General features: G+C 36.8%; 4 protein-coding genes and 1 long non-coding RNA gene across 8 annotated transcripts in view; 1 reads left to right on the top strand and 4 right to left on the bottom strand.

Annotated features, from left to right (window-relative positions):
- LOC104432566 overlaps positions 1-441 on the bottom strand; it is a 4,930-nt gene extending 4,489 nt beyond the window's left edge. For both annotated transcript variants that reach the window (XM_010045032.3, XM_010045033.3), the window contains exons 1-2: positions 248-441; positions 1-103 (exon numbers count right to left, since the gene is read on the bottom strand). The exon at positions 1-103 is cut by the window's left edge and continues 230 nt beyond it. In XM_010045032.3, coding sequence (XP_010043334.2) covers positions 1-74 — 74 coding nt within the window. In that variant the 5' untranslated portion in view covers positions 75-103; positions 248-441. The remainder of the gene's footprint in view (positions 104-247) is intronic.
- Positions 442-16,893: 16,452 nt separating this feature from the next.
- On the bottom strand, positions 16,894-18,594 carry LOC120295000. Of its 2 annotated transcripts, XR_005552369.1 has the most exons (3): positions 18,451-18,594; positions 17,968-18,219; positions 16,894-17,280 (listed from the first exon to the last, which is right to left on the bottom strand). It is a non-coding gene; the product is annotated as an uncharacterized LOC120295000 (long non-coding RNA). The 2 variants fall into 2 exon arrangements; XR_005552368.1 differs by lacking the exon at positions 16,894-17,280 and having other exon boundaries at positions 17,771-18,219.
- Positions 18,595-25,118: 6,524 nt separating this feature from the next.
- LOC104432562 lies at positions 25,119-26,810 on the top strand. Of its 2 annotated transcripts, none has more exons than XM_010045023.3 (4): positions 25,119-25,560; positions 25,669-25,917; positions 26,044-26,313; positions 26,437-26,810. In XM_010045023.3, the coding sequence occupies exons 1-4, from the start codon at positions 25,555-25,557 to the stop codon at positions 26,488-26,490; spliced, it is 579 nt and encodes a 192-aa protein (XP_010043325.2). In that variant the 5' UTR covers positions 25,119-25,554; the 3' UTR covers positions 26,491-26,810. The 2 variants fall into 2 exon arrangements, with proteins under 2 accessions (XP_010043325.2, XP_010043324.2); XM_010045022.3 differs by having other exon boundaries at positions 26,041-26,313.
- Positions 26,811-28,223: 1,413 nt separating this feature from the next.
- On the bottom strand, positions 28,224-32,424 carry LOC104432560 (probable leucine-rich repeat receptor-like protein kinase At5g63930). The gene is given in 3 exon segments (XM_010045021.3): positions 28,224-28,537; positions 28,540-28,647; positions 28,836-32,424. Coding segments are annotated over 3 exon segments (3,312 nt in total). The 5' UTR covers positions 31,774-32,424; the 3' UTR covers positions 28,224-28,271.
- A 7,321-nt stretch (positions 32,425-39,745) lies between these two features.
- LOC104432559 (protein PIR) lies at positions 39,746-71,545 on the bottom strand. Its single transcript, XM_039315295.1, is given in 32 exon segments — positions 39,746-40,255; positions 40,591-40,671; positions 40,673-40,792; positions 41,265-41,437; positions 42,306-42,513; positions 42,723-42,850; positions 42,980-43,067; positions 45,447-45,590; positions 45,850-45,999; positions 53,517-53,660; positions 53,756-53,875; positions 54,586-54,688; positions 54,766-54,842; positions 56,312-56,482; positions 59,660-59,736; positions 61,626-61,733; positions 61,736-61,793; positions 63,035-63,182; positions 63,826-64,037; positions 64,794-65,009; positions 65,103-65,196; positions 66,903-67,054; positions 67,272-67,467; positions 67,690-67,754; positions 67,886-67,955; positions 69,682-69,774; positions 69,962-70,032; positions 70,113-70,232; positions 70,629-70,706; positions 70,892-70,956; positions 71,088-71,160; positions 71,268-71,545. Coding segments are annotated over 32 exon segments (3,852 nt in total). The 5' UTR covers positions 71,322-71,545; the 3' UTR covers positions 39,746-40,060.
- Between the last annotated feature and the right edge of the window lie 544 nt (positions 71,546-72,089).

The following is a 72,089-nucleotide window of genomic DNA, read 5'->3' as shown; positions in this document are numbered from 1 at the left end:
CGAATCGATGCCGGAACAGGGGACGGGTCACCACTCTCCATCGAATGTCGCTTGTGCGGAGGAACGTAGGCCATGATGGTTACACCAACCCGGAACTAAAAAACTGCAGTTGAGAAAGAAACACGCCCACAATTTCTCTTTAGAAGAATTAAGAACGACCTTAAACCCACAAACCAAGAACTGGACTAAAAGAACAGCCTCATCCCATTCAAGCAAAAACCTTGTACGAGCGCATCGACAGACGTACCAGAGAAGGTTCAGCCGCTTGGTGATCGTTTTGCTCCACTCGCGAGATGAGTCGGGTTGGCCATGATCGTGGGTTTATATAGAATGGAGAAGCTGGAACGTCGGTGCGCTTCGCCTTCCCTCTCGTACGAGCAAGCACAGGAAGCTCTCTTGGGAGTAAACGCATTGAAGAACGAGCTTTTTTTTTTTGTTTGGGGTCAAGAAGGAACTTGTTGAAGAAGGATCCTTTCCGACGAAGTAGAATACGTTTGGGAAATGTGAACAGGATGAGACGAAATTTGTCCTATGAAACATTACTATTTAAACCCCAACTACATATTCTAAATTTTTTTCGTTTGGGCATAAAATATTCCAAACTTTGTCCTATGAAACATTACTATTTAATTTTTTTTTTCTATCTCGCTCCATCCAAATTTATATTAGTGATTTAGAAATATGATTAATACAACGAAAAATCTTAGATTGATATACATATGATAAATCTATTTCAAACTAATTGATTATTAAAAACTCAAAATCAATATATTTATCACAAATTTACCTTCAATATTACAAAAAATAACAAATTAGTACATTAAACTGGTACATCCATCAACTATTATGTATCATTCAAGTCAAAAATTAAACGGTAAAATTTAATGAAAATTAACAGAGAGTAAAATTATCATAAATATATGAATTTAGAGTAATTTAGAGTAAATTTATCATAAATTTATTAATTTGAGAATTTTGTGATTTTAACTTTTAAAAACATCACTAACAAAACCACCCACCTAGGTGGCGTTGTTGGTGGTGAGTTTCTCCCCCTAACGCAAGGGGAGGAGTTCGATTCCCGGGCGTCACAAAGTGACTTACTCGGTGGCACGTGTGTGGTGGCTAGCACGTGTTGCCTCCAGGATTTACCCCCGTTATCCCGGGCTTTTCGGACTGTTCGTGTTGGTACGGTGCGCGGGTTTCCTAGGTCACCAAAAATAAAAACATCGCTAACAAGGAATCATATGTGACTTTTGGCTTATTTTATTTTTTTAAGAGATTGAAGTACAACGTGGATCAAGGTGACCAGAAGACAACATAGCACATGCATGACTAAAACAACGCCGTTTTATTTGAGGGAAAGCTCATTCGTTCTCTCTCAAGTTTCAAGTTTCTTCGACCATGGTACTTAACTGTTCTACACATTTGCCACCATCAGCGGGGACGACAACAGAGGCGGGTGGTTTATCTTCCAAGCACTCTTGCGAGATTAAAGGGCTGAGTTTCGTGTTACCTTCACCTAGATCAGCTCGGGACATCAACTCCCAGAGTTTAGCATCTCTGATGCGACCATTGATGTAACATGTCTTGACATGGATAACCTCTTAAACGATGACCTGACCTTACTCACAAATTTCATGAATTCGAACAGGATGTTAGAAATAACTTCAGCTGTCGATCCTTGATCTTTAGTTCGGACGGATTTCAATTTTAAAGAATAAAATGAATTGGGCATTATGGTTTGAAGAACAAAGTGATTTCTGACTTTTGTGGTTCCCAATTCATATATCTGGGGAAATAAAAAGTGAAACCACATCACTTAGCTCTTATTATGCTGACTTCATTTTACCGACTAGCGAGTGATGTCTAACCATTTATTTCAAAATAATGTTACTTCGAAATTTTTGACCACTCAAATTGCCGGTGACATTAAAGTGATCAATTTTTTTTTTTCATCAAATTAGTACTCAAGTGATCACTAAAATACCTTGGAACCCTACTTTACATTTTCTGAAACCAATTCACTAGTTTTTCTCATATTAAAGTATGGAAACCAAAATTGAATATGGGGATAATTTTTTTTTTATCACTAACCAAGAATGCCAAAACTTGGCACTGGAGACACTTTAAGTGTCAAAAATTACAAAAGTGACACATTTTGAAAAATTGAACACTTACGTGTCAATTCTAGCAAAAGATTGTTGGAATTCCTATGTGATAATCTTTTAATTATATAACTCACTTACGTGACACGTTGGAGAGTTGAGTTAAGAACGAAGAACCAAAACACTATCGTTTGTCTCTTTTCTTTTTTTTTTGAATTTTAATATAAGTATTAATGAAATCAAAATATTTATATTTATTTTATATTTAAAAAAGGATGAGGTAGAAGTGCCCTTGTCGCCGTCTCCCTGTCATCGCTGGGAAGGGCCGACAACGGTGGAGAAAGGGTTGGCTAGGGTTGCTGAGCCACGACCAGGACCGGCAACCTTGGCCAAACGGCAACGAGGGCTTGTCCTCACCTAGATCTAGGGCAAGGGTTGCCTCAGCGAGTGGCAGCCCTTGGCCAAGTTGGACGAAGGCCAATGACCCTTTGCCAGATCTAGGGGAGTTGGGGCAACCCTTGTTGGATCTAGGAGAGTTGGGTTAACCCTTGCCATAGATCTGGGTGAGAGTTTGCAAGCCTTGAATGCTGGTTACCCGGGGTTGCCAACCCCTAGCCAGGGCCTAGCGAGCCTAGCCAACCCTTCCCCCCACTATCCTTGGCCCTTCCCAGCGACAGCAGGGAACCCTCAGTCGCTTGCAATCTTCATCTTATTCCTATCCTTTTTTTTTCCAATATTTATATTAATTATCTAGCGATATCAACAAAACAATGTTGTTTTTGAATTTATTTAGTCACATTAGCATGCAAAATGATCTCGTCTTACACTTATTTCACCATAAAATTGCCACATCAACATTTTGACAGAATTTTCTCACTGTTGGCACTTAAGTAATTTATTTTACTCCAATTTTGACACTTAAATATCACTTTCATAATTTTTGTCACTTAAATGTCTTCCCATACCAAGTTTTGACACTCCAAGTGTCTAACACTCTTTCATCACCTATAAAAACGTTTCAAAAGCTACTTAGCAATTGTGCGATGAACCTCATTCAACACAATCAATTATGTGAAAATAAACAAAACTACAATTTTCGTGGTCCCTCAATCTCGATTAAGTCACCATCAACTTCAATTTTCATTAGGCATGATTATGGATGAGCATGGATTTAGGATAGGATTAGGAACTAAATCAAACCGTCCATAGTGGGAACTAAATCGAACTGGCCATTGGAATCGACCCAATTCGAAGTTCCCTTAATTACTGGTCCAACCAATACTATGTGGTTTGATTCTTAGTTCCTAGGTAAGAACCAAACTGGAAAATGGGAACCGAAGAATTGAACCAAGAATCAATGAATGATGCATATATCTTTTTATATTGCAATTCCTTTGTATATCTAATGAGTGAATATTTTATTTATTCTCTTCCTTTTCTTTTTAGATATGAATTGTCTTAAAAAGGAGATTATCATCGATAAATAGAGTTTAGAAGTTGAAATAGAATGAAAATATGTAATAAGGTTTTCTAATAATTATTTAAGTTTATTTAATGATAATTTTAATTTAAAACCATTACAAAGCAATTAATTATGTTTGTTGTTTCTTTTGATTTCAAGTGATTAGAATTTGGAGTAATTTTTCATGGACAATTGAGAATTGAAGTTCTATAATTTAGATTTGATGTTACGTATTTTGAACTTTTTATTAACTGTTACAATTAATAAATTAAAAATTTTGTTACGACGTTCACTTTTATTTTGCTACACTAAAGGTGAAACAAAAATAAAAGAAGTTGGCCAATTTACAAGTGGACTCTAGAAGCGATTAACAAGGTAGGTTCCATAGTATATAGGGCAGGTTTCACATTCCAAAAATTATGAAACTGGTTCTAACGGAGTAGGCTTCAGATTCTAAACTTGGACCGACCCAGAACCACTAACTACTAAACACAATGGACTCGCTTTTCGTGATTGATGTGACCACATAGATGAAAAAAATCCTCTCTTCACAACCCATGCTCTTTTCACTTAAAAATTTCATGAAGAATTCTACATTGGCCGAAAGGATTATGACTTTCACTTAAAATGTCTATGCCCGTTAGTGTCTACATCAGCAATTTCTTATCAAAATTAACCGAAAGAACTATATTGACAAATTGTCAAAAGATTGAGAACTAAATTAATACAATTGAGACATGTATAATTAAACTGACCATTGTAAAGTGGGCTTATGACTTTTTTTTTTTTTTTTTAAATTTCCTTACTTCTTTTTGTCAGATTTAGTCCCTAAATTAGTCTTCGGTTGTAATTTCTGGACCATTTTCGTATTTGCAACCAAATGTAGACAAAATTCTTGACCTAGGGATAGAATTTAATACACAGAATCAATACGGAATCACAATCGCAAAAAAATAATGAGCTAAGATTAGAGCTAAGGGTTCAATTTACTCCACATGGATCAAGCTCCCAAGGAAAGTATTCAAATAGTCACCATTTAGGATTGCGGTACTTTAAATTAATCAAATCGCAACACCTAATAAAAGCTTACTCCAAAATAGTTACCTACCACGTTCCCCATTTGGAGATTTGGAACACATAGGTCTGATAGGATCATTACAGCCCTATGTTTAGATAATTGTTATTGTTTCTTTTTTGTCTACCGCTTGTGATACATAGACACTAACGTCCATTTTCCGTACTTAGTAAGCATTTTCTATCAATATTTAACAGAAATATGAAATTTACTTGGAAATAGTGATCAAATGCCTCAGAAAAATTTAACTGCACGGACCAAAATTGAATAATTACGGTAGTACAAATGTTTATTCCACGGCACATCAACTATACACTGTTCACCTTTTGGGATGATATCCAATTCTCCTTATTGTATCTTTGAACAACCTCTACTTTTACTAAACTCACCCTCTGCTCTTTAACCAACTTACACTCCGTGAACTAATGACATAAAGACAAAAGAATAGTGAAGTGCACGGTGGAAATAATAAAAATCGAGAGAGAGTGTTTTACTTACATGCAAGAGGGCAAGTGGCGAGCACGGCTTAAACCATGCAAAACAGGTTACGGGCCCCAGTAGTATGCATGCTCAGTGAAGAAAACCATAGGTGAGTGATGGGTTTTTATCTGATGGGCCAAGTTAGGCCCATCCACTCATATTGGGCCAAACCCAATCCATAAGAGAATGGCCCATAAAAGAATGAGAGCAATTATTTTTTTTAAGTGAAAATAACTGCGTTATAAATATAAAAAAGCAGGAACGTTGGAAAATAGAATAAAACAATACGTTTTTTTTCCTCCTTTTGACAACAGTGTATTCCCTCTCAAAGAATGGAACTTCGGGGCATCGATTAATTCCTCTGAGATTGCAACAAATACTTAATATGTGGTAAATAAGGTATGTCTATTTTTGTGATATATCTTTCAATCAGCATTATATATATATATCCTCGAGCTCATTTCCGCATTTGTTTTTGATATTCAATCGTTTGAGTATTGGTTCGTTTTTTAAGAAATCCATTTCCAACATTAGTACTAGAACAATGTTGTTCATGTTTCTCAATCATCATTGTTGTAGTTTATAATTTGTTGTTTGGCCAAAATTTTGAGAAACATCGCTGTCGAACGCTTAGAGACGGAAATCCCAACACCCTCATACTATTTGCCCCTCTTTTTTGATTTTCTGTGAATCAAAATTTATTTTTGATAGTGTAGAATCATTCGTCAAGACAAGAAAAACGACGGGTGGCACTCTGCCGGGAGTTGCCGGACACTCCCTCACACGTGGCTAAAAGAAGACCAGGTCGTCGGTGCATGTGATGCACTCGCCAAGAGAATTTATGCTTATGCCCCTGGATTTTCCTAAAATTACTATTTTGCCCTTGTAGTTTTCTTTTGTACAATAACGCCATTGTTTTTATTGATATTACTGTTTTGCCCCTCACTAACCTGTTGACCGACTCAGTCATTCATTGATCACCGTTGACCGTTGACCGGAGTTGACCACCATTAGCCGGTGTTGACCGCCATTGACCGTTGACTAAAAAAAAAAAAATAGAAAATTTGTTTTTCAAGTATGTTCACTACGATTATGTGTAATCAACTTTTGTTATGCATTTGTTGCAAGAACAATAATGCGTTTTGTACACACGCCTATATTCTCAAAAACATATTAATTAAAGGCGAGACTTGAAGAGCTAATAAAAAATTAGCTAATTATCAGTGGAATGATGATGATATAGTGTCTTATATAATCAAAGTCAACCACATGAAACAAGTAATTATCTTGAATGATTACCTAATGTTGGATTTTTAAAAAGTACCGGCCCTAATAAATACTCTTCCATCAGAATGGCAAACAGTGTTAGATTACCCATGAGAGGTCAACGTGGTTTAGATTATAAGAAGTTTCCAGTGGTTTTGTGGAAGAATATTATAGGATTAAGGCAACGAAGACTTTAACCACAGTTGCGAGCATAAGAATCACTATGCTCGCAACTATGGCAAGCCAAATAAGATAAATGCTCTGTTTGGTTTAGTATTTGGGAAAAGTCTTTAGCAGAGCTTTGAGGAAATGCAAGATTTTTTTATAAATTATAACTGAAAAGTGATTTAAGAAAATGCAAGACTTTTTGGTAAACATATATTTGAAAAGCCATTTAGTGTGACTAAATTAAGTTTTTTAGTTTTAGTGTTTTTAAAATTGCAAAAACGAAACAATGACTATAACCTTTTACATTTTCACGTTGAGAGTAATGTAAAAAATATATATTAGTAAATTTATTAAAAAATTATATTAAAAGAATTTGATTATAAAGTAGATGCAAAGCTTAACTTTTGGCCTAGGGCTCTTTTAGGTTTGTTTTCAACTTTGAATATTTTTTTTTAATTATTGTAATATTAATCATCTTCGTTAATTAATGATCATTCTAGTGTATTGATAAAAAGTTGGGCTATTGATTGTCAAAAGAAAAAAAAAATGATACAGAAAAAAAATGTGAACTTATTCAGTGGATGGTGAAGTGACTAATTGTGGATGCTAAATTTTTTGAGTAAGCACCGCATATAAAAAGGGAGGTCCTCATTAAGAAAAATAAAACCAAGTTCCTCTCATACAAATTTGAAAAGTCATCTCATGATAGTAAACATGGTCGTATATGTTTGGAAAAAAGAAATATGTTATATGTAGTATTACAAACCTTTACGGCTTTGTAAACTCATGACTATTCATCACATAAAACGTGCCATGTCTAGAGATGCATACGAATTTGAAGCACCCACCCTTCATTTGCATCATCATGGTCAACTGAATATCCATACGTGGGATCCAATTCTGCTTGTTCAAACTCTGTATCAATCACATTATTTCTTCGTATATAATTGTGCAAAGTCATTGCTACTATGACAATTTGCACTTACTTTTCATACGGATAACTTGGCATATGAGTTAAAATCCCTTACTTCTATTTTAATACACCAAAGGCTTGCTCAATTGTTGAGCATAGCGAGGAATCGACACGGTTGAGCACTTCTCGATATCCGTAGAAGAACCTTCTTAAAACTCTGGCAAATGATATCTAACTTCTTTATATGACCCCAAATAACCTATCGGATTTGGATATCCAGCATCTACTAAGTAATATTTACCTATATAAATATATAGTAAATTTAATCAACATATGCCAATTAGATATATAGATGTATCTAAACCATTAAATAACATACTTGGAGGAGGATGGGGAAAATATGCGTCACGTCTTCCAATAGCTTCATAAAATATTCGGGTATCATGAGTTTGTTCCTCTCAACCGGCCCAAACATAGATAAATTCAATATTAAAATTATATATGGCTAACAAGTTTTGACTTGTTTATTTTCGACCAATAAAATGAATTTCATCATACGTAGATACAATTGCTGGAATGTGTGTACTGTCAATAGCTCAAATGCAATCATTAAAATATGGATAAAATCATCAATCTTTCTTGATATTCTCTAAAACAATACTATATTGTCAATCAGTTAATTAGATCAAATATTTTCTCATATCATATATTTTATCTAAAACTAAGTTAAAGTGTCTACTTATGGTTTCCCCGGAGCATTGAAAATGCCCTTGTACTAATTTATTACCTATATCATGTCCTAGAATATGAAGAAACATATCAACCATTTCTCTAACATTAGTATTCTTAGATCCTCGAAGCCATAACGTGTTACTAAATCATGCGTTAAATTGTTAAATGCAATCTTATGTATTCTAAACATATTGTAGCACCTTATCGGTTATCATATTCGTCAGTCAACTCTTATAACCATATATAACCTGTATATGTTGAGGTCATGCAAGGTTGTTTGCAAAGATTGGTTACTTGATAAAGAATTGCAGCTTGAACAATTGAGATAAGATCCCATAATTCATTTTCCTCTTACTCATGATTTTCCATTGTATGTGAATCATCCGTAACTGCTTCAAGTAACAAAATATAAAGAGAAACAATGTATTAACCATTGCATATATGCAAACTATTACATTAAGAGAATACCAAATGAAAATAATTCTAACATCAAACATTAATTGAAATTAGGTTCACAAGGATTGCAAATAAAGATCCATAGATAGAAACAAAGTGGAATGACTAAGCTTCAAACATGAATCTAATAAGATGCTAACATCATATCTACAAAGACTTGATTCTATTCTCAACTCATATTTGAGATACTTTACTTTCTTTGTATCATCCTTTAAGCTCATAAAAACTTGCTTATTGTTTATCTTTTCCTTTAAATGAGAAATTGCAAAAAAGTACAAATCTTCGTCTTCTACAATCTCAGATATGGAATCCAATATTTTTATGAGGTCCTCAGAAGGATTGACTAAATTGGTTGCTTTAGATGCAGCACTAGTAGTACTCTTACTCTGAACAACTGTAAGTAACATGTTAATTTGTATTCTGATCTCTTCTCTTGTGTTCAATTTCTTATCTTTCTTTCCTCAAGCTTGCATCTTTGAAGTCTACGCGGCTCTTTTACGGGTTTGAGTTTCAGTTGGTTCAACAATGGTTTCATCCACATTATCCTCCAAATTTTCATCGTAAACCCTACAACATCATCGATACCAGGTTGTGTAACCTCCACATCATTATCAATACATAAACCTTATGCAAGATTTCATATGATTCCTCTAGTAACAACTGTATCTCTAAACATCACATCTAACTTTACTTTAAGATCAAGATGTATGGCTTTGATCTTAAAAGCCTTAAACTTTGGATTGACCTGTTATAATGAAGCATTTACATAAGTTGTATCATTAAAGGTGAGCTTAACATGAAAGTAAAAAAAGAAGTGAGGAAAACCTGAATTTTACTCTCCCACCATTCATCACTCGCATCAATAGTTTTATTCCTTGAATCCCATTCTAGTCTAGTTTCATTGTAAAGCAATGACCTCCATCTTTACATTATTCCTTGAGGTTATCCCACTTACTCTTCATTTGTTTTTTTTTTTTTTGTGACCCGGGGAACCTCCGTGCGCCGCTTCGCGGTGGAGAGTAAACCCTGGAGTGGGTAGGGCCCCCACCGCTGGCCCATCCACAGGTAAGTCGCGCGTTGAGCATTGAAACATTGCAGACGCGAAGTCTCGAACTCTTCCCCATGGTGTGGAGGGTACCAAGCCTTAACTGCGCGGCCACCGCGGGCGGTGGTTACTCTTCATTTGTTGTTTATCATACTTTTTGCATGTTGACTCCTCAAACTTACTAATTATGACTGTTCATCCATCTCTTTTGTTGTTTGCAAAACGATTGCCTTTTTTCAATTTGTTCGATGCACAATTTACAAAAGGTTTTTACATTTTCTGAGCTTCAAAATACATTTTCCTTTGATGAACTCATCTATTAGTAAAGTGACATGAACAAATTTAAGAGACACAAACAAACAAGATCAACCATGAACCAATCCGAATGAAGAATATAAACAAACAAGTATAAACGAGTGTATTCCGTCAATTCACATTGGACAATTTGAGAATAGCACACAAAAATAGGAAGATGAACCCTGACCTATTCACAATAATTACTAAATGTTTGACCTCTATTGCAGCTTCAATAGAATTGTCTCATCTCAAAAGGAGCATAAGTATACCTGAAACCTGAACTATTCACAATAATTCAATGAAAATCCCCTCAAAGATTAACAAGTTTCTACACAACTACTCCACTATCAGCTAGGGATAGAGAGAAATTCCTCAACTACCTCAACAAATAATAACTTATGCAAAGCCCCACAAAAAAAAAGAGACTAAACCGAACATCATCAATTGTAATTACTTAATGTCCACAACACAAACCACCACACTCATCGTAACATTTCGGCAAAGTTCTCTCCTTGCACTTTCTGACCTCAAAAATTGATCATCAGGAATAAAAAATTCAATGTCCCCAAGGCAAAATCACAATCCCAACGCGTAAAAGAGAGAAAGCATTCACGGATACAAATGCAACCCAAAAAAAAAAAAAAAAAAAACCCAAGAAGGATACCTCGAAGAACCACGTAGAGAACAAATCTGATGAGGGGCAAGAAAGGGTAGAAGATCTAGAACTTGGATTCACTCACTCGTCGCGACAAATTTCAGCCTTTATCAGGTCTTCGTTCAATGAGATTCTTCTCTCGCAGGAGTTGTAGGGATGTTCTATTTACGTAAGAGCAGAAGGCAAGGATTTGAGAAAAATAGCACATTAGTTGTTGCTACATACTTTTTGCCTGAATGAGTTGAGAGTAGAGAATATCACCGAAGGCGAACCCTTCTCCCCCAAAGAAGAAAGTTGTCGAGCCAATCGCACAAAGAGAGAGAGAGAGAGAGAGAAGAAGAAGAAGAAGAAGAAGAGAGATTGGCCGTTGCATGATGGAGTTGAGAGCAGAACGGAGGAAAGCGTTCCAAAGAGAGAGAGAGAGAGAGAGAGATTGAGTTATGGTTGTGTTTTGTAAATGGGTAAAATTGGACTTTTCATAATATTTTGAGGGTAAAATAGGCAACTAGCCAAAATTCATTAATTGAGAGGAGTAGCATTTTGGAAATGCTAAATGCCCAAAGCAGGTCCCCACTTGCTTTGGGCTTTCAAAGATTTCCCTACTTTAGCTAATGAGACCTTAGAATCTTTGAACCAAACAACTAGCATTTTTCTCAATTGAGTTATATATATAATAAATAAATATAATTGTATTCTTGAGAACTTTACTTATATATCAAGTTTTGTACTTTTAACCGAATCTAATCTTTTGTGAACTATAGATTATGAGCAACAGAGTATGTAGCAAAGGATAGAGAACCTTCGTGGAATTTCGACGAGTACTGATTAAAATGAAATGGATCTATGTAAGGAATAACTCCAGAGTTGAGGTAAAAGGGATTAACACTTGCCAATTAAATATGCATGGCTTACGCACTTTGTTTTTACATGATGTATTATATGCTCTAAAGATTTGTCGAAATTTAGTGTCTTATTAGTGATGGTTAAACTTGGTTTCAATTTAAACTTTCATAATAGTGGTGTGGATTTATATTTAGATACAAATTACTATTATTGTGGTTATTTTTTGGATGATTTTATTATATTGAATGTTAATTATGATAATATCAATGTTTGTTATTCCATCTCCACACCTTCTAATTCATATGATAATGATGTGAATATATAACATGCTAGATTTGGTCATATTAGCCAATAATGTATGAATAAACTAACCAAAGAGGACTTGTTGAGCAACATTAAAAAAGTCAATTTGTCCATATGTAAGCATTGACTATAGGAAAAATAACAAAAAAATCATTTGGAAAAAATATAAGAGCTAAATTTCCCTTGCAATTAATCCATTTTGATATCCGTGGTCTAATAAATGTAAGAGGAAGGCACGAGACTGTGTATTTCATCACATTTATATACTCAATTGGGCATGTGTATTTGATTTCTTATAAATTTGAAGTATTAAGTTATTTAAAGAAATTTATGAGTTTGGTAGAAAATCAATTAGATAAAAAAAATAAAAGTATTGAGATTCGATCGAGGACGATAATACATCTCTAATGAGTTTAGAAATTTATGTGATGAAAAAAGAATAGAGAACATTTATTATTATTATTATTATTTTTTGGTAAAAAATAGAGAACAATTATTTATTCTCTATATTTCTCAACAAAATGGTGTTACATAAATGAGAAATAGAATTCTACTGAAAATGATTAGGTTAATGATGGTACATGCTAATTAACCTATCATTTTTTGGGTGATGCTTTGTTAATTGTTGTATATATATTTAATTGTGTGTCTTCCAAATCAATTACTTCCATTATGTATAAGTTACGGATAAATACCCGTATTAAGTTTTCTTAAACCGTGAGGTTATACTACCTATACTCACGACTTAGGTCTTTGTGGCAAGAAAAGTATTTTCAGAAAGTACTTAGAACATTTGAAAGGGTATGCATTTATAGGTGAGTAAGAAAGTAAGAGTATAACTGAATTTGAATCACTATGTGTCACATTCTTAGAGAATGAATTTCCTCGGAATGGCGAAATAGCTGATGACTACTCCTTATTTGAAATCTTAGATCAAGATAATAAAGTTAATGGAGTTCATATGAGTGGGAGTAATGTGAGAAATAAGAAATTAAATTTGACTCGGTCTCAATTATAATTACTTGATGAGACGATATCATTATTATTAAATCTAAATGGGAGCATAATGGAGAATAATGTACAAAGTGTACAATCTTCCATACGGCGAATAAATTGCAAAAGTATTCTCCCTCAACATTTTGGCATTGAATGAGAAACTTTCATAATTGCTTCGTAAGATGAAGATGAGCCAAAAAATGTAAATGAGGTTATAAATTATCCTAATAAGGAAAAATTGATGCATGCAATGGAAGAAGAAATTGAGTCGATGAAGTCAAATCATGTTTAGGAACCGATTGATCTTCTAAAATGACTCAAAGCCATTGGAAACAATTAAATTCTTAAAATAAAGTGTAAAATCGATGACTCAATTGAGAGATATAAGGTTTAAAGTATAGCGAATGGGTATAATCAATAGGAATGAATTAATTATGAGAAAACTTTTTTTTTTTTTTTTGTAATGAGATTTACCTCAATTCACTTTATTCTACCAATAATAGCTAGTATGAATTTCGAACTACACTAAATGGATATAAAAAATTGATTTTCTCAACGGAGAAATAGAATAAGAATTTTTTATGGAAACCGGTTAGCTTGATTTTTAAAGGCAAAAAACAAAAGGTATGTGGACTTTTGAGATTAATATATAACCTTAAGCAGTTATTGAGTATATAAGTTTTCATAATGACATAATGGCATATGATTTTACAATTATTAATAAGGATTATTGTATATATATATTAAAAGGTCCAAATATCAATTTGTGATTATATCATTATATGTTGATAATTTATTAATTACTGTAAGTAATGTGGAGTTTATTAATATTGTTAAGAGTTGATTATCTTCTAACTTTGAGATGAAATACATATATGAAGCTGCATATATTTTTGAGGTTAAGATTTCAAGAAATTGTTTGAAGAGATCATTGTCTATTTCGCAAGAAATCTATATAAACAAGAATTTTGAATGATTTCATGTATAAGATTGCAAACCCATAGATATTCTATTGTAAAATGTGAAGGATTTAGTAGTAGATTGTGTCCAAAGGTTTCACAAGAGAATGAATAAATGCAATATGTTCTTTATACTAGTGATGTTGGAAGCTTAATGTACGTTATGATATGCATAAAGCTAACATATGTTTTGTAATTGAAATTGTAAGTAAGTACCAATCCAGTCTAAGTCAAGCATAATGAAAAGCTGTCAAAATAATACTAAGATATTTGAAAGGAACTGCTAACTACTTATTGAGTTATCAAGGAAATGATCTACGGCTTGAAGGTTACTCAAATGCTGATTGTGGAGGAAATTTAGATGAAAGTAAATCTACCTTCGGATTTTTTTTCTTACTGAATAATGGCGTCGTATCTTGGAACAGTAAGCAACAAACATGTATAGTCTTATCCACGATGGAAGCCAAGTTCATGGCATTATCAGTAACAATACAAGAGGGTGTTTGGCTTAAAAGATTTTGGATCATTTAGATGTTATTAAGTATGCTACAAATTCATTGTTGATTAATTGTGATAGCCAAATAGCGATAACGTACATTAAGGATCCGAAATATCATGATAAGACCAAATATATAGATATCAAGTATAACTTTATCAAGGTTATGGTTATATGAAAATGTATGAACTGCACATATAATGATAGCAGATCTTATGACAAAGCCAATATCTAGAGATGTGTTCTGTGGTTATGTAAAATCTCTAGGACTATGTAGGGACTGATATACTGAATATTATAATTTCTTTAAATGTTCACATTTAATGAAGTTATATTTCATTATTAATGCCTATAATTTTTGTTTGATGTTTGTGCATCTTAATATTTAGTGCATCATATAAATTGAGAAAGTATATCAAACAGACAATATATATATATATATATATATATATATATATATATATATATATAAAATGGTAAAAGAAAAAAAAAGACAAGATATTAGTATTAGATAGATAAGAAATTAGCCCACTCACACAAGTAATTGTCTCTATTTACTATGTAATAATTAGAGATAGGACAGTTTTTACCTTATTATCTAAGTGATAATCGAGAATTCAAGTTTAAAATATAGATATCGCCTTAACTGAGTATTAAGATAATGAGATAATATTTATATTTTACTTTATTTGTCTTTGATGCCAAATGTGAGTTCTAATGAATATTTTGAAATAGTGGATATGTGAATTCAAATTAGATATTAGGTGTGTCTAAACTATCATCTGCACGGTATTGAAATTAAAGATATACAATCCATGGTAAATGAGTTAATACTGTTCTACGTATTTCATATTATATATGCATGAGACGATCAATGAAAATAGCAAAAGTTTTAATCTCAACTTTTATGCTATGTAAGACTTTTGAAGAAGAGAGTTCCTTAATTAAGTGCCCTAATCACTCATACTTGTTTTCAAGATTTCTAATTAATGGTTGTTATCTTAGAATGTATCCAATGATCATGAGTTAATTTGATCTAATGGGACATTTTTAGAAAAGCATGTTGAACTAAAATTGAGAGTTTTCAAGGAAAGAGGAAAATCAAGTTTGGAAAATCATATAGTTTTGTATTTACTGGTCGACCAATTATGATTATTTTGGGAAAATCATAATTGTAATTACAATACATCAGTATTAAAAAAAGATTGAGAGAGATCTAAATGTGATTGATTGATTTAAGGTACTGCATACTATTTTGACTCGAAAATATAATATCCATTTTGAGCTGCTATATATTTCTAACAAATGTATAACAATGAGCTCTCGAAATATGCTGATTGTATGGATTACTTACTAATATGAATGTTGCAGAGAGATGAAGAAAGAGTTCTGTTCAACCCACCATGTGCGAGTTAAAGATGATGGGTTCTTATTTGATAGGCCAAGTTAGGCTCGACCTGGCTCATAAGGGAAATGGCTCATGAGAGAAAGAGAGCAATTATTTTTTAACTGAAAATAATTGCTATATAAATATGAAGCAAGAATGTTGGAAAATAGAGGAAACAATACATTCTCTTTCTCTTTTTGACAACAATGTATTCTCTCTCAAAGAATGGAACTCCGGGGCATCGATTAATCCCTCTAAGACTGTACAAAGTATTTAATCTGTGGCAAATAAAATATGTTCATCTTTGTGATATGCCTTTTGATCAGTTATACACGTATCCTCGAGCCCACTTCCGTGTTTGTTTTCAGTATTTGATCGTTCGAGTATCGGTTCATTTTTTCAGAAGTCCGTTTACCATAGTGAGAAAACAACAAAGAAACATGCCATCAATCAAGTCTGCATTAGAATTACTCGAGGAACATCGTGGGATCTGGATCATATCTTTCCTCGGAGATTGCTGATTGCATATGTCAATTTCCCACAACTCGTGACCATCCCGACATGAAATTGCCGCTTGCTCTTGGCACATCAAAGTACATACGAGGCACGGAAAGGAGAAGAAATATCTGAAGTGCTGCACCAACAGGAATGTCCACAGTTCCTGCATGAGCTGTTATTACAAAGGAACATAAAATCAATGTGCACGACATTGCGGACTACAGAGACTGAATAACAAGTTCTCAACCCAACTCCTTAATATTCTCCGAAAATCCAAGTCGCCTCCAGCCAAACCAGGACATCCTGCTAGATAAAGAATTGAGAAGACATCATATACCATATGTCCGGGAGATGTAACCAGAGAGATCTTTTGCATGTCCTCTGCATAAGCAATAGAAGATACATGTTGGTCTTTAATCCACCTTTGCCCTCTACTTGATTTGGCTAAAGTCATGTCACTCATGTTGTCTGATTGTTCAACATGGGACATGGCGCTACGAGTATTACCATATTCCCTTGATCGGGAACCTACCTCCCAAAATTATCCGAGTTTTCAGGGCATTGAAACACCGAATGTGCATGATTAATTTCACACTGATGTATCGGGTAAAAATGAAAACCACAAAAACTTCACCTCTAGTAACTGGTTCAATATAGAGTGTTTTCCACAATACACAATGTTGTACTAGCTCTCTCTTGATCAGAATACATCACATGGCACTTTAAAAGTCACATTCATAGTATCAGAGCTGGTAAATGTCTACTAAGCATCAACATACAGGTCATCAAATCTCCAAAATTAAAAAGTCTCATTTTTTAGCAAGTTGCTAGAGGACACATAAAGCCAGAGCCATATATCAAATTCATTCCCACAAGGCGTAAAATGAGAATGAGGCCCATGTTTTGGAGACCTTATATACATTCTAAGTTAGGAATTCGTACATTCTCACAAGACAAGCTCACACAATCACCATGAGTTTTGTTCACATTCTCTCTCTCTCTCTCTCTCTCTCTCTCACACACACACTGATAAAGAGAGGCCAATTCAAATGGCCGTATTTCCACAATATAAGAAGTGCTCCCACATCATCTTTACTGCATCTTTTAGCATATCAGAGATTAAATCAGTTCCCAGACTCTGTCCCTGAAAATTGTAGTAGTAGACGTTACCAAAATGAAAATCCCAAAACCATTGGATGAAGATGATGACTAGGAGTCCATCAGGTTTGTCGCAGGCAGCTCAATTTCTAAGAATATACTCAGAATTTGCCTAACAAATCCCTTGACATGAATTGTTTAATGTAAAAAGAGTTAAATATCTGTTGTATAGTGCTTCCGCAAGAGCACATCATCCTCATGAAACGCTCAATTCAACACACTGAATCAAATTGATATCTCGAGAGACAGAGTTGAATTTACAACTTCTCTAAAATTGTGCATCGCCTAACAATGCAACCCAATCTAACAGCTGAAATACTTAAACAGTAAAAATAACAAGAAAAAGAATTACCTCTTAAACTATCAAAATATAAATTTGTCTTGCAAAGGAAATTCTAGTGAAACTAAAAGGAATTCAAACTTAAAACTTGGCATGAACTTTAACTGGTTTCAGAAGCTACCGGCGATTCTTTGCCTAAAATAAGTTAATATGCATTTGAAGGCTTCACAAATCGGCTACTAATCCAGAAATTACAGGATGCTTCAATTGTCAATTCTAGTATTGAAACAATAGTCAGACATGTGGCTGGAGCACATGGACCCAATTGACATTCACAATCAAAGTCCACGCAAAAAAGCTATATTTATCTTAACGGGGGACAAAAGAGCTAACATGCAATTCAGCAGTTATGCCTTTCAACTTCAGGACAGTTTCTTCAGTAACTTCCCCATGGGATCGCTGTGTTTGCATAGACGATCTTCCCGCTCTGATGAGCATTAGTTCTAGGCGACCTAAAGTTAAGGCCCTTCTCGAACTGTCCCGAAAGCGATGCCGGAACAGGGGGTGGGCCACTGCTGTCCTTCAAATGCCCCTTATGCGAAGGAACTTAGGCCATGATGGTTACAGCAACCCGAAACTTGAAAACTGCAGTCAAGAAAGAACGTGCCCACAATTTCTCTTGAGAAGCAATGAGAGAATAACACTGGCAACTGAGTGCTCATCACCTAAAACCCACAGACCATAAACTGGACTAGAAGAATCGCCTCGCCTCGCCTCACCTCATCCCATTCATGATATACAGCCATACAAAGCAGAGAAATTACAGAACAAAAGCGAGAGTAGGTTCGAAAAATTCGCATGTATGGACAGACGTACCGGAGAGGGTTCCGTCACTTGAGCATTGTCTTGTCGCTGCATTCACGAGACGAATTGGATCGAACATGATCGAAGGTTTATATATTAGAACGGAGAGGGTGAAACGTCAAAGTGCTTCGTCTTCTCTCTCGTGGAAGCAACTTCCCAGAAGTGAAGTGCGAGGACCCCATTGAACTATTGAAGAGAGGACCTTTTTCTCCGACCGAGGAAATTCTTTTTTGGGAAACCAGAGAGCGGGAGAATTGACTGCATTTTTGGGTGTAAAATAAATGGAGAAAGATAAGATTTTTGTGATAAGGAGAAAAGAAATTCGACTCAAAAAATTAACAATTTAAAAGAATCCTAATTTTCATCGTTTATATCATTAGGAAAGCAGAGTTGCCGGAGTATATTCTCGTTATGAATCTAGATGTTTAGGCTGTGCATGGTAACATTTCTTGGCCGGGGAACAATTTTTTTTTCAGAAATAGTTATTTTCTATTTCTATTATGGGGAACAATTTCTATGTAAAAAACCCGTTTGGTAACTACACAAAATTTTTACTCTAGAAATAGAAAAAGAATGGAAATGCGTTTGGTAAAAAATAGTTTCTTTTTATATTTATTTGTTTTTATTTTTTGCCGGTAGATTGCCGCCACCGGTCGGTTGGCCTCCGGCGACCGGTGGCGGTCGTCCGACGCGGCGGCAACGGTTGGCCGGCGGCGACGTGCGGCGGCGGCGGTGGCGGTCGGCCTCCGGCGGCGGCCGGCGACGGGCCACGGCGGGCGGCAATCAAGGGCGGTCGGTGGCGGTCGGCAAGAGAAGAATAAAAAAAAAAAAAAATTCACTTATTTCTTAAACTTGTTCTGGGAACAAGAAGCAACTTTCTTTTACTTCTCATTTCTATTCCAAACCATTCCCGGCTAACTTTTTGTTCCCTGGGAACAAAAAACTAACTTGCCGTTATCAAACGAGGTTTTTATTCTTTTTTTGTTCTGGGAAGAGAATAATAGAAATTGTTGGGCTGGGAAAGTTTACCATGCGCACCCTTAGTCATTGATATTTGTTGGCAATAAAATTATTTTTCATTGGCTTGCTAAACTGAGTGACAAAAACGATTAAATATAGAAAACTAAACTAAAAGCCTCAAATTGATATACCTGTGATAAATTTACTTTACGTTGAATACCGTTAATTTACTTAATTGGGTGACATATGATAGTATATCAAATTAGGATTATCATTCGTTTATCACAATTGTACCCATTTGTAATTTTTTGGGATATTACTCCAATTTAATAGAACTAACGGATGATAAATTTGTTGTAAATATATCAATTTAGGGCTTAAGATGGTTAAAAATTAATTTAGTTTAGGTTAAATTTGCCATAAGCGTATTGGTTTCAAATTTTTAGTGGTAAAAAAATTAGTTTAAAATATATTTATCATAAGTGTATCGATTTGAGATTTTCGTGATATTAACTCTTTATTTTCTTTAATGATGATTATTTTAAACTATATTATAAACTAAATTATTGCCATCAACATGAAAAGTATCCAAACTTAAGCAAATTGATTTATGTCGATTTATAAAAAGAAACAGCATTAGAATTTATACTAGTATATTGATGAAACAAATTATTCAATTCAAAAATTGTAAGCAAATGAAGGTCAAAATCTTCTGTACTAAAAAGAAGAAATGATTTCTCTCCCTTCGTCTCTTATCTATCCATCATCTTCTTCAATCTTCAGCCATGAGGAGGATGAGCTAGTCTTACTCTATACTCTCTCTCTTACTAATTTTGCTTGTGTTTTTTTTTTTTCTTTTCTCTTGAACTAGATCTTGGAGTTCTCTTCTTCCAGTCTAATTCTAAATCTGAGAGTTTAAATTCTCATGATTTAGTTCTAGATTTGGAAGCTATCATATTCCAATCTAGATTTGGGAATTCAATGAATATGCTTTTGGGGATTCCGTACCCCAATGTCCTATCCGTCTATAAGTCATCTACCTCAAACTTCAATAGTGATTGTAGGAGCTCTGGTGTCTTATTAAACTATGAAGATTTACTTTTTCAAATGTTAGATTTGTGTTGGTTCAACCTATTTTATAGTTGCTTTCATAAGGTGATGTTGTAGAGGAAGCCAAATGTAGGCATACTGCTACCTGGCAATGTCGTAGTTATTGGAGAAGAAATTTCCGACGTGTATTCATTCACCATTAATGATGATATGAGATAATTGATCGCCAATTATTTTGCTTAAAAATCCGCTCTTATGGAAAGAGTGTATGCTTAACCTTGCCGATGTTTTATTCACCCTCATTATTTTTTGGATTTAGCTTTATTATGTAGTATTTTAGGCTCTGTTTTGCTTCAATTTACTTTACTATAAAGTCTTATCACCTATCCTTTTGAGAAATGAACACAAATTCTGTCAATAAAAAAAATGCTTTCCAAATAAACATTATCACTATTTCCTCTCAAATATTGTGAAAGATCGAGTTACCAACAATCTCGATTTGCAAGCTAAATTAAAGTCTCTAATCCATCCTCTCAATAGATTAACCACATAAACATTTTCTTTTTATTGATCCAATCTTCAAATGAGACAACCTCTCAAATGATTATTAACTGAGGCGGCTGTCCAATTATTATGTGTAGTCAATTTGACAAATCAAGATACGCACGAATTGCGAGTTGGTGGTCGGAAAATTACCTATGCGACCGCGAGATCTTCTGCTTTTCAATGGAAATGTTGACAATCTTGCAGGGAGAGCTTAAGTCAAAAGTTATTTTTCTACCTTCTACCAAAAAAAAGGAGTTCAGTTTTCTTTGATTTAAATTATTTTGCGTGAAGTTAGGGTGGAGTTGTCACGGTGACGTACGATTTCGGGTGGCAATGTTGACTTTGTGACTTGTTGGATCGAGGAGTGAATAGGGACGAGGGAATTGGAGTCAAAGTTTACACCGTGTTTTTCCACTGGATGTTTGAATCGATTCAAGTCAAAGCTGACGGCTCTGTTTTGCCCACTTCTTTTGGTCCCACTCATTTAAAATCAAAACCAACTCTTGCACTTCACAAGTCAAAAATAAGGAAAAAAAGGGGGGTAGAAATGCTTTATTTACAAGATAAAGTCACAAAAGAAAATACAAATTATACAACACATTTATTTTGATTTTTTTTTTTGTGACATTGAAACTTACAAATTGGTAACGTTTGACATATATTTACCCCAAACCTAGACTTGTGTAACACAAAAACTCAATGTAGAAAATCATATCGATTCTTACTATTTTTATAAATATATATACTTCATTTTTCATAGCACAAAAACTCAATGTAGAAAATCATATCAATTCTTACTATTTTTATAAATATATATACTTCCTTTTTCATAGATTTTGATTGGTATTGATTATCTAAAACGTCATATAACATTCGATTTTGATGCGTAGAATCATTTCGAAAAACATTTCATAGTTTTATGGTATTAAACTTATATTTCTTCTTGATAATATTAGTGGTATGCGATTCTCAAGTTATTCCAATCTAAGCTCAGCAAATTTTAATTTAGAACCATATCATTGGAAATTATTTAATATTATTACAACGGGTCGATGCAAGACTTTTTTTTTTTTGTTTTTGACTCGCAAATAATTGATTAATAAGTCTCCCTCACAAGATTAGAACCGACAGAGAAGTTTTGGCTGCAGAGTTCAAGACTCCAATTGTCCTTAGTGCCTCGTGACAAATCCCTTTCTTTATTTTCGTTCTTTATTTTTTTAAAGATTTCATGGTACATAGTAATTAACGTTGATGCAAGCATACGGTTAAACCATCTCAGTTTGTTTTCTTTTTAATCTAAAAATATTACAACTTTCACAACATTAACTCTTAATACGTTGATTCTCATAAGCTTTTTTAAAGCTTGAATAATATCATAAATTAACTTTTCCTCATTATAGAATGTAAATCGAAAGGCCACATTGTAAAAGATTACTCATCTCTCGTCCAAAAAGTATTATTCAAAAACCTTATAAAGATTGAATCACCCCTGTGAAAAGTCACTCGCTTTTTTAATTACGGGCAATCGAAAGTCATGCATGCGAAAGTAGCAATCAAGTCAACTATCGAGTCCGCAGTGTGTATGGGCAATTGTATAGATGCCCTAAAACTGTTGGATCACGAAAAAAAAAAAAATCTCGATTTTTGTCGAGAATCTTTGAATTTGTGAGGTGCGTTATTTTATGCAAGAGGTACGATTGCACTCTCGGATACCCCGTTTTCAGGACGGTGGATCCGTCCTCGTTGTCATGATTAAAGTAGAGAGAATTACCGGTAGCTTTTTTCCTTGTTTTTGACAAGTTCAGCTGGAGAGGTTATATAAATCCAAAATAAATTATTAAAAGGACGAAGAAGGATTTGACTTCCCTCGCGTATGTTTGACTTCCCTCGTGCGAGTTCTTCGTTATCGACGATTCCAAACGAGGCATCTGTGAATGAGAACAGTTAGGTCTACTTTGACCAGAAAATATATTATAATCGACGTATGCTACTCTATGTATAATCTATATTGACGAAGGGGATCTTATCAAATCTATAAATATCCTTAATACGCCTAATCATTAAGGTGTCAAACCGAGATCTGCTATAGTAAGTGTTAATCATCTTTTAAGCGTTATTTTAAAAAATACGGTATTTAATTTTCGATTTGATCTGTAATTACTTAGCATTGATAGAGATCTCGAGATCCGAGATTAGTGACCCTATTGCTTTTATTTGCAATCTTAAATTCTCTTCACACATGGCAACAATGCCCAAGAGTAAAGTCAGCATCCCCTAATGCTTTGACATCATGGGAGACGAGCTAGTACGAAACCATTGAGCCCATTATGTCTATTGGAATTTAGTCATTTTCTCAATTATATATCTTCGCACCTCACCCCAAAGTATATAAAATATTCGACTTTCAGGTTCTTGAGCTTCTGTCATTTATGATAATTACAAAACCTACGGAGTGCATGTTGACCAAGGCCCCCACCGCATTAGGGTCATCGGGGTTTACTCCAGCTCACATTTGGGGATGCTGTGGTGACGGATTTACTCAAAATGAGTGATGGTTATATGGTTAAACCGAATATTCATATTGCTTTACATCAAAGTTCGGGAGATCGTGGATGTTGTCAATCTTTTTCACTCTATTATTGATTAGAAAGAAAAAAAAAATCCTGCCAAGTGCACAGAATTTTATGAGCATTTTCCTTGGTTTTCATCGAGGTATCAATAGTGCAATTATTTTATGTAAATAGTACTATTGAAAATTGAAGTAGTACTATTGAAAATTGAAGTCAGGACATGTGTACACACAAACGATGCTTGACATGGGCGCGCACATGCGCCTTGATGTTATAAGTGCCTAGATTCAAAAGGAAAATTTACACCGTTGCGGTTTATTATATAATTCCTTTTGACATCTTCTTGTTCATTAGCATGTGTACACAATAATAGTAAATCTAACACCAATGGAGAAGCTTTTTCCCCTCCAATATCGCCCTCTTAGCAAGTACCTCCTTTTGTAAAGGGTCATTCTAGCAATACTAAATCTGATTTTTAAAACTAATATTATGCAGGATAATTGAAAATGAATATAAGAGGAAATGAACCATCTTCAAATTTCCTGCAATTAATTAATATATATGTCATCACCATCAATTCTTCTTAAGAACTTCCTTTTCATCATGAGTGGGTCTTTAAGTGGGAAACACGCAAATGTCCAAATCACTAGTAGAAATCCAGCAAAGTCACCATCCACCACAATCAATTTCAGAACCTCCTTCCCCTTTCTTTTCACCTTTTTAGCACTGTGCACTCTCACCTAAACTCCACTTTGCTTTCCTTTTTCTTAACCGAGGCCATCAAATTCAAACCCATCATCTCCTCCTCCTCCTCCTCTTCTGTTCATGCCAAGTGAACTCAGGGATAAAAAAGGTGAGAAGGATTAGAGCCGTACTTAGGTTTTTCTCTTTAAAATTTAATAACAAAAAATATCATGACAAATTTGAAGAATTCGAGAAAGTGATATAAGACTCCACACATCAATTGTTTGATATTTTGACATGTTTCAAGCGTTTCGAGTTAAATAAAAGTCAAAAGTACTAGTTTAATAATGAAAAACTAAAATTTAGAAAGGAAAATCGCTTGTGACAGGCCTAAAATGATGAAGATTGTGAGAATTTAAAATTTTTAAATTTTATGTGTTTTTCCTGAAATTAATAACTAGTCCATTGGCACGTGCTAACTTTGCTTGTGAAGCTTGGTGGGTTATATAAACAAGTGTGATTGGAATGAGAAGTTATCGAAAATTTTAATTATATCTAATGGGAAGATAATTTGGAAAAGCCACTAAAAGTAAGACAAAATGAATAGATATATCTTTTGTTATTTATTGCAGGATAATTTAGAAAAGTCATGAACAGTGAGACAAAATACACTTTACGCTTAGAGAGATAGATTTAGATACTTGAATGTCAAAAAGAAAAAAAGAAAAAAAAGAGAATAGAAAAACGGAACTCAGGAAAACGTGTCCACGCAAGCTATTTTTCAATGGCAGATGATACTATAAAGGAAATATTGCAGAGGGTGGTGAATACAATAAGTAATATTTCTTTATAAGCATGGACCATCTGACAAAAGGTTGAAAAACTATCCACCCTTTTCAACAGTTCTCTCTCTCTCTCTCTCTCTCCAGCGTCCCTTGTCTCCATCTCTGTGCGTTGCTGCTGTGCTGCCTTTAAATGGAGACCTGTGCTTCAGCTTCAAGATTCACTGATTTTGCTCTCTAAATTCTCTGTCCTCAAAACTCCCGTATAGGAGAAAAGCCAGATTTGAGTTTTTGGAGCCTTTGGAGTTTTTGGGCAATCCCGAGACAAACTCTATCTCCCCTTTTAAGCTTTTCGCTCTCAACCCTTTTCACCATCTAGTGAAAAATCCCCCAAAAGCCTAAAGAAAAAAACAAACAAGAAACGGAAAGATCAACTCATCTTTTCCTCTCTGTTCTCAGTTCTCAATCTATCTGCCACTCCCTCTCTCTCTATCTCCTTGGCTTCTTGTGCTGGGGTGTGTGGTATGGAAGTAAGTCTCCATCATTTGACTTTCGTTATCCGTCTCTTTGTCACCAAGTTCTGTTTTGGCTTTTGGGTCTGAAGTTTCTTTTCTGTTGTGTTCGGTGCAACAACGAAGGAGAGTTATTACAAGAAGAGTGGACAGATTCCGGCGTTCGGGAACTGGGACTACACGAACGATCTTCCCATCACTCAGTACTTCGACAGCGCCAGACAAGCCGGCTTGGTCCGCTCTCATTGCTCCTCTTCTTCATCCGGCGAATGTGGTCGTCCGCAGCCGCGCGCCAGTGCTGGTTTGTCTGAAGAGAGGCATCAACATCGCCGCCGTCATCCTACCGCTGCTCCTCTTGGCGTCCCTCCTGGAAAGGTTGGTTCGCCTTCGGTTTCGTCGTGATATTTCAAGATTAGGTCATGTTAGGGAGAGATCGGAAACCTTAACAATGGCGTGCCTGTGCTCTTCTTTTTGTTAATGTGGGATCTGTCTCTCCAGCAGACAAGAGTGAGGGAAAAGCGACCCGCGCATGTCAAGGAGGAGCCCAAAAAGCAATCCAGAACGTGCGACCGTGACGTGTCAGAACCGCCAAAGGGACAGCGCTACGTGTCAGTGACTGGCAACGACAAAAACAAGGTTGACAATAAACTGCAAGAAGACGACGCCGGTTCGGTCCCTTATCCTCCAATGTCCCCACGAAGACGACCCCCGAAGCCTGTCGATGAAGATCTCTACAAAATATCCCCCGACCTCCTTCGCACCACCAAGAGGGTCAGTCTCACTCTCTCTCCCTCCTTCCCTTGTAAATCGCCTCCAATTTGTACGGTTGATCTATGTACGAAGACTGTCGGTTTGATGAATGCTTTGACACCCTTTTAACTCGCGTTGATTCAGAAGAAGATGCTGGGATTCATCTCAAGGTGTCTGGCTCCAGCTTGCACAGCTTAAGCTCATTGTCCAGGTCCAGTGCTAGTGAGAACTCAAAAATGTTCACGCTTAAAAGTTTTCTTTTGTTATGGTTTTGTTTTTGCCGAAAATGTGTGGAAAGAATTGATATTATATATATTGAGTATAGATCGAGGAGGTAGAAGTACATTTCTGGATTCCAAGATGGCCACACTCCGGCCTTGCGATCAACCTTAATGTGCTCAGTTAGTAGCTTTACGATTGGATGATAGTGATGATGAATTTGAAATTTAGTCATTGAGGAAGCAAACAGATTGAAATAAACGAGTTGAATCGCCTAATGAGCAGACTTTATTTCGCTACTGTCTGATGCAGTTAAATGAGCATGGAACAGTTCGAACCGGTTTGGATTGAACTCGGGTCGAATTGAAATTGTCGTCTGGTTCTGCTTGACTAGGGAGAACTTTCCCAGGTTCGATTTATGAACTGAATGGGATCGAAACTTCGAAGCAGGACGACTTTTTATTGGAACTGCAGCTAGTATCATTCGAACAGCAATTCCTTCTCTTCCAACTTATTCGGCAACTCTGGAGCTTCACTTTGGTTACACGCCTTATTTGCGCCTCCATTGATACACCCGGTTGTGAAACTATTACATTCAAACGATAAATTCTCGTAGCAGCTCTGGATGTTGACGCAATGCATGCGACACTGAGTAAGATGTTGAACATCACGATATCAAAGATGACAATTCTCGTGCTTGATGCATCCCGAAAATACCTACTCATTCCAAGCTGCCGATGACCTTTCGAAAAGGCCATTGAGTGAAAAGTAAAGTAGCCATCACCGATCATAAGCAATCATGTCCCGGGAGTAGATTCACTACAACTAGAAGAATTTCAATGTTGGAAAAACAAGCCATTGAGTGAAAAGTAAAGTAGCCATCACCGATCATAAGCAATCATGTCCCGGGAGTAGATTCACTACAGCTAGAATAATTTCAGTGTTGGAAAAGAAAGCGATGTAATGCTTTTCCGGGAAAAAACAATACTTTGGGACGCTCATTAAGACACTCGTGACCTTGCAGTTATCTGTTGATCAGTGTAAAGTATGCTTCCGTTAATCAACGGGACATTTGCAAAGAAATTTGTCTTCTTTATTCTTGAGGTCATCACTCATCTACTACGTTTATGCTTCTGTGATCGTTCTATTGCAAAATCAATCCCCCAGATATGTCGAAGGTTTCGTTTGCTGGGCATTGTTCCACGTCGCACCATCTTGCTGGGCGAACTGCTTGCCCCATCAAATTGTCCTGATGCGCATCCACCTTGAATGAAGGCTTATTCATCGGTTAATTTGGAGGTATTTCATCTTGGATTATCCTTCATACACATCTGGTTTAGTTCAAGTAGTCGGACAGGTAAACAATGGACAGAAGGGCATTAAAGACATAAAGCCTTTAGACATGTTTGCTGACTACTTTGTATTTGCATGACTACTGCCTTTTGAATTTAGGGAAATTATTGAGCATCTTTGGTGACTCAAAAGAATTTGTTCAGGGGACTCGTGTTAAAATCCATTGGATTTGCTTATTGTCGAAAGATAATTTAAAAAAAAAAAATGATAAGTCACCAAGTCAAGCGCCTCTTCATTTCAATCCTTTTTAGCATGTCAAGTACCTGTTGATGATCAAGTGAACAGATACTGTTTACCATGCAAAAAGGGAAAAAAAGAAAAAGAAAAGAAAGACAGATAAGAAGCTCAATACAAGAAACTGGTATAAGAGAGAGAACTTTAAAATTGCGTGTTATTCTGTAAAGTATTCAAGATTCATCTCTCGAGTCAGTATCATCACTAGGATAACAGTAAAACTTCCCTTCCTTCTCACCAGACTCAATGAGCTTTGCGACGACTTCCCGCATTGTTGGACGATCCGATGGAGACATGCTTGTGCAACGCAGAGCGATCTTCAAGACCGTGATCATGTGGGATACAGTGCTCTCGTCCTGTAAGTCCACTCGCACATCAAGCACTCCGGGAGATAACGAGTGGTCCTGGATGTAATTTCGCACCCAAGTCACGAGGTCCCGCCTTGGTCCAGGGGTTGCACCGGAGTCTTCCCCGTCAGCAGCTCCAGCAAGACGACTCCATAGCTATAGATGTCGCACTTCTCGGAAACTTTCATGGTATATGCATACTCTGCCATCACAAGATCAAGAACATTGTGAGAGTCCTAGATCTCTCAAACGGTGTTTTAGAATATGATTTGAAGGCGGATTGCTGATTCATAACCAAATTATCACATGTCATTCAGACGGCTCGTGCATTCTGAAATGCGATTTCTTTTGTTTAGGAGGGGGTGAATTTGGGTTCCTATTGATACTCACCAGGGGCGATGTAGCCATAAGAGCCCGCCACTGCTGACATGGATTTGGATTGTGGCATGTCGATAACTTTGGCCAATCCAAAATCTCCTACGTGGGCTTCAAACTTGTCGTCTAACAGGATGTTGTTCGATTTAATGTCCCGGTGGAAAATCCGAGGCACACAGTCGTGGTGCAGGTATGCGAGCCCCTCTGCAGCTCCAAGAGCAATAAAGAAACGCCTTGGCCAGTCGAGATTGTAGGCAGACCCGTGCAGCGATTCCCCTAAGCTTCCCCTTGCCATGTACTCGTAAAGGAGGAAATTCGAGCCCTGATGATGATAGAAGCCGTATAGCCTCACAATATTTCGGTGCCTGATCTTCCAGAGAGTCAGTATTTCTGCGTGGAAGCTGTTGTCCATAGTGTTTCCCTCTCTGTTGGACGCTAGCTTCTTGACGGCAATGGTATTGCCGGTCGGCAACGCTGCTCTAAACACTGTCCCACAAGCTCCCCTCCCAATGACGAAGCTATCACTGAAGTCATCAGTTGCCGTGACCAAGTCTTGGAAAGTGAAATCTTCCTTCGGGAAGAAGTCAATGTCGGAGACTGGTGAAGAACCTGGGTTTTCTTGCAAAGGCGCAACGGTCTCAACTGGCCTTATCATGAAATACAGGACAACCAGGATTAAAATGAAAGAAACCCCACCAATCCCAGCTGCTACTATGGCGACAACTTTAGCTAATTTTGAACTTTGGCTGTTTGTCTCTGGGAGTAAAGAAGGCGAAGATGGAGAGGCGTTGCAATTGCCTAGGGGTCCGTCACACAGCCCTTCGTTCCCAAGAAAGCTACTCACAGCCATGCTATCGAGCCGCGGCAAAAGAGGCAAGGGCCCAAATAAGACATTGTACGAGAAGTTACAGCCTAGTAAGCTCTTGAGATTCTGAAAGGAGCTGGGGATCGAACCGGTCAAGCGGTTATTGTTGAGTAGGAGATACTCCAGGAGAACAAGATTCCCAAGCTTAGGCGGCATTTCTCCAGACAGGTTGTTGTAGCTCAGATTCAGGGCAATCTGCAAGCTCGAGAGCGCTCCAAGCTCAGCTGGTATAGCCCCGGAGAACCAATTCCCCCCCATCTCTAGCTCAGTCAATCGGGTCAGGCTCCCAAGCGTGACGGGTATGGTGCCCGAGAGCCTGTTATCGGAAAGCTTGAGAAGCTCCAATTGGGAAAGGTTTCCAACCTCACTTGGCAAAGCACCCATGAAATCATTGCGGCTCAGATCCAGCCGTTGAAGCCTCCTACACATGAAGATCTCGGGCGGAATCTGCCCGGTAAGCAAGTTTGACGAGACGTTGAAAGTCACCAATTGAGAAAGATTACCAATCTCTCTCGGCAACTCTGACACAAAGTAATTATTGGAAAGGTGAAGCCTTTGCAGTGCTTTGCATTTTCCAATTTGTGGAGGTATGGGACCACTGAACTTATTCTGATTTAATTCGACGGTAGAAAGGTTCACCAGGCCGCACAAATCTGGTGGAAGAGTGCCTTGCAAGTTATTTCCGACGAGCCGAAGCTGCGCGAGGGACTTGCAGCTTGAGATCCCCCTAGGAATATTCCCTGTGAGCATGTTCGACCCCAAGTTCAGCAAAAAAAGACAGGAATTCATGCACAGATACCGGGGAATTTTCCCCGTTAGCAAGTTCTGCGATAAGTCAACCACCCAGAGATTGCTATAAACACCGAGCCCTGGAGGAATGATGCCACTCAGCGAGTTGTTAAAGAGTTGCAATGAGTAAAGCCTTGTCAGATACTGAAACCCCAAAGGGATGGGACCGGTAAGGTTGTTGATGGAAAGATCGAGCTCTGTTAGGTTCTTCAAGCTAGCAAGCTCGCTGGGGATGTTACCTGTTAAATGGTTCTGGAAAAGGTGAAGCAATTTCAAGCCCGATATATGCCCAAACTCAATCGGTATCTCCCCTGTTAGGAAATTCTCCGAGAAATCTATTTCTGTAGCTAAAGAAAGGTTGCCAATTTCTCTTGGTATCGTTCCGTTTAACTGATTCCAGTAAACATATAGTTTCTTCAGAAACATCAGGTTGCCAAGCTCTTTTGGTATTCCACCCACAAGATTGTTCTTGTAGAGGGCAAGAGTCCCTAAACTTGTACAGTTTCCGATCTCTTTAGGCACCACCCCAGAAAGCTGGTTATCCCAAAGAATCAAGTCAGTCAAGCTCTGGAGCATTCCGAGTTCAATTGGAATGTTCCCAGTTAACTTGTTCTGCGCGAGACCGAGAAACTGTAAACTGTTGCACCCACCTAATTCTGAAGGCAAACTTCCCGAAATCAAATTCTGTCCAGCGCGGAAAGACATCAGGTTCTTCAGATTCCCAAGAGTACGGGGCAGCGATCCGGTGATGTTGTTCGAGTATGCAAACAGTTCGGACAGCCAGGAAAGGTTTCCAAGCCCCTCAGGAAGAGGCCCGGAAATCTTGTTGTTGCATATGTTCAAGGATGTCAGAGACCGTAGTGTGCACAATTCCACTGGTATTTCCCCTTCAAACTGATTATTGTTCAATTTGATGACCTCGAGACCCGAACAGTCGACTATTTCCCTTGGTATATTTCCAGACAACTTATTGAAAGAGAGATCAAGATAGGTCAGGCCAACCAGTTTGCCAATACTAGGAGATAAAGATCCGGAGAGATTCATCGAGCTCAAGTTGAGAGAGTACACGACTGGATCATAGTAACTATACGAGCAATTCACGCCATTCCATCCACAAGGAGTTGGGTCACTGGCATTCCAGCTATCAAGACGATGGAATTGATCAATGAAGCTCTGCTTTATTTCAAACAGGTATTGACCTTCCTCATTAAGCCCCAGACACCGATGAACCAGAAAAGCAGCCACAACACAGTTAATGGCCAAGAACACCCGTTTCAATCTCTCCATATTCCAAACCATAACAATCACTCAACCATGAAAAAGTCCCCTCTATATGTTGCATTTAAAACAGGGTCAGATAGAATATTTCCTCTCAAGCTTCTTCTCTTGAATATGATTCAGTTTCACATAAGCTGAGTGTCTGAATGTTCAATAGACTCATACCCCGACTTGAAATGCAGGTGCGGCAGGAATTAAAATAAACAAAACTCTCATCGAAGGACACAGGATTTTGGGTGAAAAATATGAGGAGGAAGAAGAAGATGAGGAAGAAAGGCCTCACGTACCTCCTTTTTACTTCATGAGAGACACCAAAAACTATTGAAAGGAGAATCTTTCTTTTCTGGTCATCGGCAAAACATTTGACCAAGGAAAATCGTTTTAATCAAGGAAGAGCCACGTTATGAATGTAAGCAAACGGGTTTACTATTCGCCCATGGTCTTCCCGTCAACTTCGAAGTGCAATGAAGATGGAAAACCCCTTTTCGCGATTATTATCATCAAGAAAGCAGGAACACAGAAACCGAAGAGCTCAAAAAGTGAAGGTTTTTCTTTGAGCTTTGGGGTGAACATGAAGGATGGTTAACCTTCACGAGAGAGAGAGAGAGAGAGAGAGAGAGAGAGAGAGAGAGATTGTCATGGCCGACAAAGCATGCTTTCTCAACGCTCGCTCCATCTTTCAGAAGTATCCATAGTATAATGCTTTGATAATACTGCAAGAGACCCACCACGTCTCATTTCTATTTAGTGCCCCAAAACAGGTCAATAAGAAAGCGAGTACAGAGGTCTGTTTCTTAATCCTATTTTCCTGCTACAGCTCCCTATACAATATTCTTCCCAATTTGATGACGTAAAGTTTACTCTTGAATAATAATTTTCATAATTCGAAATACTCAATCATCTCACAAATTATATTTGCTTAGACTCAAAATCCCAATAAATATATTCGTACCGAAAATCCAAAAAAGACTTATCATTCATTTATTAATAGAGAAAGTACACGTATTACAAAAATACCTACCTGAAAAAGTAAAAAGAAATTGTATTTTTCAAAACATATTTTACCAAGTTCTGAAAACGCACACCGGACACAATCTCCAATGTATTCCCTCTTGAAATGGTTAATTCCAGTCATGTATGATGATATTGAGATATAATATGAGATCCAAGATGGACTTAGAATTTGCCAATAGTTGAAGCCGATGTACTTGGCAGGGTAGACTTCGATAGGAGTGGGGTCAACGCTCAAGCAGGGGTGATGGGTACGTTGAAAGTTGGCCTTACCTGTCAGAGCTTATCTTGATCAATCTGCCAGATAGGATTCTAAAGATGAAGTTGGGTTTTGTCAGATGGATTAGCAATAATAGCTTTGTTGGCACACTACTTTTAAGTGGTGACATTGGCATGATCAAGAGCCTGTTAGGTATAACTTTCTCTAAGCTTTTTTCGATTATGAAAGGTATGTTGCGGCTTTGGTAAAATGTGCGACGAGTTCTCTATACCTATCGCAATATTTTAGTTTTGATAGCTTATTGCAGCTTTTATGAAACCAAAAATGGTAGCAAATATTTGAGTTACAACACTTACAACATGTTTAGTGGCCTATGTAGCACCGAGACTTTCCGGGAGCCTTCGTGTCGTGTCCGACATGCTCCGACACGTCCTAACACACTCGACACGAGATCAACAAGTGTCGAAAAATCTTACACGTGATCAACTCTCTCCAACACACGATTCCAACACGCACGGGATCAATTTTAAAAATTTCTAATACTTGAGGGGTCAAAATATACATATACAAAAAAGGGGGGGGGGAGGCCTAGTGGCTAGCATCGCTACCCACCGCCCCACTACCACCGTCGAGAGGAGGTCGGCGAGCGAGGTTCCCCCAAATCTAAGCGATGCCTTGACCAAGGCTTGGGTGAGGCTCGCCTAGATCTAGGCAATGCCGCACCCTCGCTCAGGCCTAGGGAGGGTCGCAATCCTTGCCTAGGGCTGGCGAGGCCTCACCTAGGGTTGGGGAGGCTCATCGACCATAGGCGATGGCTGGCGTCGCCCAAATCTAGGCGATCCTCTCCGGCCCCAGCCAAAGCATTGCCCAAAACTGGGTGAGCCTCGCTTGGGCCAACATGGGTCGCCCTCCCCTCTCGCCACCTAAGGTCGGCGAGGTTATTGGCCCCTTCCGACGGTGGTTGGGCATGCCGGCGACGGGGGTAGCGGTAGAGGCATGCCCAGCCACAACCTGCCTCCTTTCACTTTTTTTTTTTTTTTTTTTTTTTAGTTTTGTTTTTTAGAATTGTTTTAGTTTTTTTTTTTTAAGTCTTTTATTATGAAAGAAGTGATAAAAGAATGCTATATATGATAAATAAATAGGTTTTAAAATATCATTTCAGCATTTTTTTCTTTAAACAATATTTTTTCCTCTAAGTTTTATGTATTATTGTAACAAATTAAAATAATTAATGATATTAACAAATGTTAAATTAATATTTTTAGTGTAAATTAATTCTAGGTTATTTTTATTATTATTTATTTATGTATTTATATATAAAAATATATTTAATATATAACGTGTTGGAACATGTTTGAATTCTCTATTTTTATAAAATGACGTGTCGGCATGTCGTGTTGTGTCGTGTTGCGTCGCATGTCACGTGTCTGTGTCGGTGCTACATAGGTAGTAGCTATCACATTACGGGCCTAATAGAGTTGACTACATATTGCAGTGTTTGCTTATTGTAATAGGTACAGTGTATTTTCCATTACAACAATTGTTGAAACCTTTGTGGCAAAAACGGTAATAACTATATAGTTAGACTATAACGGTTATTCCAAAAATTCCTTTTTTTTTTCTCGCACACTAGATCACTGCTGGATTACTTATTATAATTAAAGCAAATTAATTTATAACTAAAATAATTTATAGGATATATGTAATGATACATCAACTGTAATTATCTTGACTTGAATAATATATTCTATGATTACAAAATAGAATATCAAGTAAAAAAATCGATTTGATAGTATTTAGATAATCTTGGTAATACATAATTATTTAGTATGATCAAAGTCACATAATATAGCAAACTATTAGTTGCTCCCCATTAGGTCTGCTTATGTAAATCTTCATAACTTAATATTATGTAATTTAATTCTCAAATTGTGACATTATTATTGTCTCGATCATATTGTTAATTATGGAATATATAACGTTCACTTTTATATAATTACATAAAATTCTAAATCATAATTAATTATTAGGTGATAGATAGAAATTTATTTATTGAGTTGTGATATCTTGATGATTGGCTATTAAATTGATAGTTACTTGTTTAACTTTCATATTTACTTGCTTAACTTTCAATTGTAACAATAATTTTTGAATCCGGATTGACTATTAAGGTGATGATTATATATATTCTCTTTCTCAGATTTTAGGGATACTTTTTAAATTCTGTCAGCCCATATTACATAATATGGTAGGTATCACAATGCTTAAACCAAAAGATGCAATAGATATTAAAGTTTTATTACGCCACAAAAAAAAAAAAAAGACTATTACATTACGGTTTTATACATAAGTAGAAACCTACATTCATTTATGAAATGACTGGAAGTCGATAAAAACAAGAATATGTTTTTGTCCTAGTCTTGTTTGTGGAAATTATTGCCACTGTTTATTTATACACGAAATAAGATTTTAATAGCCATTGCATGTGGTTGGATTGCACAACTTCCCAAATCTAAACAAATTATGCCTACTGATTATCTGCTTCTAAACCCTTTGGCTACATTTGGTCGTTGGATAATAATCACGATAGGATATGATAAAGTAGGATATTAAATCCTCGGGATAATAAAGACGAACATATCTAATCCTATCAAGTGTTTGGCACACTTCGGATAAGATAAAAAATAAATATGATATTCAATTAAATTACAAAATTAAAAAATAGAAAATTCAATTAATTAAAGGCCATGGAAAAGTCCTAGATCTAGGAATTGTGGCCACCTCTGCAGTGGCCACCATTGAAAACGGAGAGCGCCAACATCGTCGTGCAATGGCAACGCAAATCGATAAATCTTAAACTACGACAGAGAGGGGGTGGGGGAATTTAGGTGACCACCGAAGTAGTCTTTGCATTGCCTCAAATCCATCGAGATCCCAAATTGTCAACAATACCAAAGATTTACAGCCGCTTCACCACCATCTTCCCCTCTTCCTTTGAGACATCCAACAAACTTGGTCATCAAATTCAACAAGTCCATGATCCAAAGGAAGGGGCACCCAATCGCTGGCATATGAGAAGCGAAGATGGGAAAAGAAGTGGAAGAAGAGGGTTGACAAATGAATCAGAGAGGCGGAGGCATCTATTTGCAAAGATGCTTATGACATCTTCTCTTTTTGTTAAGTTCTTTCTTTCCTTAATTTTTTTTTTTATCTAATCCAGGCTTATCCCACCCCCTCCCCTGGATTTTTTATCCGGCATTTTATCCGGATGTATCCGGGTTTGTCCGATCCGGTGGACATTCCCAAACATCGCATAGGATAACAAATTATCCTATCCAGGCTCAAATCCGAACTACCAAATGCAAAGAAGCCTTTAGAAATTATTCAAGCTCGGTCATAATCTTCCTCAAGTCCATCCTGTCCCATGAATAACATCTATCATAAAATTGAAAAGCTAGTCAAATGAGATGTTGCCACACAATAGTTCTACATTTTTATTTGGATATGTATTTAATAAATATGTCGGCAATCTTTCTAATCATGCTTTGAAATACGTCAACGGTTTATCTAAGAAAGAAACAAGGTTAAGAATTAAGATATTCGACATCTTGGATCTATGGAAATGATTGTACAAACGGTAGCACCAGGCCCGTATCCTTAAAAAACCTTGAACTTTTCAATTTTTATGAAGGAAGTCCTGAACTTCCAACTTTATGAAGGAGGACCGTAAACTTTCGATATTGTATGAAAAAAAGTCTTTGGACAGTCAAATTCCCTAAAAAATTTCAGTTTCACCCCCTCTTTTCAGTTCTTGTTTTCTCAATTTGTTTCTTGCTGTAAGGATCAAAACTCTATGTTTAGTTGAAGTCTTTTCTCAAGTCTATGTCTACCTACGATCTTGCCTTAGGTATCGCACTAGTAGAACGGTTGAAGAAAGTTCTACAAATAAAAAAGATTTGAAAAAACAAACGAAAAATAGGAATGGTAAAACTGGAGTTTCCATAGAAATCTGAAACTTCTTTTTATAGAAAGCGAAAAGTTTAAGGTTTTTCTAGGATATTAGGCCAATAAAAATATTCCGCCAAAGATATAAGTGAAAGGAAGAATCGTCAACATCTAGTGTAGAAGATTATAATTTTTGTGGCAATATGACGCAACTAAGGGATGGATAAACATAGATTTGACAATAATTCAGAATGAAATGGTTCGCTTTGACAGTTAAGAGTAGCTAACCCATCCGTTGCCACAATAAAGATTCGCAAACATGTATTCAGACACACAAGATCACATGCACAATTAAACAATGTAGAAAGAAAATCTCCCTTTTTCGTATTCTATAAAATATACAAAAAGATATTTGATATATTGAAAAATTAAATAAAAACTTTGCTAACCTTAGGTGACACCCTTGTTAAAAAAAAAAAAACTTAGACACCGAAACCTGAAAATAACCTTCAACAGTAAAAAGTAAAAAAAATAAAAATAAACAAAAGTATAAGATAACATGAAAAAATGACATAATAATAAACAAGTGTCCCGTACTCAAACGATGGATTTGAGGTCCAAAAAACCATTTCAAATGAGGTGTCCAGTTTGGTCAAAGTGTAGTGCTCGGAGTGAGCTTTCTAGTTTGGTATCATTCGCTCAATAACTCTTTCTGGACCAAAAGTCATGATCATTTCAAGTGCGTCGCACAGATGCTGTTCTGGACATTCCAAAAACCATTTCAAATGAGGTGCCCAGTTTGGTCAAAGTGTAGGGCTCGACGCGAGCTTTCCAGTTTGGTATCATTTGCCCTGGAACTCTTTCCGGACCAAAAGTCATGATCAATTTCTTGCGCGTCGTACGGATTGCTGTCCTAGGCACGCCCCTTGGATATGTGTTTGTCCAAATGCTAGAAAGCCGCAGGCAACCGGGAGTCCGCGTCACAATATCACCACTCAGGAAAGTGGCTAAAAGAGACTAGTAGATTACCAAATTCGCCTTGGCTTTTGTCACGGATGACGACCTCACTCACACATCAAGGAAGTTCATCCCCCTTGAAATCCCCCACTTACATTATTATTTACCAACGCAACATCACACGTTGCTTGTCTTACATCCATTTGTAATGTTATGATAATTTATGTGCATGTAGACCTAATTAAAAGCTATTTGGATTAAAGAAGAAGAAAGATAACTTCGGAGCTGTCTTTTGGTGTACTAGGATAGTGACTGTCACTACAAAAAGGGTCCTCAATGTTGTTTAGTCTTGTAAGGAACTCTCTAAAACTAATCATACATTTCTCAGTTTGGATTCCTCAGTGGCATTTCAGTCTCAAATTGTTCTGCAATCCTCTTTTAATTAAGATAACTCAGACCGCTTTTATCCTTTGTCAGATGAAAGATACCGCATGTACCACTATATATACATGCACAAAAAGAATACACTTTAATGTGTAAACTATTCTAACGAGTGAATTTGGAGTAACTTTAAACGCCAGTGTATAGTTCTTGTCAAATTTGTGGTGTTCATGTAAAAGTCTCGTTTCAAATTGTGAAAGCGAAAGAACAAATTTAAGAAAAAGAAGAGAGTCGCATCCATCTTCGTTTTGATCATAAGGTCAATCTCCTGGATTTTTTGGACAAAGAAACAGGGAAGAGAATTTACTAGAAAGTCCAAGCCAACATACTGAGGGAACAAGTCAAAGATGACTATGAATGCACTCAAACCGACCCAAAGGATGTAAAAATGATTCATGCCTTGAAAATAAAGATTTTGGTTGAGTGGAGACCTTCGAGTCGGAAGAGCCATCCACATTACTTCCATGGACCCACCCATGTCATGGGATGCGACTCCCTAAGGTGGAATTTTGCTCCAAGAGTCGAAAATTATTGGTATTGTAGGTAGGAGTGTCTTTGCCTTTTCCCCCTCTTCACGTTCCTCCCTTTTTTTTTTTTTTACTATGATCTAATTATTTTTTCATTCTTGGGTCGGAATTTTGTTATGCAACGGCTTGATTGTGTGGCTTTGACATTTTGGTTTCGTGACTATTGATGATGATATGGAAGAATAAGTTGATGACTCGTGCTCGTGCAATCATGTGATCCACAAGGCTGAGGATGTGTCCGATTCCAAGACATTAATGGTGTGCCTATGGCTCCATATGTCGTGAAATTGGGCAAAATGATGAGAACATGAGTCCTTGATAGGTACTTCAAATGTGTCCTGTTTGTATGATTGATCATCTGGAAATTGTCCCGTCACATCATAATTCGGTTTAATTACTTCATAATAAGCAATGTTCTTTCGACTCCTAAGGTTACTTCAAGAAACTCTATTGCAAAGCCTCGCTATGTTTGATTGAAAAGATCACTTGCGTTTTCAAAGTTGTTAATCAGACTACACGATCAAAGAAAGGTAATATAGTTCGAGATGTCAGGTAAAGGAAGCTAATGTTGTATTCGATTTAGAAGCAATATGTCACGCCTGAACGGTCGGTCAAGGTAGTAAACTCATTGTCTGATCCGCCAGTTCATCGTAATTTATTTATGTGGTTAGTTTGTGGCCTGCACTGATTATTCTCAAAATGGGAAGTCAAAGGATAAGGGCGCCATCTTAGCCATAACACGATGGCGGTCTTTTATAGCTTAATGTTTTCGAAAATGAGTCAAGAGCAACCCTAGAATCTCAATAAAATCAAACTAATCAAGAATATGTCTGGGATATCGTTGAGCTTGGAAGAGAGAGAAGAGTCATGTAATCTACTCAATAAGGCAATGTCATCATAAAACACGATAATGCATTCGTTTGAGGTACTGAAGTATATGATATAGCAAAGTCGTGATGGGTATCTGTTCCTCTAGGACCCAACTCTTAAGATTATCATTTAGGATATAAGCTTTTTTCTCGGAAGTACAGCAATTCATTCCCAACACCAAGCGAGAGATGGGAGTATCAAAAACAGCAGTCTCTCTCTCTCTCTATACAAGAAAAGAGCTATGTACAGTCATAAACATAATGTTGAATAACTTTTCATTACGCACACTCAAAACAGGGCGATCTTACAAGAAGAAAAGTTGAAGAAATAGCATCGTTCAGGCACCTTTCTGTGGCAGTGTTTCAAATGCAGAGACTGTGTTTTCGAACTTGATTCGATGAAGAGGTGCACCGCTTTGCTTAATGGCACAAGCTGTTTTGTCTTCGAGTGGACACCGTGCTTTCAACATGGAGAACACATGATTGTTTAACCTCCTAGCTTTCTTCAGAGCTTCCAAAAGCGCCTCCCAACCCTGTTCAAAGAAGAGTTCGAGTACATTAAAATATGAAACATATTGAGTACAAGCCAAGTTCATTAGGTTGAGCAATGGAGAACATCAAGCGCATTCCACTGCAGCGGTCCATACACTGTTGAGCCGCTATATGACAAGAAAAAGAAGACAAACCAATTCCTATCACCTAATATGAGAAGAAATTTAAAATATAGACTGCTTCCTTTACATGAGTCGTTATATGCCATTTTTTGCCTCATACTACATGAAACCCTTGAATATTTAGGTCAGAGGAGTCTCTTGAACTGTATCCTGGTCAGGGAAGATTTTATGATGAAATTTTCCCTATGTTTTACCTGCAAGGAAGGAGGATTCTTGTGTGTGTGCGACACTCCCTCTACCTCAGCAACATTGAGGACCTGATATGAAAAATCGAAATAGCTCGAAGTGCAGCTGCTGCCCAAGCAAGTACATAATGGTACAACCACCCCAGGCAACTGAATCGCCCAATACTTCATGGCTCGGTGAGGACATTTGAACAGACTCCTCCACATACCCCTATATTTGAAGAATTAAGAGAACGTTCAGCATGAAGGTGGTCAAGGTTTTTCAATAAGTACATCAATAGATCTCCACCCGAGCAACCGTTTTGACTATGCTTTCAAAGTACTAATTCCATAATGACCTGGCCACCAACATAGCAGGAACAGCATTTGCCCTGATGTAGGCACATATTACAGCAAATCCAAAGAGGTAAAAGAAATTTTCAGATGTTGACCCATCCATTCAAGGTGGCCAACATCCACAAGAAAAATTACTGGATGCTTCACTATTGAAACAACCAAGAAGTAGAGTCCATCCCAAAAGAAGAAAAAATTGGATTGACGATGTATTTATAGCCAAACAAATCCCCGCAGAACCCTGAGGAATGAATTTGGATTAGCCTTCTACAACCCACTAACATTAAGATATTTTTGAGTTGTGGCTGCGACAGAACTAACAGGAAAAGAATATGCCGACATTGACTCACAATTTGGAGGCCACTGTAGATGCGGTAGAAGTCCTTTGAGGTTGTAATGTCAATAAAACCTGTTTTGGGTGTAGCACTCCATTTACTGCAATATTTATCTAGCGCAGCACTCGTAAAAGCAAGGGCATACTCCAAGATACTTCCTGTATTTATGTTAGCCTTGTACAGTAAATCTGCAATTAAAATGAGAATTCGGTCATGCATCTGTAATGCCAATTAATCAGAAATTACAGAAGAATGATGGCATCATCAAGGGAAGTTATTTTCCTGTTCTCCTCCACGTTGACTGTTGATGCAAAAGTGTATTTGATTTTATTAAAAGGTAGAAGTATAAAGAAGTATAGCAAAGAAAGTCTTTTTGATGTAAACTAACTCCAAGTGACCTGTGCATTGAGATTTTTAACTTTAGTTTGTACTTTAACATAGGAATTTCTTGTCTGTACGAGGAAATGAAAGTTACAAGGGTGCTCCCTCAAAGATTTGAGCAACTGAACCATTATGGCAAGGAAAAGTTTGATTCAAAGGAAGGTACCTGTACCCGAAACCGACATTGGTGGGTAGGTAGAATCAGCAGTCAGAATCATTAGGTCTTCAAATCGATCATTCAGTAAAGCTATTAATATAAAAAGGGGCAACACATTGATACATTTAGTAAATTTTCCTGGAAATTATCTCTAAATCAAGCTTAAGGGAGTGTATGCACTGTCATGTTAAACTAAGGGCAGGTTATATTTTCATATTTGCCATTGCCAATCTCCTATTGCACCATCCAGCTCTCTTGTTCCCAGTTTCCCATCTTCCCATCTAGTTCATGAAATTTTCTTGAAATCTATACCGCATCTGGGGGTAAGCCAGAAGCGTGCTAGTCAACACCTGAAGCAGGAAGGCAACTCTGCTACATGCAAAATGTGTCTTTTCTTTATACAAGCTCTCCACATCCAACAACTACAAAACTTGTCACAGACATAAGTGGGACTGCAACAGTAGGACTAGGAAGAGAGAACGATCAACCATAGGAATGGTTGAAGGACTATTAATTACCAGCAGCTTCAGCCTGTTTTGCCATGGTGTGAAAGGACATGGGACTTGCACAAATAGGGTTAGAAACAATGGCAGTGGTTGCTGATTTGAAAAGGTTAACTATAGGGCTGACTCCACCATCTTGAGCTTGCATTATCTGCCCATCTGCACCTGGAATCATACCCAACCAAGGTGCAGTCTGCATGAAGTGTGTGGTGTCTAGTTCCCTCTGTTAAGATGTGATGTAGTAAGAATAAGGATATAAAATGAATGAGGCAATTCACATAGAACTGCTGTCACAGAACATTATAAGACTCAGAAAATTAGAGGAACAACTAAACAAGTCTCACAATCATTAAGCATATGCTTGCATAAGTACATCAAACTTTCAGCGGGATGACATTCAAATTTCAGACGAGAAAAGGTTAGAGCACTGACCAATGCTATATCAAGAAGCCCGATCCAATATAAAGTGCTTCCTATCTCTTTGATCCCACGAAGTACCTCTGCTTTAAGCTCTGATTTCTTGCCCCAGTTAAGTTGCTCTTTGATAAGCCTCATACAACCTATTTAAGGAGTCAATGAGAAAAGGGTGGATTTAATATAATGTTCCAGAAAGAACCAATCTGTTTATATTGAGAAAGAACATTTGTGATAAAAATCACTGCAAAAGCATTGCTAACGTTATCATTTACCCGTCACACCACCATCAAAAGGAAGCAATCCAATTGATTTAGGCAATGCTTCTTGTAATCCCATTATCATAGGTTCTATGGTAGTAATCTGAACATGAAAGAAATTGGACATTAGACAAACCCATGAAAAGGTTATTACATTCTTGGAGAAGATTTCCAAGTTTAGCAACAAAGGGGGAAAATAAAAGGCACCGGTGTAAAGAAGAAAAATAGGACTTCTTTATAGAAATGATTTTGCTCAGAATTATTTCCTCAATCCTGAGTCAAGGCCAGTCAAGACAGAACATCATCTGGTTATCAAGGAATATTCTCTGTAAAGAAAATGATAAGGACTTCTTGATAGCTAAGAAGAGATTATTTTGCTCGGAATTATTTCATAAAAGCTGTGTGAAGTCAGTCAAAAATTGTCAGAACAAGTTACTTCTTGAAGTCTGGTGGATCTCATACGTGTTTCACCTTTCCTCCTTCAAAAAGCAGAAGAAAAGAGTTTATACTTGAGGTACTAAGAGGGTGCCACTCCACACAACCATCAACGGTGGTCTGCCTAACTAAACCTACAAGGAGAACAAATTATCAAGTGGTTCTTCTGATGCCAAAGATCTGAGCATCTGTACATACTCTTTTCAATAAAGCTAATTAGTATCTTGATTCTCAGATTCCCAAAGATTTGTTGAACTATGAGCTGAACAATTTCAGGCATATAGCTGATAGCAGAACTATGCGGTCTTTGCCAAAGGAAAACAAATCTATAGATGATGTATTAACAGAGATCCACATATTAATGAGCTCTCTTTTTCTACAGCACAGGGCACATCTCTTCCTTGCCCATGTGAGTTTGGGTCTGTAGTTTTCATCATGTGCACGGAAGTCTCTTTTCAATAGGGGGCAAAAAAAAAAACAATCATGTCAACAGAAGATCCGGTTGCCTTTACTAGGCTGACAGGTGATCAGGTGACTCGCTTTGGGAGAAGGAGATTTTTCTGGGTTGTAAATTGCATGTCTACACTATGCCTATGCCATGCTTAATTCCCATGCGAAGTCACAGAATGGCAATTGGCATAGCACCTTCATAAGCTCCACCAGAAAAAAAGGAAAAAAAAAGGTACTTCTTTACCAGCATCTATATCACTTTAAAGTGGCAGAAAAAGATTCAAAAGCATGCAGAAATGACGAATATTGAGAAGGTGACCAAGGTTCACTGGAACCAACCAACATTACACGTATACATGATAGAATCAACAGATTTCATGAGTAGCCACACTAAGGTGTTGTCACCGTTTGCCTAGCTGTTTCAACTTGGATTTTCAACTTCTGCTGTTGGAGCATATTAGGCTGGAGAAGTTGGGAGCTTCAGCTTGAATGCCATGGGCCAAGAAACCTGGGACACTAGCTTCTTGGCTTCCACTTGTGGCATTTGGCTGAAGAAACTTTAAAAATTAATATATATATTACTGGGAAACCTTCTTTTTTTGGCTTTTGTAGAATCGAAGTATCTATTTCACAAATTATTAATCACTATTGGATTAAAAAATAATTTCTTCTACAAAGTTCCACCAAATTCTATTTATTCCCAATCAGATAAATTAATTAAAGGTAATATTGCCCTGCCACCATTAATTATCTCACTATGGACTTTCAGAAAGCTTAATGCATCCACATAAGACACAAGATTTTGACTCTCTTCTCATGAAAGATTTCATTAATTATTATGATGGGACTTCACAACACCATGAAAGGTTTACGGTTCTTTTGAGACATACAATCTGATTTACTGAATTTTTTAACATTTTGGCACTGTCGGTTGAAACGGATGATTTGTTTACAAAATTCAAGAATATACTCAAAGAACCTATCCCTATATTTTCCTAGAAGTCAAGCCATTTTCCCTCAAAGCATAGGATGATTGATCTTCAGGTGGCATTCCCTATTTTGTACGTTTTTTGCTTCCTTTACTTTTCTAATTTTCATTTCCCTCAGAGGGCTAGAAGATAACAGAGCCTTTTCTAGATGAGCATTTGAAGTTAATATCAAAGTATTTATACAATACTTCAAAAATATTGTCAGTTTTTGGGATTCCCATAAATTCGGTCTTATTTCATTTCTTAGTGGTTTTACTTTTTTTCTGTCAGACTTAATAGTCCACTTAAAAGCATTAAAAAACCAAAACGAAAAGCGATGGTGGACCAAAAATACCATAATGAAAAAAGCTACAGCCACCCCAAACACCACCCAACCCCAACAAACCCCTCCAGTAAACACTCCCTTAGTTGACCATACTTAATTGATAACACCCATCATGTTTTAAGTATAACAATACACAAATAAGAATGTGAAACATTCAAAATTAATATGAAGAGCAGAAGTATAATGTATTGACAATGTACACCATGTGGACTCCAGTTAGAAAAGAACAGATTTTTGGGGATGTCAAAACAAAAGAGATATAAGTGTGAGATTCTAGAAGTACCTTATTTGATATGTGGTCCAGTAGTGCTCTGATGAGCCAAGGCAATGACCTTGAACCGAGAAGTTTAACCATTGAAAACATATGTGGCATACCAAAGAACCCACTGTGAAGTCGTGCGAAACTCTGATGTGCAGAATTCAAATCCTATGATGATAACGACCAGAAATGATCACGAAGAGCAATGAACAAAGTTAACCGACTGCTTGGATGGGTTAAAAGTCCTTCCAGTAAGCCACACTAAAATATCCCACCAAAAAGTAATACTTTAATTTACACAACGGTATGGCAAAAATTTGATGTTAAATTAAAAAAAAATATATATATAGCAGGTTCAAAGTTTAAAGTAAAATTTCTGACCCCCCCCCAAAAAAAAGTTCAAAGTAAAATCATCCCACTGACTTACTTGAGTACCACAGTAGAAATTGGGCTTTGCATAGGGAACAGAAGGCTTTTGAACTGGAACTGATGGCACCTTTGAAGAACGGATGAATCGTTGAGTAGTATTACAAAGAATGAAGTTGGGCAAGAAATCATTTTGCATCTCTGACCAAATCTGGAAATGGAAAAAGAATTGAAGTGAACATTTGCTAAGGACATCAGTGACAAATTTCCAGCACCATAGGATCATACATTCCGTCTTTTAGTGGATGTTGCCAAACTATATGGTATATGTGTGTGTACATACACAGACATAAAACCATGCGTATGTCAAACTGCAACATGGAACCAACTTTAAAAATCAGAGTTATTTACGCAACTTACTGGCATTTGTAACTGGCAGATAATATAATAGAGAAATCATGACAGATCGCTAAGTTTCAGATATCAGCATACACAGTGAAAAACTCAGCCAATAGAAATTTTCCTAGTTAAGATTTCATGTTAAACTTCAGAATCCTCTTTAAAGTTGCTGTCATCCCGGTTATCGTCTGGTGTTCATTAATGTGTTTTAAGAGGCTATTTCAAGTTCTTCGTAAATAATGTTATCTGATGTGAACTGAGACATGACCCACCTTACTCTAGGAGATTCCATTATTCTACCCTATCCTCAACAAATGTCCGCAAAATACATCCAATTAGTAACTGAAAATTCAAGATCTTCCTAATATCTGAAGTTATGGGCAAAGAACTGTAACTAGCAATTGATAACCTCCTCATACAAAGATCTTGGCTTTGGGCCTTATATATCTAGGGTACCCCTTCCAGAGATTTAAATGGAACTTGACTGGATAATTATTTGAGTTTAATCTTTTCACAGGACGATGAAAAACATTTATATGCCTTGAACCAATGGACAGATGAGATCTTATGTACTCCCACTGTTTCAGAGATTACAATTTACTTATCAAAGTCGAACGTATATTCTAGAGATCAAGCGACATTGCTTCTTTGGCCCAAACCAATAAATCCCTTAGGTATGATGCAAAATGGATCTTGTTCTATTGTTGACTAGAGATTTCTCTATGAAAAGTACAAATCGAAATTTGAAGAAGGGGAAGGAGGAGTTGTTGACCTGCAACAGATAGAGGCAGCACACATTTGGTTGCACCTATGGTTAAGGTTGTAATGTAACAATTATTATTTTGTGATTTTATATAGCTCTAATGGTTATTGCACTCTTTGGGTTGGGTAGCAGAATAGTAACTTCGTTTGGTGACAGTATAATGGCAGAGGAATAGGGATAAAATGTGTCATATGCCTCTCTCACCTCTAGTACATCAACTACTAAACAATTATCTTCAAATTTTTTTATAAGGAAAAGGGTGGGGAGGGGCAACTGGTGGTTGCGGCCCCCTTTGGGCATGACCATAAGAGTCTCACACTTGCAGTGTAATGTTCAGATTGAGACATAGCTGCTCTTTGTGTGGAGGAGACCATCACCACAACCACATCAACAAGCTGGGCAAACACCATGAGCACCCGTCAAAGCTGGCCCGTGGAGGATTTTTATCCTTTCTTACACTTGAACCCCTCAACCTCTCGGATGCATGTGGGCACAATTCCCACCAGGACCCCTGGTGGTGGTTACTTACTATATCATGTATAATATATAATTAAGTATAACATGACTAATTATGTTACCATAATAATATTGTTAGATTACTATATAGTTTCACTATTAAAATAAAATTATCAAAACTAAATGGGGTTTTTCATATTTATATTCTTGCATTTGATTTCGTCAAGACTAACAAGGCTCGAACCTGCAGCTTCCATCATTCAGGGTGGTGCTCTGTTATAGAAATGACTAAACCTATTTATATGAACATATGCAATCAATTAAGTATCTAACAACTACAATAACTATAATATTATGATCAATATAAAGATTAGTATATATACAATAATATTGGTATCATTTATAAATAAATAATTAAGTTATGATTAAGTATATTTATTGACTGCAGTAGTAGAACATTATGTCACACAAAAATTATATTGCTTGTGGAGTCAGAGGGAGAAAGGAACATCTCAGCAATAACTATTACAGATTTGGCTGTAATAGCTAGCTACACTGGGGTAATAGGAATTAAAATTTTGGCCATAATAAGGATTAGAATGCACTCACTATTATTCAGAGCAACCATCTTAATGTGATGGACCAAAAATAAACTTGCAATGTCACATTTAAAACAACAACCAAACATGCTTAAGTTTAATCAGCAAATGCTACATTGGATATGGCAAAGCAGAAAAAGCATTTAAGAACTACAATAACTACAATTTTATTATCAATAGGATGATTAGTATATATAATACGATTAGTTTTATTTACAAATAAATAATTTAGTTATGATTAAGTATGACTATTTACCGCAATAGTAGAATATTACGTCACACAACAATTATATTGCTGGTCGATTGAGAGGGAGAAAAGAGGAGCATCTCAGCAATAACTATTACAGATTTGGCTGTTGTACAGATATTTATATATCTTTTAGAGATATTTAGGAGATTTCTTTTATTTCTCTGCATTTATTTTGATTATGCATATCTGATCTGATATGCTTTCCTTAGATTGTCATCCATTCAAGCCTATAAATAGGCTCCATGTACTCTTTTTTATTTACATTGAAATATACAGAATTACTCTCTTCCACTTCATTCACATGATATTAGAGCCGTTACCCCACGTTGCTAAAGTTTCTCTTAAAAAAAAAAAAACCCAGCAGCCCAGATCCAATGGTGCCTAGCCCCATCCAACCCAGATCAAATTCGGCGTCCTCTAGTTCACCCAGCCCCTCCAGCCTAGATATGGTGTTGTCCAATGTCGCATAATCTCATTCATCCCAGTGCCAGCGATGACCAGCCAAGATTTGACACCAGTTGAGCTCCTCGGTCCTCTAGGAAAATTTTGGGACAGCAAAGAATATTATCCAGCACTCTATTTCTATGTCCGGACCGTAGGTTCGAATAATTGCTAGTGCTGTAACAACCTTAGGCTTTTAGTATGAGGTGGTTTATTGATGTGATTTTTTAATTGTGTTGGATTATTGAACTATTGAGGTTGAGTTACTTGAAGGAAAATATTGTGGTAGTTTTCTTATTATTATTGGAGAATGGGTGATCCTAAGAAAAGTAATATTGTGACAACTGAGGTGATTTCCTCTTCTTCTAATCAAATCACCGAGAAGAAGCTTGAGGGCAATGCAACTTTCAACGATGGAAGAAAATTGTAAAGCGAACATTGATCGGCAAAAATCAGCATATACACTTGACTGGGCTTAAACCCAAGGATAATGCAACTTGGAATGCTGTTAATGCACATTTCCATGATTAGATGCTGAATTCTATGGAGAGTGAAATAGTTGATCTGGTAATTCACCTTGACATGGTCAAGGAACTGTGGGAGTATTTGCATGTATTGTGTTCTTGCCAAAATAACCCTTCATGGATTTATGATATATTGCAGGAGTTTTACCAAGTTGAGAGGAATAGGTGTTCCATTACACAGTACTTTGTTGATTTTACAAGGATGTATAAGAAGTTGAATGCTCTTCTCCCTATTTCAACTAATGTTCAGCAAATGCAACTTCAAAGAGTACAATTGGCTGTAATGGGATTCCTTGGAGGTCTCGTTCTAGACTATGAAACTATTAGATCTTAGATTCTTAGAGGAGAGATTATTGCATCACTCACACATTTGCTCAAGTTCTTCGGGTATCTCATGATCTTCTCAAGACACCACGGTTTGTGGTAGATAGTTTAGCTCGTGTCCTAGTCCAGAATCGGTGGTGGTAGGGGTGATGGAGGAAACCATGGAGGACATAATGGCCTTGGTGGCCGTGGTGGTGGCCGAGGTACAAGAAGAAGGAGAGGCCGAGGCCAAGGCCAACAGCAACATTATGGATAGTCCCACTTTTTTATTGATAGCTTAGGGGCCATTCGGACTTGTCATTATTGTGGCAAACCTTAAAAAATATTGCTACAAGTTACATGGGATACCAGGGTAGCAACAATAGTTTGCAAATACTGCATGTGGTACTGACTCTTCTTTGCAAAGTCTTTTGAAAGGCAACATAGTGGTTATGCCTAATAAGGATTTTGCTCCGTACAACCAGTTTCGGATTTCACAGCCCACTTTTTCCCTGGTACAAATAGATAATGCTATTGCATGTCTTTCAATTGTGTCTCACCCTTGGATCATTGATTCAAGGGCCTTTGATCATATGTCAAGTCTTTCAAGCATATTTTCCTTTCTTACTCCATCATTATTCACTGTTATTGAAGCTAATGGTTCAACTACACAAGTTAAGGGGGATTGGTACGGTTCATCCAACTCTTTCATTGCCATTATCCTCGGTGCTTTATCTCCCACAATTTCCGTCTAACCTCATGTGAGTTAGTAAATTAACCAAAAACTATCAGTGCCAATGACATTCTACCCTGATTCTTGTATTTTTCAAGATACGGCTACAAAAAGGAGGATTAGTAGAGGGCGTGAGGTGGGGGGGCTGTATGTGCTTGAAAATGCTCCATCTATTGCATGCTCTAGTCTTACTTCCCTACATTAGATCCATCGTTGTCTTGGTCATCTACTGCAAACTCTTCAAAAGTTAGATTCAGGTTTTCAATCTCTTCCAGTTTAGAGTGTGAGTCATGTCAACTTGGCAAATTGCATCGTGTTAGTTACCCACCTTGAGTCATTAAGCAGGCAGTCTCCTTTTTCATTAGTTCATTCAGATATTTGATGAGGTTTCTAGTTTGGGTTTTAGATACTTTGTTACTTTTGTTGGTGACGATTCTAGAGTCACTTGGACATATCTAATGAAAAGTCGTTTAGAATTGTATTCTTTAATTTTGTGCCTTTATTTTTGAAATTCATGCTTAGTTTGGTGTGCATGTTAAAGTTTTGGATTCTGATAATACTAGGGGTACTTTTCTACACATTTTTCGGACTTTATGACTCAACATGGTATGATCGATGAATCTTCTTTTTCTAAACACCACAACTAAATTGTGTAGCTCAAATGAAGAATAGGAATTTATTAGAAGCTATCAAGTCCATGTTTTGAGATGAAGGTCCCCAAAACCTTTAGGTCTGATGTTGTCTTGACCGCATGCTATCTTATTAATAGCATGCCTTCTTCTGTTTTGCGAGGTGGTATTCCATTTTCTACTTTGTTTCCCAATCAGTCATTATTTGTCTTACCATGCTGTATTTTTGGCTGTCTGTTTTGTTTGTGATCATCGACCTGGAGTATCAAAACTTCATCCAGGGCCATCAAGTGTATGTTTCTGAATTATTCCATACTCAAAAGGGATACCGTTGTTATTATGCATCATCAAGGAAATACATTATAATTGCTAATGTTTCATTCTTTAAATCTATTCATCATGATCTTCCAATCACTAATTTTGAGGTGGATGAAAATTTACATGTGACCACCATTCGGTCAACTACTCCATCTTCACTGGTATTTGCACAAGAACCACTTCCTCTCAATGTCTATACCTAGTGTCCTCAAGTAGCTATTGCTCCCCCCTTCCTCTTGTCACTACTACATCATCTTCAGCTCTAGATCCACCATTAGCAGACCCTTTTTGTCTGATCTTGATCTTTTTATTGCTCATCGCAAAGGTACATGTGCTTCCACTCAACATTCTATTGCCAACTTTATCTCATATTCTTCCGTGTCTCCTTCCTTTCAGTCCTTTTTATCTACTGTTAAACAATATCATCTCCCCAAGTCTATAGCTAAGGCATTACAAAGCTCTGGCTGGATGACGGCTATGGGGTTAACTATCTAGACACTTTTTTTCCTATTGCCAAGCTTACATTTGTTCGTATTTTGATCTCTCTTACTGTCACATATAACTGGCCTTTGTTTCAGCTTGACGTCAAGAATGCTTCTTTACATGGTACTCTTTACAAGGAGGTGTATATGAAGCAACCTCTGTGGTTTGTTGCTTAGAGGTAGTCTGGGAGACTAATTTGCAAGCTAAAAAGTCTTTGTATGATTTGAGTAGTCCCTATAAGCGTGTTTTGGATGATTTTTCAAGGTTGTACTCTGTTTTGAACTGTCTAGATATGGAAATGATCACTCTTCTTTTAAAAACAATCAGGGCAAGCTGTTCTGATTGTGTGTGTTGATAATTTTATCATCACCAGAGACGACTTCGTTGGTATAGCTGAACTAAAGCTCTATCTTCAGCAACAGTTTTGGACTAATGACTTGGGAAAGTCGAAGTATTTCCAAGGAATTGAGGCAACGTAGTCATAGAAAGGTATTGTTTTGTCACAGCAAAAGTATGTCCTGGATCTGCTCACCGAGACTGGCATGTCGGGATCAAAGCCTATTGATTCACTTACGGAACAAGGAGTCAATCTAGTTGTTGAGGAAGGAGAGACTCTTGGTAATCCTAAGAGATATAGAAGACTGGTATGTAAGTTGAATTATTTCACAATTACTCCATTACACATTGCCTTTCTTGTCAGTGTTGTAAGCCAATACTTGGCTTCCCCCTGTACATCTCACTGGAATGCAGTTATTCAGAATTTGAGGTACTTGAAGAAGGCTCCAGGGAAATGAATTGTTTACTAAAACCATAGTCATGTCAGAATTTAAGGATTCTCTTATGCCGAATGGGCAAGGTCTCCATATGATAGAATATCAACCATTGGTTATTGTACCTTGGTTGGAGGAAATCTAGTGTCATGGAAGAGTTAAAAATAGATTGCTGTTGCCTGCTCTAGTGTTCTGTCAGAATATAGAGCCATGGCACAAGTGACATATGAATTAGTGTGAATTCAGCAGCTATCGACCAAGTTAGGCTTTAAAACTTCATCTCCTGTATATGTCTCTATGGTGTGATAGATAATAATGCAGCATTACATGTAGCTTCCAACCCTATGTTTCATGAGAGAACAAAACATATTAAGGTTGACAATCATTTTATTCGATGGAAGCTGCAAAGTGGAGTGATTCTTCCAAATCACAATAGAACCAGTGAACAACTTGTAGACATCTTCACTAAACCTTTGGATAAAGGGAGGATAAAATAAATATATATCAATCTGGGCATCATTAATATCTATGCTCCAACTTGAGGGAGAGCGTTAGAGATATTTAGGTGTCATCACAGATATTAAAGAGATTTCCTTCAATTCTCTGTATTTATTTTAATTAAGCTTATCTGATCTGATTTGCTATCCTTAGATTGTCATCTATTCAAGCCTATAAATAGGCTCCCTGTACTCTTTTCTATTTACATTGACACGTACAAAATTTCTCTCTTCCACTTTATTCACAGCCGTAATAGCTAGCTATTACATGGGGTAATAGGAATTATAATTTTGGCCATAATAAGGATTGCCACGACTTCAAAATTATTCAAAGTAAAATCTTAAACTGATAGATTGGAAATAGATTTGCACTATCATTTTTACAACAACCAAACATGCTTAAGCTTAATTAGCTACGTTGGATATGGCAAAACAGAAAAAAACATATCACACAATCTAGATTGGCGAGAATAATAGGAGTTACTATACGTTAGAGTTAATTGCATCCTGAAGCATACTCGTTGGAGGATCACAAAGTATAACAGTGAAGGAAGAGATTCAACCTGAGAGGCAAGTCGACTAGAATATGAAACAAGTGATATGTTCTCTAGCATCTCGTTCATCATTAGATCAAATGAGTCTATCGAGATATCCTTTGATAGCAATTCATGCGCATGCTTCAAGACGTCCAGCAACTTCTCCAACTCCTGATTTGAGAGAAAATAATGTACGTAATGATGAAAACTCAAGATCTCCCTAATTTCAAAAACTTGATTGACAAGAGCCATGAAAAGAACCTTACCACTATTGCACATAAATCCTGGGACTCAAAACGATCAAACAAAAACTCGAGATTCTCTCTGAAAACTTTGTTCAGCCTTTCTGTAATCAGACTTCTCAAGTCAACAGTCCTTCCAAGCAACTACACATGGGGCCAGAGAGAGAGAGAGAGAGAGAAGCAAAAAATATTTCAAAAAGTAAATAATTGTTATTTTGAGAGATAGAAAGAGGAAAGAAACACATGGATGTGATAAAATAAGTACACCAATGTTTAAGTGGGTGAATGGGTGTATTTTTCAATATATCCAAATGCAAGAGGAATCATTCACCTCACATGGAATATATTAATTTTTGAACTTGTAGAACAGACCACATACACATCATGCAGATCATATTGAAGATATCTAAGACTTTGTTCCCTTGGGTGACACAAATGAAATGATAAGAAGACCATCTCGTGGTGGTCAACCAGTGTTCAAGGTAGTGATTTTCTTACTTGCAGCATTATCCATCTATTTTCTTTTCATACAATATGAGCATGTCTAATCCCTCCAACATTGTCAAACCCAGACCAAGAAAAGAGTATGCTGTGTCCTGCCCTTTTTTCAATGAACTTTACATAGAAAGTGCATAGGATAGTGCAATGATGGAGCTTGCTCGTTTACTGAACTGGAAGCACCAACTAAGGTCTAGATTTAGTGAGAGAATTCGTACTTGACGTTAGAACCTCATATGAATCCAGGAAAAATCTAGTAATTGGCTCTTTTGAATGACTGGCAGCACACATCATTTCCACAACAAAAAGGAAAAAAGATGCAGAGCGCTCGATAATGACATTTGAATTAGACTGACCTTCACTCTAGTCATCTTCAGTAATGTGGTAAACCTCATAGGCTGGATGGAAAAATTTTCTCCATTATCCAAGGCAAAGAGAAATGATGGATCAAGCAGCTCGCTACAAGATTTTGACATCAGTGAAAATTGGTATAGAATTTGTATTTCAGTAATTAAGATAGAGACCGCTTTGCTTACCTTGCTGCCCAACTCTTGTAATATGTGAAAATACTCTCACACAGCTTTGACACGAAAATATCAAAACAATGGTCCACCTGTTAAAGGAGAAATTGAACAAAAGCAACATGAAGCTGGATGAAGCAAATATCAATTTTACGTATGACAATATAGTTGCAACCTTGGTGACCCGAGGCTTATGTTGCCTGATGGGCCTGAATTAGTTATGGACAATGGCTTCAGAAATGAGGGCATTATCAATAACAAAATAGTTTCATCAAACATATCCTTGTTCCTATATTCCTGACAAATGTATGAATGAGCAACTAGGAAATAGCACAATGGAGGATAGATAGACTGAGCAACCAGGAGATGAGAAAACTCTTAATCATATAAGAAGGTAAAAAAAACGTTTACCTGCAGATATTAAAGACAGAACTGCTACAGCGGTCATAATTCCTACCCTGACATCCGACTTTTGCAGACATTCCCGTCAGTAGTTTCTAGACTTTTAAGGTTTAGCAGTTCCATATATCATGCACATTTTCCAGTTCCTCTCAATCCATGCATAATTTAGGTTAGTCATGCGTAAAGGTAGGTTATAATAGGAAACTTTGGCTACATATTCCATTATGTAGTACTTGAGCTGTCTTTTATTCTCTGCTAGTTATGAGCATGACTCGCTTGTTCTATTGGTGCAATGCATCTTGCACCTAACCATTGTCTGTACATAATGTTGAAAGTATGGCCGTCTATTTTACAAGGTTTTTTGTTTTGATACTAATAAAAGCACTACAACGTGAGGAAGTGAAAACATATGCCAGCAATAGTGGCAAACTTTTAAAGTAATCACTTCCATCAAGGAAGTGCAAATTGCGTAACAAGACGATGGACTGTTCTTTAAGCAATTATTGGTTGTACTAAAGCTCCTACAGAACAGTACAACCTTCCAAATTCAAATATGGGAAGTTCTCCGAGCCATAGTAGCTCAATTTTTACAGCAGGGAAAGCACTTCATAAGACATGAAAGAGATTGCATGTTCCAAGAACACAAGATTTTCATCGGCACATGTATCAGCTTACGAAAAGATTACAAACTATATCTACCCTCCTGAAGCAATGTTATTCTAAGCTGCAGTTTTGATAGGTCATGTGGCTGCAAGAAAGATTTATAATTTCTGCGCTGAATTGTTCTATTATGACACTCTAAGCTGCACAAGGGTCAAGAAAAACAGGCAATACGGACAATTGTATCAGCTAAGGACATAGTTGAACCAATTTGAGTCCTACCAAATCAAGACAAATTCCCTCCTCCTTTCTAAACTTTTTTACAACCCTAAAATATCGGTAATCTTAAATTGTCTCTATGGCATGACACACCGATTGGTAACCATTTGATTTTCACGATATGATAACAAGAATGGTGAAAAACCTTGGTATTTGAAGCTGTTTGACAGGTTCAAACATATATTCTATAATGCTGCTATGGAAGACGGCGCAAACACTCAAGCATAAATTAGTGAACGTTGCCACAGCTTCACAATTCAAGGTTAAGAAGTTGACACACCTCAGCTTCAATTTCATCATAGAGGAACCGTTGTTTCAAAACAACCAATGCCTGCTGAGCCGAATCATTATAGATGTCAAGAGGCATCAGGACTCTTTCAAGAAGTCCAGCATTGTGAGACTCTAATACATGATCCACCAGCATCCACGGAAGAGAGCATTCAATAGGAAACTGCAAAAGTAGAAAGACATATGGAATTGGTGCAGAGGATAACAGAATGAATACAAGGGATAGTAAAAGTTGGAAAATAAAAACGTCTTCATGGAGAAGACCTATTTGTATATACATTGAGATCTTAGCATTATACTGCATGCCTTGTTTGCCATGAAGCATTTCATTATAGCATCTTGTAGTAATGTGCATTAATTCGATGCCTATTTTTTTACCCTATAGAAATGATGAACAATGGAATTAGTCTTTCCAATTATTTAGTCATTTTTTCCTACTATAACAACTATTGGTTGATGATTCTTGAAGTATTATCATTAGAAAGTTTGCTCTGACCACAGTACCCGAATTATCATTTTTTCCTAGTATTATCATTATAATTTTTTCCTACTATAACAAATTAGCAATGCAAAGCAAAGCAATCTGAAATATCTGGTCCAAGTTATGTTGAACAACCATTATAATTTAAAGCAGGGACACGCCCACTTTCCAATGGAATTATATGGATTGCTTCAGCTGAGCAATTGCGGCTCATCTGTAACTTCTCTTGATTAAAGCTACTGAAAATCCATGCAGATAAATGTCTCTCTATGCAAGTACATTTTTGCACCTATGCATGTATTTATGTGTGACTCCAAGTATTTTATTGAATCATTGACTTTTTAAAGATCTTGTCCATTGTATTTCCAACAGTGGTCCCTGAGGCAAACTGTGTCGATGCTTTAGGCAGCTACTTTAAGACAGTCCCATCTTTAATGCAGTGACATTAGAAACAAATGTAACTAAACTGATATCGATTCATTCTTAAATAGCACATATTGTGTCAGCAAAAGTTGCAGGTTAGACAGAAACCTCACAGTTGATTCACCAATCATCCACCAAAAGAACACTAGCATGTGAATATTATATTCTGTTTCAATTTTCTCTGTTTGGTTTTTCATTAAAGAGGCTGCTCAATTGCAAGGGACCTTTCCTTTCTTTTATATGTTGATCAAATTCAAGATAAAATAAAACCCTAGTTCTTTACCAAGCAAGCAGGTACCTATCTGAGTAACATTAAGTATCACTGGAAATCTAAAGCTCAGGCGTAACTAACAAATTTCCTCGGATTCTTTTACAACTTAGGTAGTCCTTTGATTAATGACTCCAATGCAAGATATCAGATTCTCTCGACAGTTTCAGCCATTCAATTTCAGTCTGGTTACAAGTACTCTCTAGCTTGACATATAAAAAAAGGTGCCTAGATTGCGTTTTATTGAGAACCAACAAGTAACAATAATTAAGCCTTTGCTCAGGGAGCAGTGTGGGCTTGATGGATCCTTCTACAATATTACAGATGGGCTTGATGGATCCTTCTACAATATTACAGATTATCCATTACTAGTTTATTCATCCCAATTTCCAGTTAACAAAAAGTTTCACCGATACAAAATAATGAAGTTAATTAAGCTGCAAAATTACCATCATATAATAAAATTGATAAAGAGTTCATTCCATTCCAAATCCCAACAATGTCTGGAAAACTTCCTGTGGCTTTCAAACTCTCAAGCCAGAACTAGAAAGATCTTTCTATTATACGTAAAGGCACATGCAAACTTCCACTTTTTCTGCATTTGTCAAAGGATATATAAATAAAAACTAATGGGGATCCAATGTAAGACTCTTGTGAGAATTTGAACTATGCTAACCATCTATCTAACAAAGAGGCAGAATAAAAGTCTGAGAGAGAGAGAGAGAGAGAGAGGAGAGTTAAAGTAGTACACACCCAGAAAAAAAAAAAAAAAAAAAAAAAAAAAAAAAAAAAAAGAACATCTCTTTAACAAACTCAATTTTCATTTTCCTTCTGAAGAGTTTCATAATTACATTCACCTCACAATATCAAAGAAAGTCAATAAAAGACTCATTCCTATATTAGACTACACTTAATTCCCATGTTCAAGAATCCGGTTAATTCCTAGTAGAATCCAGGAATAGAGGGAAAATTCCAAATGAAGGTTTGAAGTGCCCTTATTTTTTCAAATAAGGACTTGAAGTAAATATTGTTTCAAATAAAGACCTGACCTCGTTGGTTAGCTAAATATTCAAATAAAAGATTGAAGTGGCCATGACAGTTTCAAGTAAAGACTTGACCTCGTCGACTAGCTAAATATTCCAGCCAATCAAGGGCATTTTCATCTAATACAATTTAATTTTAAATATTATTTAAATTATATTAAAAAAATTTAAAAAAAGGAAGGAAATCAGGTGAGGACTAAGCCCTCGCCGCCACCGCCTTGCCATCGCCGAGAAGGCCCAGCGATGGTGCGGCAGCAACGGTGGTACAGAGCCCTCACTGTTTTCCCTTCCCCTTCCTTTTTTTTTTTAATTTATTTTTCACCTAATTCAATAAAAGGAAAAAAAGTTCAAAAAAGTAGAGGACGAAAATGTTCTTATCAGCCGGTAGGTTAGATTCTTCTTCAAGACTTGAGACTTTGAAACAATGTCCACTCACTTCACACCCCTTTTTGAGAAAATGAGAGCACTTCAAGCCTTTATTTGACACAATGTCCACTTCAGGGCTTTTTTTGAGAAAATGAGGACACTTCATGCCCTTATTTAAAATTTTCCTGTAAATAGATGTGTAGAAATGATGGACCAACTTCTTTTCCAAAGCAAACTGACAAAAATGATGTGAAAAGTCTGCCTGTGGTTCCTAACAGATAAATTATGGCTAAAACACTAGGTCAATTGCTCATGTGTCTAGGGTACTAAAAACATCTCATCTAAAGATATCTAGGGAGCCATTTCTCTGAATCTTCTGAAGATAACTACAGGACTCTGCAGGCATCAAATCTTGTATTTGAAGCCAAAACATTACAATATTAGTTTTAAAATTGTAAAGTTGATCTTCTGACACAGAGTTCATATAAACATTGATTGCAAAAAGGTTTTTCTTGATTAACAGCTAGTTGCTATTTGTAGGGACTGACTTCGTTATAATGCATGTGGTGCAACCTTATTGATCAAATCTGAGAGAATAAAAGTCCAACCAAGAAAAGAAGAAGCAAGTTCTCGCAACTCATGACCCAAAAACAAGCCCCCTATCTCAGATTTCACCGTTAGTCCCCCATCAGAGATGCCCTAGGATGAATTCTAGTGTGAGAACGCACAAGTTCCAGTATCCACAAGTTGTCAGTTTACCTGAATAACACGAGAAGACTCCAAGTAGAACTCTCTAAACCAGAGAAAACCAAGATCACTCAAAGTCACCAATGTCGCTGCAGCACAACAATACGAAGCTAAATTAGTCCAAATGCTTTCTGTGTATTGTCTACAGCAATACAAGTAAACAATAATTGCTGCTAACTGTTAAAGAAAGTTTATTTGTCCCAAGAAATGCTGACATGTCTATAAGTGAATGAAATCACACCAAATGACGTCAATGGGGCCAGGGAATCCAAAAAATGAAACAGTAACAGAGGGGAAAAGGAACAACCAACAAAAGGACATTCATTTCCTTCTGTCTATTTCTAACCAACTAACTTTGATGGAAGCAATAATCAAGTCTTATGGCTTGCCCTCATTGGAAGCTCAATTAGGAATCTTATTGTGAAATTTGGATTACACATCGAGCACGTGATTGATGTGGTTATCCAAACAACAACAACAACAACAACACTATAATAATAATGGTATTAGCAAGATAGAGGAAAGCAATGCAGTTATTACATATGCATAAGATATATATTCCGGACCAAAAGGCATTCTCTATCCTATTGAAGCATGTAGTTTCTCACCTAGCAAGTGTAAAGTTCGACCACTAAGGCAAATGTAAAATAGCTTCTCCATTCACAATGCTGATCCATTTCATCTGCTAGTGAAACTGTGGGATGCTGGTTGTTGAGATCAGCGGTATAATTTTAGGGAAGGTAAAGTTGAAGTTATTGAAACAGTCTTCTAGTCCGCATTAAACTCCTCTTATACACTATTTTCACAAAGTGACATTTGCCATATAGTTTGACATAACAGAATGTGCTGGATTATAGAAAAGTAAGACGCACTGAAAGGAAGAAAGATAAAAGAACTTGAGCACATTAAACTGTAGATGAAATGCATGAGCTCTAATATAGTGCAATTGAAGCAGCAATTGACTCTTCGTCATAAAAACGGTACTAAAACAAGTAAAACAAAACCTATGTTTGCAACCCACTTTGGAACTAATTGCGTGTATGACCCGCTTTGGAACCAATTGCGCGTACAATTTTAGGCAAATATAATTCATCTTCTCACCTCCAATTTTTTCTGACTTCTGGTCAAGAATGGAAAAAATTAAACAACAACATGGGTAAATGGATATATTATCAAGGCTATTAGTCAGAACAACTTAATCACTCATTTTAATAAGTTAAAATGAATCTTTTCCATCTTATATTTCACATTTGTTTCCATTTAGCGTATACATTTTCAGAAAAGTTAAAGCTACGTGATCAAACTAGCGTAAACATTTATATGCACATATCTGAAGAGTAAACTCTTACATTGTACTAAACAAAAGGGACTTTTTCCTCAAGGCTAAAGTTTCAGAAAACATTAAATACAATTTTTAATTGTTTATATAAACAATGTATAGACAAATGTAGATTCTTTACATGATTATTCTCAAATTGTTTATATTTTTTCAACAATTGTGTAACATTTTTAGTTGAAAAAACTATATAAAGATAATATATATATATCAACAGTGAATTGCATTATTTCAAAATTGAAAAACAGAATTGATCTGCCCATTATGACAGCATGTGATTCTTAGCAACTTTATATAGGTAAAGTAGAAGTATGTGAGACAGTCTTCCAGTCTGCATTGGACAACTGCTTAAGGCATTATTTTTCCCAAAGTGATGGACCATAGCTTGAAACAATAGAATGTGAGGGATTATAGGAAAGTAAAATACATTAAAAAGATGCACTGAAAAGAGGAGACAACAGATCTTGAGCACATCTATCTAGAGATGAAATGCATAAGCTCTGATACAATGCGATTGAAGCCGCAGTTAAACTGGTAGAATTGCCACCCATCTCATTGATTAGTTTTGTTACCATCAGATTATAAAAATGCTGATAACCATGCACTTAAATCAAGCACAGAGCCTACAAGATGAAATGGTACCTGTATAGTCCAACATATGCAGGAAAAAGCTAAGCTTGTAAAAAAATGTCTCCAACTGTTTCATGTCATTGACAGGGATCTCAGAACCACTGTTACCAAAGAGTCCCCGGGCTTCCTAAGATTACCACCAGAAACAACCTCATAGATTAAGAACTGCAGGCAATGGACCTGAAAAACGTGACATTGGAAAATTAGACTCGTCCTCAACCAATTGCATATACATGCAGCAAACTTATTAATGACACATTTAATACCATTAAATAGTGCTTTAATGCACACTACCCCAGAGCACATTTCTCAAGTGGATTAACATCTTTAACCCTATGCTACTACTGAGCTTAACAGAACATTGTAAGATTCAGTGCAAAGTTTCTTCACGCATGGCAGCATAAGATAGAGACATAAACACTTGCACGCATGCATGCATGCAGATGCACACATGTGCAAGTATAAAGAATACATAGCAGAAAGCTATGTAGCATGGACACTCTCCGGAAGCCTTCGTGTTGTGTCCGACACTCCGACACGTGTCCGACACGCTCTGACACGTCCCGATACGCACCAACACGCGGTCAACGAGTGTCGAAAAATCCGACACGTGGTCAACTCTCTCCAACACGCTCCGACACGCGAGTCCAGAATTTCAACACGCAATTTCGACACGCACTGGGTCAATTTTAAAAATTTCTAATACTTGAGGGGTCAAAATATAAATATACACAAAAGAAGTAATAAAAGAAAAAATAAAATTGCTATAAATATACACGCACGGGGTCAATATTTTTTTTTTCAGTTTTGTTTTTTTAGAATTTTTTTATTTTTTTAAAAGTCTTTTACTATGAAAGAAGTAATAAAAAATGCTATATATGATAAATAAATAAATTTAAAAATATCATTTCAGCATTTTTCTTTAAACGATGTTTTTTTCCTCTAAGTTTTGTGTATTATTGTCACAAATTAAAATAATAAATGATATTATTTAATTTCAGCATTTTTCTTTAAACAATGTTTTTTTCCTCTAAGTTTTGTGTATTATTGTCACAAATTAAAATAATGAATGATATTATTTAATATTTTTCGTGTAAATTAATTCTAGGCTATTTTTATTATTATTTATTTATGTATTTTTATATAAAAATATATGTAATATATAACGAGTCGGAACGTGTCGAAATTCTCTATTTTTAAGAAATGACGTGTCAGCGTGTCGTGTCGTGTCGTGTCGCGTGTCTGTGTCGGTGCTACATAGGCATAAAGTATGCATGACATGCCGAAACATACAGAAAGAAAATATAGTAACTCAAACAAACCAATCTGTATAACTGCAAAAACTGAAAAAATGGGACAAGGGAATTAACACCAAAGTACTATTACAAACTAATGAAGAAAGATCAAAGCTTTAGAAAAACCTGAGCAGCTGTCGGTGCCACTGGCCTTGGATAGAAAAAGTTCCCTTTGCTTTCTTCACCTCCAGGCTGTAGCGATTGCAACTCTGGCTCCGACTTGCTTGTGTTTGCCATCCAATCTGCTGAAAGAGTTCGCATGTCTGAGAGAATCCTATCAAACAGAAATTAGACAAAATAAAAGACGAGAATAAAAGGATATTAGCAAAGAACAAATAAGAATCTTACATAATCGAACAAAATAATAATTTCACAAGAATCATCTAGGACCACATATGACAACATAGTGATGTCATAAAGGATGACATCAAAAAGTTTTGGAAATACTGATAGTAGAGCTTTCGACAACTTGTCTAATTTCCATGACCACAGTAACCTCTATGTTTGTTTCAAAGCTCTATACATATTATGTAAACTATAAATATTTTGTTCATAGTTGATATGCATTCTAGTTAGGGTATGAAATTAAAATGTTGACATGGATACTAAATTGTGCACACAGCCAACCAATCCTTTGAAGCTTCCGTATTTCCTATTTATCAATTGACCGTACAGATATTTTTCAGAGAAACTGTAAAATTGTCTAATACAAATTAACCTCCCTTCCTATATAGACATGGAAAAGCTAGCCTTGAATAGCTTGACAAATTACAGGGAGAAAAGGCAATCACAAGCAAATAGAAGCATCCCTTAGTCAAAATTAGAGAACTTGAAACTTCCTTTTATTCATGCACTTGACAAGCCTGAGGAGCAAAATCTTCCCAAAAGTACCAACAAAGAACTCATCAACTATGCACCTTGATAGGTCCTTCTTCTTTCGAAACGTTGTTCGCAACATGATGGCTAGAGTGTTCTGCACAAAATCTTGTACCTCAGCATGTATGGTTTCCCATAAAGCATCAGCTACCAATGTATCACATCTTTGCATCATCGCAGCAGTGCTCTTTATGTAGCTAACAAGTTCAACCAGTGCTTTTCTTTCCTCTGCACTATAATTATACCGAACTACCTGCAATGTAATTCCAGATATGCACTATCATGAAGCAATATTTTTACAGTTTATCATCACTCTGAGCTGCATAAATCAACAATGACCAAAAGTTAAAGCTAAACAGGTCAAGGTCCAAGACTGGGCTATTCTCAGCTTAGAAGAACCTTGAAGAAAAATTAACAATATCAAGTTCGAACACACCCAGCAGCTGGAACAACTTAGTCTGGCTCCTTACGAGACTAGCATCAACACAAGCATACAACAAAAGGTCATTTTCCTAATCTGTGACCGAAAAGGAAAGTGCTACTAGAACTGACAAGTGGAAGGGTAACCTCACGTTGAGGATTGAGAATCTCATTGATAGTGTCGTCCAGCTGGAAAAGGAGGTTAACAATTTGTTGACTTAATAAAATAGTCGCCTGGAGGCACAAACTGTACATTTTTTATATATCACTAGGTAGTTATGGCATACAAGGTTTAGTTAACATTAATGAATCTCTCATCTTCATGATTTTGTTTTCTGAACGCTTCAGTTTGTTCATGGGTTGATAGTCCTGTGGCCCTCGTTAATGAAATTTTTAATTTTAGCGATCCAACAGAAGAAAAGTTAGCTGGACAAGGCTTTATACATTCAGCCGCAAGTGAAGCCAGTAGTCTCCTACCCACTGACCAGTATTAACAGCTATCACTGCAGAGAAGGGAGCAAATAAAGCAAAATGCAGAATAACAGGAACTCCATAATAATGATAATTCTCAAACAGCTAGTTATAGTACCTTTTCATAGTCAGAACATGATCCTAAAGGTTCATTTGCTTCTAGTGAAACTGCATCCTTGCAAGGCCGAGAAAATTTCCATGCACATTGTTCCCATATACGTGCAGTCCATCTGCTTAAGAGCTGAAATCCTTCCACTACCATATCATACACATTCCCCTTTACCTCTTTGCACCATTCAGCATCTGCACTTTCTGTTGACTTCAACAACAACAGCTAGCAAAACATAGACAAGCAGAACTTAAATCAAAATTTGCACATTAAGCAAGTAGAGAAACTATCCAGCTGCACATGTATTGAGAAGAGTACCTGATTCACAGAAGAAGCAAAACGAATCGAGAAATCATCATGCTCAGCACGAATGGCTCCAATGTGGTTAACAATCAGATACTGGCGCTGATAAGTGGCCTATGTCAAGGAGTTATCACAGCAAGTTGGCATGATCGACATGATTTTCTAACAATTTTTTCCTTGAAAGAAAAAAGCGAAATTTCTGAACAGCGCATGACATTGTTTTACTGTTGCCCAAGCTCTGACAACACTAGTGCTGCCACCATGCAGAGATCAGTGAATTTGCGTGGTCAACTCTCCTATTTTAAAATTGACATGCCGTAATTTATTGATGAGACAGACTCTGTGGAGTCAGAACACAAGTAACTATGCTAACAACATAAGACTTGAGAGTCGAGATTATAGAACAATTCTCTAGTTGGTAGTCTTATCTAGGACCTTACGGTGAAAATGATGCTTACTAGTACATACAACATTTATCTGTCCAAAGGTTAAATCTATGATGTCTCGTTTTAGTACGATCTATCGCCTCAGTCTATACCTAGGTCCCATTTTGCACAAAAAGAAAAAGCCTAACTTCAGGTAGGATACTCATATAACCAATATATTGCATGCAATTTCTGACAGAAAAAGCCACAAGCTAACTTGATCCTTTACCTATGGCTACATATATGAATCTCATTAGAGCATGCAATGGAATGTGGTAATATGGGGAAAAGTGAAAAAATTTACAGGACTTACTATTCAATTTGAATGCTTTTCACATTACAATGTTGAGCTTTAATCTAATCCATTCATTGCGTTAAATTTCTTAATAACTTTTCAAAGAGGTTACTTTGTCAAGAACACTCAAAATCACAAGGAGAGACATGACAAGACACTCAAAATCACAAGGAGAGACATGACAAGGCACTTTATTCTAGGGGAGGAGACTACTCTCTGGTGCCATGTCAACTTTTAGTCAGGTTTCTCCAATGGGTATGGAGTATTGGAAGATGACTCAAGAGAGTAACTGCTACCACTGAAATAAACTGAAGTTCAGTGATTATGTGAAAGCACTCAAAGCAGAATAGTCTTTCACGAACCTGAAAACTTAAAATTCTGAATCAGAAAGTGCAAAAGAGTTGACTATCAATTGTGCAATAATTGATGCATCATTATGTATGTCTATGTAAAATGGTATCTCTTATTGTGCTCAACGATGCATTTCCTTTTTATATAAGTTCTTAACGAGTAGGTTAGAAATTGATCCACCTCGTGATGCACAAGCTGACTTTGTACATCTAAAAGAAACAAAAGGCAAAGTCATTGAAACGCCTCAGCTGAAAGTATGTAAAGACCTTAGCATTTAATTAAAAAAGTGTATGGGAAAGATATATTCAAAGTTTCATGAAGCTACATTTACAAATCACCATCTCATTCCACAGTCATATATGTATAGATATTGCCGTGGAACTGGAAGTATGACTTCTATGAACGAATGGGATAAAGAAAATCTTCCTGATAACTTGTAGAAAAATTGAAAGCCTAGAACCAGTACTTAAACCTATAAAGTTAACTGAACTGAAAGAGATCAAGCCAACAAAGCATCTCCTCAGTACCTAAAGTTGACAGAACAGCAGAGTGACTAATTTAGCAATAACTATTAGATAGTGTTCAGGCAGCATTCATTGACAGGACATTTAGTAATAACTATTAGATAGTTCACCTCAATTATTATGCAACCAAGTTATCTTATCAGTTCGCTAGTGCTAGGAGCTAAAGATTGTAACAGTCAAAACAAGTATATCGCAACTTTTACAAAGGTAGACAGGATATTCTTGTGCTTCCTTCAGAGGGAGCTCATGTGGCGCTGGAAGAGTGAGAAGACGAGTTTGAGAAGAAAACTTTTGGAAGTAACTGGACAATTCTTTCAGTATTGCAGCCGGAGAAAGATGAAGGTCTGGAAATGCAGGAATTACCGGATCATTCTGCCAAGACAGAAATGATAAAATTAGTCTTTTCAACCACAGTGAAGAACTAATTTAGAATAATTATCAACAATCTTAGATGAAAAAATTTATAGCTAATGCACATTTTCCACTCCTATTCTAGCTGATAAACATTTTATTGATGATTGCATGGATCTGCTCTGTCCTGAAATTCTACTATTCATTGCAAACATAAAAACACATTATGAGAATTTACCTTAAATATATTGATAAGTCTGTTAATCTTAACCCTTTTGTACAATGATTCACTGTCCTTCTCGGATGATGTTGCCAGCACGACTAGGACGGGCAGAACTCGTAGAAGGATGTGCCGCTCAGGAAACAGAAGAGCAAAATCCAATTCCAATGACTCAACAGCAAAAACAATAAGAACTTGTAGAATATCTTCCACACTTGTCTTCGTTAAGGACCTCAAAAATAATCAGATATGCATAGTACTACTATTTAAAAGTAAGCTGATGAGCCAAATCACATTTTGTTGTCGCAGGCAATCAATTAGCAGCATACCGATGTATGTACAGAACACATATATGAGAATGCATATGTTCTTATGCATCACATTAATTGTCTTTTGTACAGAATAAGTGCAATCAGTTGTCATACGGACAGGATACTTATTCACCCGAAACATCTCGACGTGCAAGTTCAATAAGATGGCCCATCTTGTGCTTAAGAAAATCTGTAACAAATGGATTGCATCAAGTCCCAGTTAGGAGAAGTGAACTTGCATAATGAGCAACAAATTTGACATCCACGATTTTTATTAGTGTAATGCCAGCACTTTCTGCTTTGGAGCAAACTACTTTGTACCTGCAAATCATCCAACTCCTCCCTCATTGTGTCAACATCTTGCCATTGAACGCTGACTTGTGTGAAAGTCCTGAAAATTTGAGAAAAGCCAAGGGAAAGATATTCATCTGAACTCTAAAGCAAATGAGAAGTGATGTCTATGGGATGTAATTTGCATCTAAAAGATGTCAAAAGATGCATATAGTCACACGTATTCTCTAGTCCAGTATTTTTATGAAATGACACTTGGTAGAAAAATACGAGGTCAAAATTCAAACTACAAAGACTTCAGTCAAACTTCCGATTTTTAACTTTATTAGCGATCATGCTCGTAGCTTTGCCATCAGATGAAAATGCACAAAAGCATCATTCTAAAATTGATAGCAAATGAACGTCATTGCCAAATTAACCATCAATTGGTTTTGCATTGAACCTACTTAGTTTGCTAGAAGCACAAAAGGACAAAACTACTTTAAGTCACTACAACCATTATTGTTACCTCTAAAACTAAGTTATACTGGATGGCAAAGGGATTTATATTAAAAGAATGTGATGAAAGGTATGAGAATTTACATTTTACTATTGAACTGTTAAACAGTTAAACCATTCACCCACTTCCACTTTCGACCAATTCTATACTTCATGGCCTGACCATCTCTAGTATGCTTACTGTAGGGATGGTAGATACTAAAGTTAATTAATGCCAATTTAAACTTTCAGAAGCTGGAGTTCTTTGTATAATAGCAAGGCATGTAATCTACTTGAGTAATTAATGGAGGTTAGATATTAAATATTTTTGGCTGGGAAAAATGCACCACAATATCAAACCATGCATAAGTAATGCAATTAAGCACTAAGCATTTCAATTTGTCCAATTGAATCCTAACTTTTACACCAAAAAGTGCAATTGAATCTCAAACCTTTTGATTGATTCAATTAAATCCGAAACAATCATTGCAAAATGCAATTAAGTCATAAAATTTATGTTCGAATACAATTTAAGAATGCCACGAAGGCAATTTTTGAGTGACAAGTAGGCAATTTTAGGTATTGTTCATTGTCAAGAATTGATTGCACTTTTTGAAAATATTTATAGAACTTAATTGAGCTAGCTCAAAGAGTTAGGGCATAATTACATTACATACACGAGGTTTAGAACTTCATGTGCACTTAAACACATGCCAAAATACTTTATACAATCTGTCAGTGCCCCCAACCCAGCCCCCCCCGGGGCCGCTCTCTCTTCACTCTACCTCTAACACCATTCCCTTCCGCAATGCCCCCCACCTACTCAGTGCGCCAACAAACTCTCCCACCGTCAACTCTCTCTCTCTGTGTACACATTGTCAATTTGGGCAACGCCACCAACCATCGATCTCCTAGAAGCTAATCAAGAAGCTCGATATCCAGATCTGCCTAGATGTGGATAGCGTGGGTTCTATCAATGGTGAGGAGGTTGACACTGCCATGTTCAGAGCTCAAACATGGTGGTGGCCAAGTAGTTGATATGGTGGGTGAAGATATTGTTTGTTTAGATAATAATTAACTATGCATAGAGTGATTTGCATGAACCCACCGATCACAAGTAGGGAAGAGGAAGTTTTCTCCAACCAGGAAAACATGGTCCATAAAAAATTCAATCATCAATAGAATCCTCAAGAAAAGCACGACTTGGGTAATAAGAATGGACATAGACAAGTCTACTAAGTATCCGAGAATTGAGCAGACAAGCATGAGAGAGCAAGCGAGCTAAACCAAATATCAAGCATAATTAATTAAACTTAGCACCAACATCAGGTGACAATCAGTTGCCTTACCTCTTATACCAAGAAAAATCATTTGGTATGCTTGCTTTTGCATTTTTTAGATGATCAAGTTGTACTAAGATATCAAGTAACTTCAACATAGACCTATTGCAAACAACAGAAAAAGTGTTACAGTCCATTGCATATAACTACGATAATTTTAACAGTAGGTCTCCATACAGTATTTTCAACATTTACAGAAGAGGGAGTCTGCTGAACATTGGAAAAAAAAACTTCAAAAAGATGACAGGAAAGGTAGAATAGATGTAAAAAAGAGGGAATTCAATAAAACCAGAGATGAGTTATGCTTGGGCCATTAATTCGTCGCTCTGGCCTGGAAAAACGCTGCATATCTGCTGCTAGCTGCATTAGAACTTGAGAGTTATACGCTGTGGAATACGCAAGTGAAGCCAACCACAAGTGAGAGGCAGAAATTGTTGTACTTTAGATGCAGCTGATGATTGCCACCGTTGAATTTCACGGAGTCGACTCATCTCCAAGTCAAGAACTTGGTATGTCTCCATATACAAGTCAGCTTGACTATGCTTCATAGACTCTGGAAGCTGCATGTTATTAGAACAATAATTGTCTTAAACAGGTTCTGTCTAGAGCATAAGCTAACTATTATCTTCAATGGCAAGTGCACAATGTTCATTACTCAGTTCTTTGCAAGAAATCTACATATTCCTCCAATCTACAAAAATACCTCATTCTATTACCCAAAAATAATTAATTAGAAATCTAGAAAGAACCAAGTTTGATAAAACAAGAATTTCCCTGCTTCCCATTCCAAACGTGGATTTTTGGCAGCACCATATGAGAACCGTGAATATGTGTCTCCACATTATTTTATGTCAACATAATTACCCATATGATGCTACTAAGAACACGACTGAATACCACTATCATCTAAAACGGCAAAAGTATCCCGCAGACTCAAAATGGAAAGGAAAACCAACCTGAGGAAGCGCCTTCACGCAGCTGCGATACGTGTAGAGTACTGAACCCATCTCTTTCCCCTCCTGAATAAGAGTGTTCTGTAAACAGTTCCAATTTCCACAATTAGAAAGTACACAGCTAATGACATTACTAGCTTTTCCGAGCATTGAGAAACAAAAATGCAAACTTACAGTGCGCTTGAAAGAGCTAACAGCAAACAGAAGGCGAAACCGAGAAAAGCAAAAGGGAAAAAAAAGAAAAAAATACGAAAAGGTCCACGCACCAGCTGGTTGAGAGCTTTCGTGTCCTCGGAGAGAGATAGCCGGTACGCCGAAACATCGCTATACTCTGCGAGAGAGGAAGAATCCACAAGACAGGAGGCGAATGCCGCCGCATCACTAGCCAGTCCTCAAAACCGAAAACGCGCGACGAATTCAACACACAACAAACACGCACGCACGCATCCGAATCTCACGTACCGATGGGGCTGTTGGTGGCGCCGGGCTCCGCGGACACCCAGATGGCCGGCCCTTGAATCTCCGGCTGCTCGTCCTGGAAAAAACACAAATCCGACTCCGATCGCATTCAGCGAAACGACGACGACGCCGACGACAGCGGCGACATCCGGAGACGAAGTTCGCGGAGAGAAGAAGGTTTACCTCGAGGGAGAAGGTGGAGAGAGCGGCGATGGCTTCTTCCACGGGGACCGCCATCGGAGCGCCGAATCGGAGCTCGGGAGGCCGTCCGTCGGGATTTCTGCCTGCGGCAATGCCGATGCGAATGCGATGGAAAGCGGGAGGTTGGAGGTGACTGTTGACGGAAAGCTTGTGGACTCGCGAGAGGGACTCGGGATCGCGACTCGCCGGTGGGTCGGGGCGAGAAACTGAGCTGACTCGCTGTCTGAAATGGACAGAGCGCGAGGGGAGCGGTTGGTGCCTGGGTTTAGAGAGAAATCCAACGGTTTGTAGACTTTAATTATTGCTATTATTGTTATTATCATTAATCAAATTTTCTACTTTTTATTTTCCCTTAAAAAAATCACTTAAATTCGCAATTCGTAAAGTGATTTTTTAAAATTTTACAAAAATTGTGTTAATCTACATGTCGGCATGTGTATATTTTCGTAGAAAAGGTAACGACTATGGAAATACACACCATTTTCGTAAAAAATGTAACACCTATAATCACTTTGGGAAATTAATTAGTTTTTTTAATCAAATGTACCTTTTCAGTATGAATTTAGGGATGTACTCATTTAAAACCGGGGCTATTATATGTAATTTAAAGACGTTCTTTCAAATCATTAATACATCACATTCATTGAAACTAAGTTAAATATGTTTTTGGACCAAAAGATTTGTTAGTCATGTTTTGTAAATTATATCTCCGATGAAAATGTAAACCATCATCGTCCTTCTATTTTCCCAAATTTGATTTGGATATATAAGTTCAACACTTAAGTAAAGATTCGTGTGATCTTC

Source organism: Eucalyptus grandis, chromosome 6 (assembly GCF_016545825.1).
Source record: "Eucalyptus grandis isolate ANBG69807.140 chromosome 6, ASM1654582v1, whole genome shotgun sequence".
Lineage (NCBI taxonomy): Eukaryota > Viridiplantae > Streptophyta > Magnoliopsida > Myrtales > Myrtaceae > Eucalyptus > Eucalyptus grandis.
Note: the sequence above shows the minus strand (reverse complement) of the source record. Positions and strands in the feature narration are given on the sequence as shown.

Coding starts and splice junctions, on each gene's coding strand:
- LOC104432562 (XM_010045022.3), top strand. Junction 25,918..26,040: donor TTGGCGTCCCTCCTGGAAAG/GTTGGTTCGCCT, acceptor CTGTCTCTCCAG/CAGACAAGAGTGAGGGAAAA. Junction 26,314..26,436: donor TCCTTCGCACCACCAAGAGG/GTCAGTCTCACT, acceptor GCGTTGATTCAG/AAGAAGATGCTGGGATTCAT.